This window comes from Electrophorus electricus, chromosome 8 (assembly GCF_041902795.1).
Source record: "Electrophorus electricus isolate QZ-2024a chromosome 8, ASM4190279v1, whole genome shotgun sequence".
In the NCBI taxonomy this organism is placed as follows: domain Eukaryota; kingdom Metazoa; phylum Chordata; class Actinopteri; order Gymnotiformes; family Gymnotidae; genus Electrophorus; species Electrophorus electricus.
Genome location: NC_137504.1, coordinates 10,463,920 through 10,532,500, shown reverse-complemented (window position 1 = coordinate 10,532,500; position 68,581 = coordinate 10,463,920). Strand labels below are relative to the sequence as shown.

The window sequence follows — 68,581 nt, the reverse complement described above, 5'->3', positions numbered from 1 at the left end:
CCACAAAGGAGCTGTTGATGTTGATCAGAGCCCGAGCACCCCATACTTTCAAGTCAACAACTTGCTTTTTTTGTTTTGTTTTGTTTTGTTTTGTACACATTCAGAGGTTGTTGACTTTGCACCAGTCTGTTACCCACTGCACCTCCTCTATGTACACTGCCTCTTTATTTAACGTAAAAACTCGATGTGGTTCGAGCTGTGAATTGTTGCGCAGGCAGGGGTCAGCAGAGAGAACAGTGGACTGAGCATGCAGCCCTGGGGGGCTCCAGTGGTCAGCTTGGTGGTGCTGGAGATGCTGGGAGGTGTTCAAGCCCAGAAGTCTCTTTTTTTCAGTCAGATCCTGGGGAATGATTGCGCTGAATGCTGAACTGAAGTTGATGGAAGAGAATCCTTATATTTGTGTCCTTTTTTGTTCAGATGGGAAAGGACCAGATGAAGAGTGATAGCGATGGCAACATCGGTTGAATTGTTGGGATGATATGCGAACTGCAGGAGGTCCAGTGAGTGGTGGGCGGGGCAGGGGGGGTTCTGTCTTGGTGTGCCTCATGACAAGCTTCTCAAAACACTTCATGATAAGTGTGTGAGTGCGACAGGATGATGATACTCGTTGAGGCAGGACGGGACAATGGTGGTAACAATGGTGGCAGAAGTAAGTTTGGAATGACAGTGCTCCTCAGAAAGATATTGATGATGTCTCTGAAAATATCCGACAGCTGGTACGTACATCCTCTGGCCACACAGTCAGGAATGTTGCCTGGTCTAGCTGCCTTTCGTGGGTTAACTCTGTGCAGAACTTCCTCAGACACAGTACCTGATCATTGAGAGGAACGGTGGTCTTTCATAATAAATCAAACCACTCTGACAGCTGTCCTACAGTGACAAAGCCATTAAAGAAAGCAACCTCTTATATGGAATGGTTTTTTTTTGCCAGTATTATCATTAAAGTTCAAATTATTAATCAGGATTCTAAAGCCAGTTGAAATGAACATTCTGTGAACTGAGAACAAAATGTCTATTAAAAAAATCTAATAGTTTTTCAGCTTACAGCTTAATTTACATGAGAGTCACACTCTCAGGTTAAAAAAAATGTAATTTTAAATTTGGCATTTAAATTTCTATGTGCTGCGTTACAATACAACCAAAATTAAAAAGTCCAAAAAGAAAATGCAACTGCACCACATTGATAAGAACACACAAGGTCTGTCAAAACTGAAAAAAAAGAGTAGGTTCTAATTTCCCCCAGGTCAAAAAGCACATGGAAATAGTACATACTGATAGTAAAGCTGTAATTAATGACTTCTGCTCCTGTGTGATCAGCACAGGAAATAAGGAGCAATTTTGCCTGTCCTGTGACATTAGTAGCATGACTGTCTCAGTTAAGCACTAGCCAAAACCATGTGTCAGTAGGTCCAGGTGTAACTGTGGTCCAGGTGTAACTGTGTAAAAGTGAAAGAATGGTTAATAACACAATATATACTACTACTAAGGATGTTTCCATGCTTTATCTTTTTCCACGTCACTTTAGAGTCACCTCTGTCCACAGAAAGGACCAAGATATTGAGAAGTGTTCATGGAGAGGTTGGTATCAAGATGGAAATAATGAACTACTTAATATCATCATCACTGTTTCTGTCACCTGTCAGTATGGCTTGTTTCTTCTTGAATAATCAGAATGGACTCTGAAGGGTTACATTATGTTATCCTTCATGGTATGTTTATGGAAACTTTAATATTATTTTGTCTGGCATTACAATGAATAGTTGTCAGGAGGTTTGACAATCATCTATTAAGTTGAGAAAATACACTGACTGATCATTTTATTAGGTACCTACTCTATAGTTGCCCTAAATAGAGTGTGGGACACTTCATGGTCAGTTGTAATTTGTAATCCAAACCCACAGTACTCACAGTTCTATTCTGAAGTCAACTGACTTACTATACTGAGGTCCTGTACCCTGTGTATACTGTGACAGTCTTTATTGACTGTTTTCTTTAGTGTCTTTAAAAGGGCAGCAGGTGTCAGCTGGATGCTTTTAATATATATTTATACTCTAAATGTCTTTGTAAATACTGTTTATGCAAACAAAAATTAACATAATAAATTAATATATGCATTTAAAGTTCAATTTAAACACACCAAAATATTCACACATTAGCAGATTTGTTTTAAAGTAGGACATTCATGGAGGAGGCCACCAGAAAACATGACAAAGACTGTGCAGATCAGTCAGTGAAGTAACTTCAGAATACACAAAACTGACTGAGAAAGGACTGATACCCTGTAGTTATAAAAACAGAAGAGGTGTACGTAATAAAACATGCAGAGCATGTGGTTCTCAGAACCACTGGCTAAAATATTGGTTGGGTATGGGTTACATGTCAAACCATGGTACAGATATTTAATCCATATCATATTTGAGCAGCTCGCAGCCTAACTTAAATACACATAAATATACATTATACATTTAATTCTTTTTCAGTACATTTAGCCTTCAACAGTACCATAATGTGCACACTTCCCTTTTATCTACAATAAAGTTAATTTAAATTTATAGTGTGAGATTATACCTCTTGTGTCTTGTACATATTGTACAGTTTCTTTAATGTGAACAAAGCACCTTATTAATTACACTAAAGGATACTGAGATATTAAAATGTGCCAAAATGCTGTGGTGGGAGTAACAGTTTGTATGGCATTTGCAAGTTGTCACTAGACTTGCCAGATGCTTTGGCTTGGAGGAGTTCTCCTCATACAGGAACAGTAAACGTGGCAATGGTCTTTTGGTTGGTGTGCAGTTTACACTTTTCCTGCCTGACTGTAGTCACAGACAGCACCAGCTGTCACCAGCTCATTTAGTTCATTTCCATGTACCGCCTTACTGATTCTGCCTGAGGTCTCACAAGATTACCAGGTCCTCTGCGGAACTCTCTCCTCTCCCTTTCTCAGTTTACCCTTCTGAAATGGTAAGAAGGAAGCTAATGACCTCGGTGTAATGATGCTTGCTACTCTGGGAATATTCCCTGATTTAGGTCATTTAGAAATGACCTAGAAATAATAGTTTAGTAAAAGCAGAAGTACTCATCAAATTTTTACAGCTCTAAAAGTCAAATATCAAACAGCATTTGTTTAAAAGTAAAAACATATATTGAGTCATTAAACTGTGACAGAATTGGGGCAATTTAAAAAAACTTGCCCTAAACTTTTTTGCTCTTACTTTGTGTCTGCAGTTCATTAAATTCACTGGTGTATCAACCATTTTGTACATTTTAAACTACAAAGGCCTCTGTTGGCTTTTCCCATTCAGCTACACAGAGCAGGCTGTGACCACAGGATGGAACAAAAAGTGTCCAAGTGTCCAACACATTTTTTAACACTTCTAATTCATCATCTGGATGTTAACAGTGTTCTATATCTTGTTGAATTTACCAGCATGAACACACCACTTGCACTAAAAATGGCTTGTTTACTACGGCATTACACAATCCAAGAAACAGCCTAGTACTCATACAGTGAACATTAACAGTGCCATCTTGTGTGTGGAGTCAACCACCCACTGGTAATTAACATACATTTACATAAAACTTTGAAAACATAAAGACATATATAGACTTTTTCAATTTGCTTTTACAATATCACAGAGAAGGCACTGACCACACAGAAAACAAAATCTCAAACGGGAAGTCTGTACATTTGCAGCATGTCATCTGCTTTTCTGCATATTTATCACTGCCAGTATGTGTGCTCCCAGGGAATTTAACTTGGCTGCTGCTGTTTCACCCAATTCACAGTAGATTGTGAGCGTTTTGTAATGCTGTTACAAGGAAAATGAAATGTCAACGTGCCGATCGCTTTTTATTCTTTAGCTTGATGTGTGCTCGTTGCGACGCTAAAACTGCTAATGGAAATTTTGGATTTTATTTTTTATTTTGCCATATATTCTGCTCCCGGTCCAACAAATTTAAATTATGAGTTGGGACTAGGATTTTTCCTATATCTGAAATTTAATGTCAACATTGATATGAAAACGATTACATATCTACTGGGCCGATATCACAAGCATGTCTCCTCACTCGTCCTCTCTTGTCCTATGGAACCTTTACTACTGATCATCTGCCTACCCTGTCAGAGCTGTGGCTGCAATAAAGCCCCTGCAATAAGCCCACTGCAGTACCCAGGAGGAATCATTCTGGCCTAATGCACAGTACAGCAGCGTGGGCAGTGGGCCGCAGGCCTCTTGCCATGGTTGAAAAGGCCATGGGGACAGATTCCTCAGACTTAGAAACTCTATTTGTGGAGGTGAGTCACAAGTGAAGGCAAAGCGCACAGTGCATCACATATGAGTGGACAGGGAAATGGGAAACAGGCACAGAGGGACACCTAGCAATGCATATCACCGTTACTGTGCAGACGCTGATGCACTGTATAAGCTAAGACGAATGGAAGGGTGTAGCCAGGCAATTTGGTGAAAGGTAAAAACATTTACCACAATCGTCTGAAACAAAAGAAAACACATCGTTGCCATGAGGGTGATCCATTACCGTGCATTATGGTATGATGAGAATTTATGACACTTTATGGTGGGTGTACATTACGTAAGGGCTGTAATTCCACTGCAGCACATACCGTACTATGACCACATTCTCAGTGCATGATGTATGCTGTGTCAAAATCAGTAGCTATCAAAATCACTCTTCATCCTCATTTCCTCACTCCCCGACAAATACACTAGCAGCTGTTTGGCAAAGAAAACATTGCAGTCAGCACGGGCTCCCATTCTCACACTTAAGGCCATCCTTTCCCCACATAGCTACTTTTAGGTTTCTTAATGTCATCCCTGACCACTCTTTCGGAGAGATAGTAAAGATGACACAAGCCTGTCTGATTAAGACAAATGAATAACAGTGATCTTTAAACTCCATGCCAGGAAAAGAATGAGGCTATATTTATCACTCGCTTATTTCTTCAAATATGAGTGGGTATGCATGGGAAGCCCCGTCTGTACCCAGAGTAAAAACAATATTTCATGTGAACTGCTCTTGGTCTGACACATCTAGGAAACATATGCAACAAGGCATATAGTGGACAGAGATAAATTGAAGCTTTCATGGATGCAATCTGAACTTCAGGCATTCAGACCAACTCAGGATGCTCAGACAAATTCTACAATGGCAAATTGGACAAGAGTATCCAATCACTGTTAACTGTATAGTCTTAATCTCATCTCTGAAGCTCAGCAGTACTATGAAAAGTTGAGAATAGGCAAATATTCATGTGTGGCTTCTACTTCTATGTGCCCATCAAGCCACACCAGAATACTTTGACCATCTTAATACACTGCCTTGCTAAAAAAAAAGGTCACACACACTAATATTTTACTGGACTGCCCTTAGCTTTGATTACAGCATGCATTTGCTGTGGCATCATTTCCACAAGCTTCTGCAATATCACAACATTTATTTCTGTCCAGAGTTGTTTTAATTTTCCCCAAGATCTTGTATTGATGATGGGAGATTTGGACCACTGCGCAAAGTCTTCTTCAGCACATCCCAAAGATTCTCAATGGGGTTCAGGTCTGGACTCTGTGGTGGCCAATCTATGCGTGAAAATTATGTCTCATGCTCCCTGAACCACTCTTTCACAATTTGAGCCCGATGAATCCTAGCATTGTCATCTTGGAATATGCCAGTGCCATCAGGGAAGGAAAAATCCATTGATGGAATAACCTGATCATTCAGTATATTCAGGTAGTCAGCTGACCTCATTCTTTGGGCACATAATGCTGAACCTAAACCTGTCCAACTGCAGCAACCCCAGATCATAGCACTGCCCCCACAGGCTTGTACAGTAGGCACTAGGCATGATGGGTGCATCACTTCAGCTGCCTCTCTTCTTACCCTGATGCACCCATCCTTCTGGAACAGGGTAAATCTGGACTCATCACACCATATGACCTACTTCCATTGCTCCAGAGTCAAATCTTTATGCTCCCTAGCAAATTGAAGCTCTTTTTGTCTGTTAGCCTCACTGACAAGTGGTTTTCTTAAGGCTACACAGCTGTTTAGTCCCAATCCCTTGCGTTCCCTTCACATTGTGCATGTGGAAATGCTCTTACTTTCACTATTAAACATATCCCATAGTTCTACTGTTGTTTTTCTACGATTTGATTTCATCATGTTTAAGTGATCACCGATCACGAGCATTCAAGATTTTTTTCCGACCACATTCCTTGCTCGAAGATGATGCTTCACCACTGTCCTTCCACTTTTTAATAAAGTGAATAAATTCTTAACCCGATTTTAGTAGTTTCAGCGATCTCCTTAGATGTTTTCTCTGCTTTGACCCTTCTGAAACAGATTAACATCTCTTCCACGACTACAGGATGTCTTTCAACATGGTTTTTTAACAAATGAGAAGCTACTCACTGCAGTTAGGGTTAAATAACTTGTTGCCAGCTGAAACAATCACCCATGCAGTAATTATCCAATGGGAGGCTCTTATCTTATTTGCTTAGTTAAATCCAGGTGGTGACCTTTTTTTTTGCCAGGTAGTGTATGATGCTGACAAAGAGAAAATTCCAAAAAGAAGCTTTTCACTTAAGTCAAAATCTCTGCAAGAGGGTGAAGCTCAACTATACCTTAACTTTTATGACAAGGCAAGTAGGCAAACCAACTGAAAAGTGCACATGGAGAATTTATGATCACTGCAATATTTTTGTGAATGTCTTGTGTCATCCTCAGTGGTGCTGAATACCAGATATCCTGACCATGGTACTTCCTGCTACTGCAGGAGGTGCAAAGTAGAATTTATTCTCGAGAGTTGTCAGGAGTGTTTTGCTGATGCCAGCAGTGGAGCACTGAGCAGGTGCGGCGTTCAATGTTCTTCCTCATGAGAACAACTCGCATCCTACATGACAGGAAGTAATAGAAAGTGAAACGAACAGGTCTCCTCTCTAGTGCAAGACAGACACGTTTACACCTTCTCATCAGGTTATTAGATAGGTAAATTGATAATTAACAAACTGAAAGGAAAACTGTAGGCTGCTGTCAAGTGTAATTAACTTTTAAGAATATAATGTAATTGTAACAGTGCTATGCATCACTATAAAATTAAATATAAATCACCTTTCATTTAAAAATTGAGGGAATATACATTTGTGTTTTCTTTCTAATGCTAGTTACACCAAGACTGAATCTTCACGTGTTAATTCTTAATGTATAAATCTGGAATTTGATAAGGCTACACTAGTATTAACTATGAGCAAACTTGAAGACTGTTCATGCTGTGTTAAATTATTTTGCAGTGAAGTACATGCAAATTTTCACTGTCCACAGAGCTAGCCATATGTGTCTAACCATATAGTTTTCATTCTGATTGAAAATGTTTTAAAAAAAAAACAAAAACATACCATTCCATCAGTCATAAACAAGGCTTGTCTGATGCCTTCACTTCAGAATTAGTTGCATCAGTATCCTCATTGGTAGGTTCATGCATGTATGGGTCTTATAGCTCCAATTCTCCTTCCTTATGCCATTATATTCAGCTCTGCCTGAGTAGCCTAGCAGACTGTGAGGCTGTGACAGCGGACTGTCAATCAAGCATGCTTATTGGAATATCACAACCATTGCCCAACCATTCTCCACTGGTTTTTTTTTTTGGCAACTGAGATTGGCTCCTGCTCTTCCTGTCTAGCACCAGTATTTAGCTACTTGTTTCTTACCTCAACTAAGTTTTTTGTTTGTTTTAGTTTCTTGTTTTAATTAACTATAAATTTTGCTGCTTGCCTCAGGCTACTTTGCTCCCTGACATTTTAAAATGAGCTTTCCTTATTATTCTGATAGTTGTTACAATAGAAAACCAAAAACCACACATGAAAGAGGATATATTGGGAAAATTGTTTGGTATTTTGGATTATTTTAAGACATTAGGGACTGCACCACTGACAAAATATGAAACCTGGAACCAATGCACGGTTTCTTCAATTTAGCTGCGACAAAGACTTTTTCTATTTCACAGGCTCTTCGGTGTGGTGGTCATGGCACATGTTTAACACCAGTTGAACCTGGGTATGAGACCCAGGTATGCCTGCAACCTTCTGCCTTTGTTACACATGGTGTCAGAAGTGGGATGGTGGCAAGGCCATTGGGAATGTGCCTCAAGGTTAATGAACCCACCCCTGCGGAAAGTGAAGCCCCAGTGCGAGGACCCCTGATGTGGGACATGGGTGTAGCCCTGATGGAAGGGGCAATTGTGTGTGGATTATCATGTGAAAAGTGTCTTGTGCAGCGGTGCTCCCTGGAAGTGAAGGCATTGTGATAGAGACTCTCCAAAAGGGGGGATAGTATAATGGAGACTGCAAAGTGAAATGAGTGCTCTGGCTGCTATGCAAGGGATCTGGTTCTTTGGTGTGGTGTTCAGGGCACATGTTGGAACCCAGAACCACCTGATGGACCTGGGTAATAATTTGCATACAACACCATGATAGGCACATAGCTGCCCTCAACAAACAAGCAATAGCAAATCAAGTCGAAGAAACTGTGTTGTAGTTACATGCTAGATAGGGCACATTTTCACCCTTGAAGTATGCATGCAGTATCCAAATGTACACCTGCTGAGATAAAGGACTCCTTTGCAGTACCGCATAAAAATGCCTGAAAATATAGCACCTTTAAAAATATAAGGTTTAGAGAGATGTAAGATTTTCAATACCTTTTTTTCCCTACCAAACAGAAAATGTACATTTAAGGTGTAATATCTTTTGTTTACAAAAGTAGCAAGTTCAAATATTCTTTGTTTGATTTGAGCAGTACTTGCTTCATCACACTCACTAAAGTGCAAGCTTTCTTATTCACATCCAGATGGCAAATCAAATGTTGCATTTCCATTGTGCTTCTCCTGATATCTCACATTGGGCATGAGCGTGTTCTGCCGAAATGCCTTCACTTGATGTTGTTGTCTGGAAGTATGTACAGCAAGGCATTTCAGGGGCTTTCAGAGCATCTCAGTTATTTCTATGCAATGCATTTATGCCATCAAAGCTGATCCTTTTAAAGCATGCATGAAAGCTACTAGTGGAACAGTTTTTTGGTAGCTGTTGCCGCTAGACAGGCTCCTCCAGGAGTGTGCACAGAAAGCTGGAAGTATGATTTTAGGTGGACTATTTTAAATTGTGTTGTTGTTGCTGTTTGTTTGTTTGTTGGAACAAGACAAAACACATAGATCACAGAGGAATATATGAGAAACATGTAATACAATGTGTTTGTTTTCACCCAATCCAAATAGTTTGGCTCATTCATTCTGTAGTCCTGCAATTCATCTCCCAGATGGCACTGTGCCATTAATATTATTGCACCACTAATTGTTCTCTCTGGAATTTTAATTACCAATATTTATTGTTTCTTCTCCTCTGCACTTTTAGCTTATGCAATTAACAAAGAAATTGCAGTGCAATAAAAAAAAAAGCCAGTAACAGTGTGTTGGTTGTATTAGTTAGGATGCACAACTTATTAAATTAAGGCAATTCATAAAATGCAGTGGCTAGTAAGTCTGACAAAGTCCTCCTAAGGCCAACAAAGCAATTTGTTTTCAATTACCCTAATCACTAGATCAATACCATGGCAAATAGAACCCATTCATCTTACCAGAATATATGGCACAGCTGGCAAACACCACGCATAAATGGCAGTTAGCTTCAATACATAACAGAATTAATTGTGCTTAATGGCAAATGACTGGAAATGGCCCAGTAGGGAGAGAGGAAAGAAATAGCTGGCTCTTTGTTCATCAAAACATGGAGAGCATTCAGTCTAGGAAACATTTTGCATTTGTTGCCAGTCTGTGGTGTTTACAGGTAGCTGATTGGCAGACAGTGATCCATCATGACCCTTGAGGTGGGAGTGAAGTCATGTTTCCTATTGTGAACAAAAGCAGCTACAGAACGTGCAAGACAGTACCAGCTACATGGTGAGGAGTTCTTTCCCACCTGGCTGTAATAACAACTGAAAATAGTAATAATACATTTTGGGTATCTCACAAACAATCCTAACATAAGAACTGTTCATTTTCAAGAGTAAAATAAATAATTGGGTTTAATGATGAAGAATATATACTTAAGAACTACAAAGGGGGACTGCTTTAAAATCCAGGTCTGAATATGATCAGTGTTTGTAGATATGTATATTTGAGTAAGCCAGTTGCTTATCTGTTATGTTCATCTGAAAGCAGGCCCAGAGAGGAAACATATGCGCTTTTAAAAATGTCAGCCTGAATCCATCTGCATGACCCAGACATATGCGCCATTAAGTAATTATTTAAAAGATACTTTACAAAACTGATACATGATACAAACAGTTTTTATGACTAATCCATAAATACAGACCTGAGCTGGCTCACAGAGATCAAATTATTGAATATAGTGCATCATGAATATGTATTTGAGGTGTTTTGACTTTCATATTGGCTACATAGCTCACTTTAAGGTAGGTTTAGGTTTAGGGTTGCTAGAAATTGTTTTTTATCTGTTAGTTTAGTTTTAGTTAGGAGACAAATTCAAGATGCAATTGTATTAAATGGGCACTTGAGTTGTAGTGTTGCCAAATAGTGTGGCCATAGACATGGCCTGAAAGGGAACAGGTGTGTTTCTAAAGGCTCTCATAGTGGCCAGTGCTGCTAGGTGAACCAATAAAGGACATAATAAAAAGTCCAAGCAAGCATTTTCCTTCTGACCAAAATATAAGTCAATACAATCTGGTTATTTCTTTCTTATTTTAGAACACATCAGTAGTCAAAATAGCGTATTTCTACCAGCAAGGCCTCCCGTGGTCTTATACTCTCAGTTTATTTGCAATATATGCAGAGAAACAGCAGTGAAGGGCGAGAAATTCCTTTTACATGCCACACTTTGATTCACACCATATATAAGAAGATTATAAGACTGCATATTTTACCATGTTCTTGGCTTGTGTATCTAATTTCTCTCTACCCATCAGCATGGGATTACCCATCAGTTTATCGTAGCAGGTGATAGCTATGGTTTTTCCATCAAGCTAATGTTTTCCCATCAGACTGTTTATCCCTCTCACAGGCACGAAGCATAAATGTTATCCATTAATTCCTCATTTGTTTTGTGATCGAAGCGTTAAAGACCTCCAGCATATGGCTGGATCAACTGTTACAGTAATGAGCCGTTGGAAGTGTTATTTTCAGAAGGAGTCAACATGACTTGCCCCAAGAAGCCATCTTGGCTGCCTCCTGGTTGTCAGAGTGATTTGTCTAGGATGGGTAAAACATATGGAGGATACGACAAGAGAAATCATTCCAATAAGACACATTTCCTGAGTTCTTGGTTGAAGTTCAATGCAGGAGGTGTCTGAAGATTGTTTTGTGTTTGTGGCTGCATAAGAAGTGGGTTCAGAATTTCAACGTGTGAAAAACAGCTCAGTAGAAGATGGTCAGGATAAGTGGTAATATATGTCTAACCTCCCAGGATAAGTGGTAATATATGTCTAACCTCCCAGGATAAGTGGTAATATATGTCTAACGTTGATATAAAACATAATAATAAATTAGAGTTATTTGCCAATGTTTATTTCTGTGGCTTCTACTGTTGCTAGTAAGTATTTCAAAAATGTATTTACTGCTAAATAAATGTGGTGAAGTTACACAAATTACTGACAACAAATGCTGCTGTTTACATGACCTAACTAAAGATTTGCAGAGATTACAAAGAACAGGCCACATGTGTTCTAGATTTTTATCGCTATTAGTCAAATGATATTCAAAACAGCCAAACTAGTCCAACACTTGCTGTATATTTAGGACTTGCTGATTGAAGATTGCATGAAGTTCACAAGGTGTGAAAAAAATCTGCCGAGTCCCTGTTTGCCTGATTAGGAATAATTCTTGATTTTTGAAATATTTTAACATGTCATTTAATATTCAGTAAACTTTTAAAGGAACCTCTACCTACTTTTACCTTTTAATGGATTTTGAAATATATGGATTAGTAAGAACAAATGTTATATCTGAGCTTGAAGGATAAGTGAAAGATTTTTTTGTTCTCTTACTAAATTGCACCATCGCTCAGTTATTTGAACACTATATGCTCAATTCTATCCTATTGCATAGAATCCATGGGTGAGGCTCTGATGCTCATGGTAATTGGGTTTATAAGTTATGGGACAGAGTGAATTTCTACAGGTCATAAGCTTTTTTGGGGCATTTTGCATTCCAATTTGTCTGGTAGCAATACACCAGGAAGCCAAGGTAATGGGAAGCCAGAAAAAAACAGAAGCAGGTACTGTAATGGCTATGAGAAATGTATTTGTCACTCTGTGGTGCAAACAAGTTAGATTTGTGTTCATTTTCAGTAATCTCACTGCCTGGAGCTTGGTGAGATTTAAAGCCAAATATTCTCAAAGCTTTATCAATATAGGAATATCTGATAGGTATGTAACTGGATTGTAATAGCAGATGTGACAGCAGTTATTATAGGAAGACATGAGAGAAATGCCTTAAGGAAGTTCAGAGTAATGTTGAAGATGATATTCATTTTTACTGTCAGTGCTGAACATTAGACCACGTGGCTATGGAGCATGTGTATGTTCTGACTGAAAAGCATAACCCAACAATAAATGGAAGTAATCATCTAAACAATGGAGATGAGAAAAGATTGTTAAGAACAATAAGCATGTAAGCCAAGCATACCTCTCCTACATAAATTCTTTCTTGTTATTGTGTGCAAAAAAAAGCTATTTATACTCCCACATCCCTTGCCTTTGTCTCATGCCCCCCACCCCCACCTCACCCCATCAATTTCCTTTGTGCTGCTTCATTGTTCAAATAATACAAGTAATACAATTCAGATGTTGATAAGACATCTTCTTTAGACACAAATTGATGAGTCTTTCTGACCTTTGCCACGTACACATGCTATGCCCTGGTTTTCCCTGTCTTCCCTCAGAGGATCAGAGAACTACACACAATTATTACACTCATCATTCACTGTCACAGCTGTATGGTCCTGGGAGGAAGGCTCTGCATGCTTCCTCATCAGTGTCTGGTCTGTGTCTCCCAGAGAGGTGCAAGTCTGAATGATAGTGCTCAAGTTAGAGCCGATAATATCAGTAAGGAGAGGTTCAGCATAAAACAGCTGTCTTCTTCAGTAGTATGCTTGTCAGGCTGGAGAGGTTCTGTTGAAGGACCTATAGCATGCAGTGCAAGCCATAAGTAATTGGGCACTGATAATCTTTTGTTTGAGTTTTCTATTCCAGTATACAGGATTTAAAATGAAACCAAGATGGTGTGGAAGATGTCAGCTCTAACTCTAGGTGTTATGGAGTAAGCCATATAGGAATCACATTGCCTTTATCTATATAATTCTAGGGCAAGATAAAGTCCTTAGAAGCACATCTGTCCACTTGGTGGCCATGTTTGCAATGCCCTCAGGCTGTGATTTACGGTCATATAAGATCAAACTCCTACTTAATTCAATCCAAAACGGACAACCATGCATTTTAAAATTTGGACAAGGATTTAAAATTTAAGGTTGAGTACCAAACGTTTTAAAAGCATGTTTGAAATGAAAACCAAAAAAGGCATTTTGCATGTTTCTTTTACTGTGCATCCTTATATCTCCACAACGAAAGTGTTTGAGGACACCAACCTTTTAATGACTGTTTCTTTGGTTGCAGTGACAACAATTGATGTGATTGCACCACTGATTGTAAATAACAGATCTCTAATTATGTCATCTTGAAGCTATAATTAATATTTGCACGAGACTGACAATGTGAACAGCTGATTTCATGGTCATCCCTCCTTTTATTCTGTTGGAGAAATTATTCACCGTTTCTTGGTGATTTAAACTAGAACATCAGCTAAATGCCAAAAATGTAAATGTAGAACATTTTATTATTCCAGTTAGCTAGCTAAATGTTTGTTATCAATCAAGCTATCCAATTCATTATTATTATCAAAGCAATTATGTTACGGGGTTTATATCCACATATTGCACATAAAATACAGAAAAATACAATTGTCAAAAATAGTCTATGTTTAATTGTTTGGTATTTGTCAACATTCAACAATTCTGACAAAAAAAAAGCATCGTAATTGCTTGGCTATCTCACTCAGCAGTTTTCTATAAATTACCAAAATTTCACCAGTCCATCCATAACACAAATTGAATACAGTCATAAAGTATCCTAAGCAAACTACAATCTGTCAATCACGATCATATCCATAGTTCTTCAATAGTTGTGCATTGAAACAATTTCCCTAGAAGAAGCATTGTAACGGCATATGAACAGGGACTAATTAGTGACCAGGCTACTGCCCAGGGGGGTCAACACACCACTGCAGATTTAAGAATTAGATCCATAGAATGTGTAAAAAATAATTGAATTAAAAAAAAATTAATATGTCTTCAGGCCACACACTGCCCTCTGAACTTTGGGGCCCCTGTGCCAGTCCACCCACTGGCACAGTAAGGAAGTAAGGTAAAAGTCCACAAGTTCTCCTTTTGCAAACATAAAATTAACAGCAATCCTTCTCCACAAATAACTAAACATGTGCAGACACCCCCTGCCACACACACACACACACACACACACACACACACACACACACACAAACACTTACCCCCTAAAACACACAAAAACATAAAATAAAGATATGCAGGAAACTATAGACTTGCTGTATATTGTTATATTCAGACTAAATTAGCTAATGCAATCAAAGTGTAGCCAAAACAACAAAAATGACTGGTGCTTGCTGCCATACAAAAGAGGTCTTTTGCAGAAATTTAAGCCAGCATTGATTTTCTTTTGATGGTCAGAATGACAGCGGATCATAAACAATGGAATAGAGATACAGATACATTCAATGGAAATACATTTGAATGAGAGTTATTGCATTTAGTACTGGATAGCCTACTGCTCATCATACGCTCCCTATCTAAACTGCATGAGGCTCTGTATGTACATCAGTCACATGCTGCACCACCCTTCACCTCCACAAGTAAATTCGTAGCCTGTGGGAAACACTGTTAGTTGAAGGGACCACTGTGCCCAGTCATTTTAACATGGTGGCCACAACCCCTTGGGCCACGCCTTGGGGACAGCCTTGGCTGTGAACTTTTATAAGCTTGGCATTTGTTCATGCTCTCTGTCTTTCCCTCTCGCGCTCTCTCTTCTGCTCTGTTCTCATTTTCACATGGTCACGTGTGCCTGTGTAAAGAAAAATATTACATTTTAAAGTTTCATGTGTTCTATTGCCTCACATCAAAGAGTAGTAAAGAGAACATGTATCAGTACATGGCTCAATGAGTCAGTAAACAGACAATACGACAAATTATACAATAAACAAAAAATATCTGATGATATAAATTAGAGCTATTTAAGAAATGCAAAGAAACTTAAGAGCTCATCTCTACTGGAAGTGAATACAAACATCTATACAATAACATACTACTTGTTTACTAGCCTAGAGTCTACAGGAGCAGATAAACATAAAATTACTCCATCTATTATTTTATTATTCAGTCCTGCTGCATACATATCTGAGTGCTCATGTATAATTTAGTCTAACTCTTAAATGAACCATCTACTAGAAGGATTACAAAGACTGACAGTCTGCGCACATCATTTCATCTGTACACGCAACATCGTTTGTACATATTTTCCATCTAAATGATTTATAAACCCATGAAGAGACCTTTGCAAGTTCATCTTAAGGAATAACCAATAAACATTTAAATTCTGTCCAATGAATCCTCATTCGTTGTGCTCCCTTCCTTCATAATGTCAGTTGAACTCACATCAGCATGAAAATTAAAATATGGGAATAGGGCCCACCGGTCAAAAAACAAGAGAATTGCTTGTAAAGGTGCCCTGTAATGTCAAGGACAGGACGTCAGTTGTTCTGCCTTAAAATGTGACCTGCACCTCATTTTTAGGAGCTTGCCGTTACAAAGAGATTAGAATGACCAGGGTTCAGGGTTCAGCCCAGCTAGATAAAATCAATTAGTTTCAACTGAAAATCTTATTAGAACGTCTTACTTCACTCTTTTCAAAACAAACTCATTTTTGGCCACACACCTGTTTGAGTTGCACTTCCCTAGCTGAGTGGGGTCTAGAGGCTTCCCTGTGCACAGCTGCCCAGCATCTACCAGCATGTGGCATTTAAGGGACATCTGTAAATTATAGCTACAGAAAAACAACCTTAATAACAGTATTTACAGTCTGCAGGGCTACATTTTGGCTTCTGTGTACACATTACACAGAAAACACTAAACATTTGTGTGACAATTTTTTTTTTTTTTTCCACATTGCATTTAGACAGTGGGTGGGGGCTGGGTTTGGTTCCATTGAGTTTTATTATATTACTATATGCAGACATTATAATAAGTGACACAATGCAGTCCTAAAGGACTGTCACAAAGCTGCACAATGGACTATATTTGAAATTATTCCCCATTACTGAAATAGTGCACTATAGAATTTTTTACTTGTTCTCAATATCTCAACAGTAAGTAACTATTTCACTATGAAATACCTACATGATACTTGTGGTGTACCGACAATGTACACTCACTGTAAAGAACTAATTTAGTAAAGATCAGTGTTTGTGTCAATGTTGGTGTCACGGCAATTTAATGAAATTACCCCATATACTAACCCATATAATAACTGCTCTGCAAGGTCCTCAGGATCAATATGTGGATATCTCAACAGTCAAATCAAAGCAACAGCCAAAATCCAAGATGGAGACAAAGTGTATTACACAAGATAAAAAGGGTAAATGACAAAATCCAAAAAAACAGAGTCAGAAGTCAAACAGAGGTGCAGACAGATGAACTATAACAATTTTGTGAATTACTCGCTGTAACATGGGGTGAATATGAGGTGGATGCAGCATAGGAGTGTGCAGACAAAACAGGATCAGGCATGGACAGACGCAGATGAGACAGCATCAGACCAGAAGCAGGCAAGGAGGCAAGAAGGCAAGAAGCAGGGACAGGAGCAGAAACAGAAGCAGACAGGCGAGAACCAAAAGGAACCAGAGCAAGAGGAATGGAAACAGGGGACACAAAAGACAGAGCAGATGGAAAACACGACGCAAAAGTCAGGGCAAGAGCAGGAACATGCACAGCAACAGGAACAGATGCAGAAGCAGCCATATAAACGAAACTAAGGGCAGGCTCTGAAGCCGGAGCGATGACGGGAGCAGACACTTGAACAGAAGACACACGCAAACAGGCTGAGGATGAAAAACAGACTGACAGGGAGGATGAGGAGGCACAGCAAAAGACAATGCTGAATGAGGGACAACTAAGGACAAAACAGGACAAGGCAACGGACACAACAAGGACCAAACAACAGACACCTGGAGAGGAACAAAAACAGGCACAGACACAGAAACAGACACACAGACAGAAACAAGTACAATGACAGGGGCAAGAACAAACCCAGGCACAGGGGATGGAAAAAACAACAGAGCTAATGGAGAGCAGACGGAGACTGGGGTGGGACAGACAGGAACCGTGGAGCTTAGGAAACAGGAGCCAGGGCCAGAGGCACGGCGGCATTCCGTGGCGGCGGCATGTCTGGAGGCTGGTGGCGTTCGGTAGTGGCAGCAGGTCCAGCAGGTCCAGAGGCACAATGGCGATCAGCGCCGGCAGGCTCAGAGACGTGGTGGCTATCAGCAGCAGCTGGTCCAGCAGGTCCAGAGGTGCGGCAGGTCTAGAGGCATGGCCAATGGAACAGACCTGGCGCAAGGCACTGGAACTGACCTGGCGTGAGACACAGGAACAGGAACTCAGGCACCATATTCCTCACCAGGAACAGAAACAGGTTGGGGGGCTTCCACAAGGCCAGGAATTGAAAACGGCTGTGTGACACTGCAGAAACAAACAAACAGAACCCTCTCGGCAGCTCCCGAAGGAAGCTTCAGTTCCCAACATGTTCCTTCCATCAATCCACATCTTGCGCTACAGGTTGCTTCTCCCTGATCAAGACAGGTAGACCCAATAGCATTTACCTGGGGTCTTATCACAAAAACACTGATCTCCAAGAGCGACAAAGTGTCCTTGTACCCATAGTGCCAGGAGATTTGCTGGTGTTGGGACGTGCCTAACTGGGACTGCTTAGAAACAGCTAGAGTTCCGTCCCAACAAAATAACCACATACCGGAGTCTTGCTCTCTTGCTGCGTCCTTAGATGGCAGCCCAGTCTGTAATGTGGAGTGAATGAGGTGGATGCAAATGCTGAGAAGAGCTAAATTTATTAGGGGCAAATCCATAATCATAATAACAGTCCATAGTCAGAGAGCCAATACAAGCAGAACTGGAGTATGTATTAAACAGAAAACTGAACACAACTAAATGTAAGGAAGCAAAAGAACAAAACGAAGATGGGTAAGTACAAGGCACTAGGGAAAGCAAAATAAACAACTACCAAAAGAGACCAGAAATCATAAAACAATGACCAGCACTGAAACTCTACAAACACAGGGTATAAATAATAAATAAATACAAGAGGCAAAAGAGCACTAACAAGACACATGTGAAACCAATGAAGGGTGGTGAACTAAATGAGGGGTGGAATAAAGAGAATGAAAAAAGAGCACAGGGAAAAAAACAGTAAGTAAAACAAAACAAATACATGAGACAGGGAGTCGCCAGGGAGGGGCCAGCCGCAACAATCACAGCAAAGTTGGGTTAAGGCTTTATAGAGTTGCATGTAAGACAGGCTTAAACTGACTAATAGCTGGGAAAACATGAGGAAAAGGCAGCAAAACTTGGGCACCATCACCCTCTGGCAGTCAGAAGAGGACATCACTGAGAACAGGTATGACATATACTGACTAATAGTTCAGATGAGGTCTCCTATGTCAGTCTTTGTCTCCTTTCCATTCATATTTTACACATTTGACAGACACTCATTTCCAGTGCAACTTACAGTTTCAATCATGTTACAGAGGTAGGCAAGCATAGTGTTCGGCATCTTGCCCAAGGATTCATTGATATAGCATAAAGCACTTGTCCAGATGGGAAATAAAGCCCAGTCCCCAACAGGGACACAGCATTGTTACCCACTACACTATACTATACCATCGAGCCTCTGAGGGTGTACACGCGCAGCTACCAAAAGCTCCCCTGACCAGCAGAAGTGAACGGTATCTGAGCACACACAGGTAAAGTGTGTGAAGGAGTGTGTCAGTGAGTCCTGTGGGTACTCTGCACATAGTAGGAAATGGTTCCAGGTTCCCAGGTTTTGTGAGCAGAACCACATCTGATGAACCACCTGATTTTCTCATTCAACCTATCCACCTAGTGATTGCACTGGAGATGGTAGTCAGAGAATAGGGTTACATTACTCTATAACCACAATCAGACAGAATATATATCAGAATTATATCTTAGTCTTTAGTTTCTTCCTTTCTTTATAAATACATTTTAGGATCTACTCCAGTTTACTCACATTACCCTGATCTCTATATTTTTACGCATCTCTCCTTGGCTACGGGCAGAGCAGTCACCAAAGGCATTTCACTGCCAGTTATGCTGTGTATGACTATATATGTGACAAATAAACTTTGATATGATTTTGATTTGATTTGAATATGTTCAAGGAGGCCATAGGTCCTAATTGTAATTGAACATATACACAGGATAAGATGTACAATACCCTAATGCCATTAGAACTCCATTAGAGCATCACTTAGGGGCCTGCTTACTCTCTTCAATACAAGAACCATAAGACCGCAAGCTCTTCTGAGAGGTCATCAGGTAGGAACCTCCCTTCATCCATGTTACGTTGAATTAAGCCCATACCACCTGCAGGAGGCTGAACAGTAAGGTCTGGCATCCCAGCCTCACCTCCCTCCAAGACCACTTTTAAAGCCACACCTCTAAGTCCTATACCACCAACAAACAACCTGAAAAGTCCATGGAGGCCTTCCCAGCGACTAAGGCAGTACACAGCCCTGCTGGCACTGGCAATGCATGCTTAGTGCCAGCAGTTTCACATGGATTTTACCTACTACCTAAACCACACATCTTTAAGGCACTCTGCCACAAGCTGGACTCGCTTTCTCTCTCTCTCACACACACACACACACACACACACACACACACACACACACACACACACACACACACAAGATATAAAGTTTGTTGTGTTTCCCCAACTATTGAGATCTCCTTATTCACAACCACCTACTAGCCCTTTCAGCTACTTCTGATAACTCCTTCTCAGCTACTCTTAATTTACAGCCTCTAATGCCGAACTGCACAAGCAATGATGTGGCAGACTTTGCTACAAATCCCCTCACACCTCTCTCTACTGGTCCTATATCCTGTGTTCTCGCACCTCAGCTACCAAGTCAGCATACCTCAGCTTTTTCCTTTCAAAAGCGTCATCCATTGCCTCCTCAAATGGAATTGTTAGCTCTATAAAATAAAGTATCCAGATATGGTGTTGCTTATTTCCAGAGTACAACATATGTCTGGCCGCAGCATAGTTAACACAGTACACTGTGAGACCTGTAACTAGTTTTTTTATTTATGTCCACGAACAATTTCCAATCTCACGCTTCACTCAATCTATATGTACAGCCTCATACTCGAACATGCCACCCTTCTCGCACAAACTTAATTGCATTATTAGTAATACTACTCGGCAATGCGTTAACCTCTAAGTGCTTACTATCAAAACAACAACACGCTAATGCTCTAAGCACTTGATTGTATCTAGATGTATATATCGACCCTGTGACAAACTAACCTTACATGCTGAGAAAATCTTTTCCAATTGTGCCCAACCCCTGTGCCTAATTTATACTTCAGGTCTCCCCCTACCCACTGTCCAAGGTTTTGCGGAGTTGGAAGGACATGATAAGTTGCTCCAAGCAAAAACTCGATGCAACTCGCATCCATTGCCCACAGCTCTTGCAAGTTGATTTTCCTTTTCTCTGCACTTTCCCAGTGAAGCCATTGTTTTCCTTCCGACACTGCTGCTGGACGTCACGCATCTTCTTCCTGCTTACGAATAAAGCTAGCCATCATTCACCTTCTCTCTCGTGAGACCTTATTAAATGCTTTTTAGGAATCACCTGGCCAAAAATCCCACATTGCACCTGTCCAATGACGTCCTGCACCTCTTACGAACTCTTTCCTAACTGTACAGCTATTCACGGATTTCCCTTCTTCCCTGCTTTCGTCACTCATGCCACTCTTTTTATCGCCACACCCTTTGATCCCAAAATCATCTCACAACTCACCTTAGCACATTTAAATTCCTCAAATAAGCTTGTCTCCTCTCCCATACCATGCTAAATTACTTAAACCACACAGCACCCCTAGCCACTTCCTTCTAAACTTCATAATCTTCTCTAGCTTATCTAATACTGTCATTGGGACTTCATACACCATCATTGGCCATCTAATACGAGGCAGCAGGCCAAACTGGAGATACCACAATTTCAGTTTGCCTGGAAAGTATGATTTCTCAATACTATTAATAGCCTTTATCAGACCTGTCTCACTCTACCTGCTCTTTATCATTTAATGCTGAACTATACCACCTCCCTAATCTAACTGGTTTCTCCAGTATAAACAGCATCACTTCTCCTTCCAGTATGAAATTTTCCTGCACAAGTTTTCATTTAACTCGACAGTCTCCATAGCTGTGCAAATCTTGGGAAGGGGGACTGGACATCAGACCTTGAAGAATCTGACGCAATCAAAATCTGATGCTTGTCTATAATCTAATTATGTCCTAAGTACACACCTGTCTATATAGGGTCTCAGAGTTGGTGGTATATGTCAAGTGAAAACCAGGTTATGCGGTCAAGATGACTGTGCATCAACCTGCAAGGTACAAATCAAGGTAAGAATACAAAAAGGTTTCTGCAGCATTGAAAGGGTCCAAAAGCACAATGGGCTCAATCATTCTCAAATGGAAGGACCACAAGTAATCTTCCTAGATCTGGCTGGCAAGCCAAACTGAGTAAATTTGAATGAAAGGCCTTGTTCAGAAGGGCCTTACCTCATACATACCATTCCATTTTGTGTAGCATTATAATAGAAAAACTGTCACCTGTCAAACACAGATTTGTTGATCACTACTAGATGGTGAAGCATGATTAATCACACTAGAGAACAGGTTTCCACTGCTCCAGAGTACAGTGGCAGCATGCCTACACCACTCCAGCTAGTGCTAGGCACTATATATAGTGAGCTTACCCTTGTGTGCAGCTGCTTGGCCATGGAAACCCATTAAATAAATCTCTTAACACAATTCTGGTGCTGACTACACACTTCAGATTTCAGCAACCCCCACTCTGTGAGTTTGCTTGGTCTACCATTTCATGGCTGAGCTGTTGCTACTCTTAGATGCTTCCATTTCACAACAATAGCACTTTCAGATACCCAGAGCAGATCCATTACTCTTTTATATGTTTACTAAGCACTTCAGTACGACCCATTCTATTGCTATTGTTTGTCTTAGAAGATGGTGACTACATGCTTGATTTTATATACCTGTTAGCAATAAATGTGTGTAATAATGTCAGGGGGTCAGACTCCATACATAATATCCTCTATAGAGTTGTACAAGGAACAAAGAAGGGTACACTTACCTGAGTCCTGTATGATTGGTGGCGCAGGCCATTTTGCTATCTTGTGGGGACTGCCCAGTTAAAATTAGGGATTTAAAAATATGGATTTAGAGACCAGATGGTTCAATTACTGGTTGGCTGTGTTTGAAATAACCCCCTATGTATTACTCTTGTATTGACTGGGATAAGTCAGTATGTCATATGCACTGTGACCAAAATTAATTTTTCCAGGAGGCCAAATGTACCCAGACGACGTACTACTCTCACAAAATATTTCAGTATACCTTACCCATCTTTGTAGTGTGCTGCATCCCATCATGTAACCCTAGTGTGTGAAACCTGTCCTAACTCCCAAATGTAAAATGTTATTCATATGAAAATAATTTGAAAGTGTTGTAACATCAAGAATATCCTGAGAGAAAACCAATGCCTATCTTTTACCAAAACATAAACTACAAGTAACAGAAAGAAGTAACTAAGAAACACAACAGCTGAACTAAGTAATGGCATCCAGCAATGCATCCTGCATGCTAAGACATTCTTTCAAGAGAAAAACATTTTTCTCAGCTATAAGGATTGTCTGCTATATGTCATATATATATATATATATATATATATATATATATATATATATATATATATATATATATATATATATATATATATATAATGAGCCAGTGTGGCTAATTGGTCACCCAATTGCAATGGAAATATCACCAAAAGTAAAATGTCTATTACCTTGTGCAAGAGCTCTAGCGTATTCCCACAAATTCTATTAATTACAAAGTGACCACAAAAACCACTATGATGCTACGTATATGCATAATATTTAGGTGACATCGGAAAACATTTTGTAGCTATAACACATGGTACAAAATATTAGCTAGCGTTAACTAATCCCTCGTCTTGCTATTGTGCAAATACTGACCCTAACATAGACCCTTTCCAGTTCGGAAAAATTAGGACTTCACTCTGACTTTGGCTTGAGCAGATGAGTGAGAAGATCAGCCTTAGGCAACATTGTGCCATAACCACATCCACATTCAGACGATATTCGTGATGTTAAAGCTGCGCTATGTAAGACTTGTTTGTTAAAGAAATCACATTACTGAACCAAGAGCAAAGACATCTGCTAAAATATATAATATTCATCTGCTGGCCACCCTATAAAGCATGAAATATTAATTCAAAAGTCACAGTGCTAAAAGTTAGTGAACGAAGCGAGAGCGATATCATTGCATATGGAGATAGGATGGCAAACCCAGTGATTTTCTGTGTCTTCGTGGTCAAAATAAATAAACAGAGTATTGAAGAGGGCCAGCAAGCTTTTTTTTAAAAGAATAAACACTGGCTTGGTTTTTAGTTGGCGGCAGTTCTGAACTCAGTGATGCTGAGCTGACTTTTTTTGCCTAACAGGTAAATTATGTTGGCGGTTTGCTCGTTAAATAGCTACTGGAAATATCCAGCCAGATTATTATTGTTTTAGAATTTAATGTTAACCCTGTAATGTAATGCAATATTGTGGAGTTGTCTTAGCTATATAGATAAAGGTAGTTGGCTAATTTGGTAATAACCATCTCTTTTTTGCTTCAAAACTTGTTCTTTTTTGTTTGGCTAACAAACCAGGCTAGCCGTTATTCTCAGATCAATTCGAGTATTACAATCTTTCTGTAATTCTGTAAACAATGGGATAATTAATTCTTGCCACTATAAAGTAGCTACATTTTCTTTTCATTGTCAAGTTTATGTCTTGAGCTTGAATTAAAATATCTGGAGAATACTTGGTTAATGATGGCTAGCTTGCTAAAATAACCTAATAAGGCAACGATACGCTGACGAGGACTAACGCTTTTGAAGGCTTAAAGGTGAACAGGAGATCAACATACTGAAAAAACACAGCAAACTATAGAACTAGTTGAGATAATGAATGTATAACCCCTACAAAAAACCCACATCGCTTGTATAGTTAGCTACAGAAGAAAACATGTAGGCTACAGTGAAACACGTAAATAACAGGAATTAACCGGCTACAGGTGCGAGAGACGCTGCACATGGAGAAGTGAGATGCTGTACAACGAGCTGGTGGAGGACTGCTGACCAACAGGTAATGAGAGCCAGGTGTTAGTAGTCAGGCAAGGCAGCGCGTTGGGTTCACACTGCAGAAGGTGTGAGGCTGGTAGGAACTGAGCAGCTGGCTGACTAACGACCATTACACCTAAATGATGTTTCTTTGGGTCACATTGGGCTAGTGGCTCATGTAAGGTTTTGACAGAAGTGCAGATAGCTAATAGCAGACAATGTCAAAGCAATGGGTATTCAGCCAAAAAGGCTAGGTTTAGAGCAAATGCATATTGTTTTGGCATAGCTTTCTATAGAACAGTCCCTTCTAGCTAAACTGATAATGATACTAACTGTGGCAACCTAGATAAATTGATACACTGTCACAAGGCATTCTTATACTTAAAATTTAAACTAGCGCTTGATAAATGTAAAAGTTTTCATATTTATCTGGATGTGAAAGGTCTCAAATACAGTATTATACTGATAAATATATTATTACAACAATAGAAAATTCAAAATATGTCCTCAGAGGACATTTTCATCACCAAGTTCTGATCGAGTTCTTTTTGAATACTCCCAACATGAACACACTCACAATCATCAGATAAATGGAACACAGCACAACCCATTTTACAAAATGTTCTTTTGCACATTTCATGGAATTTACACATATCCATCAGAGAGGTTGCCAATTCCCCAAACTTACATAGTGCAGCTTTAATTAAAAAGTGTGTTAACTCAGGAGATGCTAGGCTGTATCATTTGAAGTTGGCAGCATATTTTATTACAATTAAATTAGTTTAGTCATATTTAATTTGGTGTTTCTATGTGCTGCACAAATCAGCTAATGATTATGCTGTTCTATTTTGAATAATAAATGTATTAAACTCAGTACTTGGGTCTTTTAATTATATACTTTCTTTACTTTCAATTTAAATCACTACTTTACTTGTACTTTAATAATTATTATTTTACTGTAACTATTTTTACTTTTACCTCATTATTTTTACTACAGTATTTGGCTACTCTACCTACCTCTGTTTGTGTGATTGAGAGACATTGTTGGGTCATATATATATAATAGCTTGATGGTCCTGCAGAGTATCTTGACTGTTCCCTGGACTGCACTCTTCTGGACAGAAGTCTTAGATGTTGTTCCCGGGATCTGCTGTTTGTGACAGATGTATCATCCGGAAGCCTATTGAAGTCTCTATGTAGCAAATTCTGTTTCTGTTTTACCAGTCGCGCTGCGATGACAGTTAGTCAGACCACAGGTTTGTCTTAAGTTTGTCATCAGTTTTGCTCAAAGTCAGATGTGCTCACGGCCTTCAATCAGTGGCGGTTCTGGAGTATATTGGGACCCCCCTCCAGCCTAGGTTAACTTTAAGTTAAACATAAAAGTAAACAAAAGAAATCATGTAAATTTTGGTGGAAGTTGTGTTATTCAAGTTTCTCCCCTACAGTTAAGGCTAAACTAGCATTCACATAGTTATTTGGCATTATGTTTAATCATCATTATCTGCTCCATTCACCACCATCATGCTTTTTTTTTTACTCTACTCTTCCTCTTTTTTCTTCTTTCTCTTCATTGCCAGAAGGGTAACTCCTCTTCATTTTTGTTGACTGGCATCTGTTGTTGACAACTTGTTGTCATTAAACAATCATGCATGCTACTAGCAGTGGGAGTGAGTGGAGTCAGGCGGGACCCACTTAGAGGATTCAGGTCTCATACCATAGACGGTCTATGTTTTATACTCATTGGAAACTTTTTACAGTGCTACTGTTGTAGTTTAAAGTTTGTCAGCCCTCAGGGGTCCCCCCACTGGTCTGGGGCCCCAAGCAGTTGCCTGCCTTGCCTGGTGGCAAGTAGTGCCTCTGCCTTCACTACAATGTGGCTAAAACACCTGAACTCAGTAAGTAGGAGAATATCTATATACTTTTGCCATGTAGTGTGCTTGTCTTTATATATGGGTGGAGGATTATTTTTAAAAAGGGCAGTGCTGTATTCCCAGAATTTAACAGGTTAACGTTAGTCATTATTGCAAATTCCGTTTGCTGGAGTATCAAAACAATAACGTTTTTGTTACTGTATAACAAAATGTCCAATGAAAGTCTAGTTTTAGACCTGTTTAACAGTTCCATTACCTAACAATGCTTTGATGTCTTCAGTGTTTATGCATAACTTGGAAAAGCATCATGATATAAAAGAGTTATTGCTCCTAAAATGCAATTTTCAGATGCAAATTGATGCATCAGTACTGTACTGCTGAATCTTGATTTATGCAAGAAGACCACATTAACATTCTCGGTGCATGAAAAAGACTGAGTGCTTCACCGGAAACGTCTTGACACGATCTCTAGAGGCCCCGGCTGTGGCAGATAAGCACTTCACTTCACTGTTTGTGTCAGCACTAAATCATCTCTGAGCCTGGATAAGAGCTCTAATCTGGAACAACTGTAAAATTTGTACTCACCTACATTGTCACCTCCCTTAACCTCTGAAGAACCATCACATTCTCCCGGGCCAGTGACCACTTACAACCACCAACTGCCAAGTGTTTATTATTTCTAAAAGCTAATAGGTTACATGGTTCCCCCAGACAAAGAGAGGCCCTCGACCTTTTACTGCAGAGGCCGCAATTATTGTTTGCACAATACAGTTTGACTTCCTGAAAAGGGAAAGGGTAAAAGCAGACACAGGACTGCAGAGAGCAAGCCAAGAGGCAACCCAGATAGTATTTGCACTCTACGTCTCCCTCTCTGTCTGCCTCTGTGTCTCTCTCTCTCTTGTCTCCTTTTTAGCCTCTGGTTGTTAGTGTGCTGAGGAGATGCTGTGTCAAGAGGACAGGGAGCTTAGGCAGTGGTGAGATTGGATGCGGAGAAAAGGCTGATCAGTCAAATAAAACACCTGGAGTGATGTCTAATAAGCAGTGGCATGGCAGAGACACTGATTTGCAAAGGAGTTATTTCCCTCCTTCGTCACATTTCGTCTCAGTTTTGATTGCCATTTTGTTTGCCTGTGCTTGCAGTGCCACACAATTACTGGTGCACATGTGTGCACATGTGCACACACATGCATCCTGACAAGCAAACTTGAATAGACATAAAGGCCAAGTGAATTCTGAGAGCGTGAGTGAATCTGGGGTTTTTTTTAGTACAGACACCAAGGACCTCATGTCTGAGGCAATAAAATGCACTATTCGCAAGAGTATATTCTCAGATCAGTACATTTGTATGTCACCCATGGTTTGATTAACTAAAGGACTCCCTTATCACCCAAACACTGGATTTAAGATGCAATGGCTGAATAAATATGACAAAGTCTATAAATACATACTGAATAATCCTTTGCTACATCTCATGCAAATGAAGAACTGGAAGGCAAGATGAAGCATTTGCATTACATTCCAATCTCAAGTTTGACAGGGCTTCTTTTTTTTTTTTAACGGCTGCTCTTGCAGAGCAGACTGTGACTTGTGAAGCAAGAGAAGGCTATTTTCAATGAGAGTCGCACCACTGTTCGGTTTGATAATATTAAACTGTACCATCACAGTGGGCATGGGTGTATCTGAGGGCTAATGCACAAAAATCACCACAGGAACAGAGATAGAGAGAGAATGGGTCTTTCACGAGCGCATGCACAGGGGGAGGCAGAGTGTGATTTGTCAAGCAGTGTGCAGCATCATGATGAAGCATTACGCTGGAGCCCTTATGTAAACCGCCTCCACAGCCACACTGCCTTTATGTAAGGGAGGGAGAGACAGAAAGCGAGAGACAGGGAAGGACAAATCGAGAGTGAGAGAAAGAGCGAGACAGGGAGAGGGCGAGAGCAGGAGAGAAAGAAAGCAACATGGAGAGAGAGGGAGAGAGAGAGAGAGAGAGAGAGAGAGAGAGCGAGCATATTCACTACTCCACCCCACTGAAGCTCTGATTCCAGTTAAGCCTGTAGCATTCAGCCTGCAGTCAACCTCCAAGACCTCACAGCTGGGCCTTTTCACAGCCACATGTACATACGTATGCATTCACACACACACACACACACACACACACCCAGCTGAAGACCCAGTGATGCAGTCATAGAGAAAGCGGCCTCCGCGGCTTGAAAATGTGACAGTTTCTTTCCGATCTCTTCACCGCTTTTGTCCTAGCACATTCACAGCCGCTTGCCTCCGACTCTGTCAGACCCGGCCGCCGTCGCACCATTCCCTTTATCAGGGCTTGTATTAGTGCACGGTTGCCATGACAACTGGGGCCCCTTACGAAAGCGCCTCGTCGGTCTCCAAGAATGGATTTTGAATTGGCCCTTTACTCAGTTACAAGAGCACGGCACAATTGAACTGTGGCGCAGATGGACACACGTCGCCTTTGTTCCAAATCAGGAAGAGTGGCGGCATCAATCAGTGTCAACTTGCACCTGCTGGTTTGAGCTGGTCCCCCATTAACATAACTGCAGAAGGCCCCCAACAATATCTGGCAGTGAAGTTCTATGGTCCCCACCTTCACGCTAATGCCAAGTGGACAGCATCTAGTCATGTGCCAAAGTTGGAGTTCCACCCTCAAGACAGAACCAGTCCTGTTCCTGGACACCAGCAGCCAGGTGCTGCTTGAAGCTGAGACACATCTGGATCAACACCCTCAAACACCAGGAGAAAGGCACGACATCGCATGTGGTTATGCACATACAGCTGAACAGTAGTCCACAAACCACGTGTGCAGTCGATGACAAGAACCACAGAAATTAAGTAATTAAGATCCATTTACTACGGGTATCAGAATGTAGTTTTACATATAATCACACAGACTCTTTCTCACACAGAATGCAGTTAATAGAGTTGTTGTTTTTTTGTTTTTTTTTTAAAGAAACATGTGTAGGAAGCCACCCCTACTGCCATTTCTTCAGGCCATGACTGTGGGCAGTAATGAAATGACCAGAATCAGAGCGCTGACTGCAAGGGGTTTCATAGGAACTTCATACCAGGAACTCCTAGGTGGTGGCGCCACTGAGCGCCTTCTTTAAGTAAATTATGATGGTTTAATACACGGCCCTTCGGGACCATCGACGATGTCCTCCATTCCTCCCACACCAAGGAATGAGTCGCTCTACGTGGACAGTTAACGTGTGCAAAATTGCCCTGAACGCCTGCATACTTTAGACAATGAAGCCAGGAGAGTTTGACAAATAAAGCATTTTTAAAACAATTATATCTTTTGTTAGCTTAGAGAAAACATTAAGTGAGTTTGTAAGTAAACAGAAGAGCCATAAACCTAAAGTTATAAATGTAAGGATTTGTGCAGAAACAATTTATGGATAGTACAGAATAAAATTGACTTGAGTGTTAATTGACACACCAATTTTTTAAACGTTCCTCGTGTATATATAAATCAAAGTAATCACTAGTAATGAAGCTTTCCGTGCAGATATGCACACCTAAAATATAATATCCCTTAAATATGATGGCGTGTGCTTAATAAGGCAAATAAATACCTAATTACACGTCACATGTTTCCTAAGTTGGCTGAGAATTGAGGTGTGACAGGCCTCTTTTCTCGGGAGACAGAGTAAATCAGAGTCTTGTTTGGGGCATTAAACGCTTGGCCGGCTTTGAAGGGATCCCCGGACGACCCTCTTGACGACAGTGATTAATACCGTGTGGATGAAGTGATAAGCGCGATGTCCAGGGACGGAGGCGGGGGAGTGCGTGTGGAGTGGACTTTGACAAGGGGGAACGGCGCTTTGCTCTGCCGCACACAGCTGCGACGCGTCAAGTGGCTTCTGCTTCAAGGAGCGAGAAAAGAGAGGGACGTGATCGGAGGAGGGGAATTTCTCTGCAGAATGTCAAATGTGACCAGGGGTTTCTTTTTTCCCTTCCCCACCGAGGTCTGAAGGCATTTGTCGTTACTCATAGACCGCGATGTATTTACTGCTTTTCTTTTACTGTCGAGGTAAAATGATGGAAGCTGTTAAGAAATTCAACAGTCAAGTTGATTCGTTTGGTGTCATTTCAGTCCAGTGTTGTGGCGCAAGGTTTAAGATAGATTTGGGTTGATGCTCTAATTTGGGCCTGATAGAGACTGGTAAAATGGTCAATGAGAGCAGTCTGAGTGTGGCTGACTAGTGCATAGTGAGTAATATGAATCACTGTACTATAACAATAACTACAAGTACTCAGTGTAAAGTGTGTTCGAACCTAGTGCAACATGAAAGCTCCAGAGCGCCCTCTAACGGTCAAACATGTTCAGCGTTATCTGATGGACAGACATTTTACACGTTCCCTTGTTTTTGATTACTGTTGTATTCTTGGCTTATAATTGAAATAAGTCTAGCTAACTGAGTGTAAAGAAGTATTTATGCTGGCATGTAGAAGTTTTCCAAGCATCACCATCCTTTTTACAAAACGACATGAGCCACTATCTCTATTATACGTTTACCGTGCATACATTTACCATACACTCTTATCTAGAGCAGCCTTTTACACTGAACTAAATTAGAATTTGAGTCATCAAACTCACTAACTGTATGTAAATTTCTGTTTCAGCCCAGTGCGTCTATAATTCCCCAGTGATATGACTGATATGAGAGCAAAGGCTTCACACCCCTTCCAGTGCACCCAGAACCTGCAGGGGCAAAGTACCTCATCAACACAGGCTCCCCAGTTAGATACTCCCTGAACATAGGGCAGAGGTTACGCCTACCGCTGTTACATCTGCCTTCAGAGGAACCCTCCAGAACACATGGTCAAAGAACACAGCATAAAGCAGCAGTAGTGTGTTTGTGTGTAGTTATGAGCAAAGCTTCCTGTATTCCTTGTGCACTGAGTCCATCTGGTGGTTGCATATTGGGAAGGGGAATTTTTTTTTTTTGTGTGTGCAAACTGAAATTGCGCATTATAGAACTGCTAAACAGTGGCCAACATTACACAGGCACATAACAGGCGTCACGCTACGTTTTCTTGGATTATCTGACTTACAAAACTGACATTAGTCTAAAATGTTGAATGAAAGGGGGGGGGGGGGGATGTAACACATTCATTCGAAAATAAAGTATTTAGAATATTTTATATAAACCTCAGCATGCCCTGGTGTGCTTTAAAATATAAATCTGCTACCAGCAGTCCAGGCTAAAAAAAAGGCTAATTTTGTCTCATCTCAACTAGCAGCTTTCAACTCAAGACAGTCGGTGTGATGAGCCATTGCCAAGCACAGGTGAGATCAGACCGCACCCTGAGGCCTGACCTCTGCAGGGTCAGCTGGGTGGAACTGATGCTTGCAGCCACCTCCTCCTTGCATGGGAGGGTGTGCGACGCAGCTGTTCTCAACCAGCATGTGTTAGTCTGTGCGTCTCTGTGCATGGTGAATGCAGCTGGCACAAACCACACCCTTATCCTTCATGTCTCAGAGCCATTGTCCAGACCTGAAAGTGCAACTGTGTACTGGTCATCACACATGCTTTCTCACCAACAAAAATACATTCAGTTGGCATTTATGATTCTATTGTTGGAATCTATCATTAGAAGTGTTTGGATCCCAGAGAAATCAAATTTTTATTTAGAATAATTTGATATTAATAAAAATTTGTTGTTTAGTGATGTTTACACTACTATTTTAAATATAATTAGCTCTGTGATAGTCCTTACACAAGACATTTGCCATTTAACCTTTACTGAAGTTTTTAAATCCCAGCCTTGGATGTTTTGTGTCCTTTGTTTCGTTATCAGGTTCCAAATGTAACCCAATATAGCCTTTCTGTCCTACATAGTTATCAAACTTACATTTTAAAACTTCAAAACCATTTTTCAGTTCCATGAATATTTGATGCAATCAGGGAAGGGTGGCGATACGGACAAGCTCAGGGCTGGACTGATGGAAAACCCCCTCCCCGGCCGTCACACTCACACGCGTCTCAGTAACCGACTGTGGCTCGGCTGTCTTCTCTGGCACACCCGGAATCCGGTAAGACACTGGGTTATGCTATTATGTGCATGCATTTGGGATTTTTCAAATATTGCACTGATTTTAGATCAGTAATAATGGGTAAAGCAGAAGTGGGGAGAGATAATACAATGGAAGCCTGAAGACATAGCTGGGAAAAAGATGTAGAAAAGAAGAACAAAAAAAGTAACGAATGAAGGAAAAGAGTGGCCGAGCCAGCTGTACATAGCCCTACCCGTGACCTACTCAACACATACATCTTGTGTCGTACCAGCTAGTTCCACTTACCATTTCTTCATTTGTTCATTTGTTTAATGGGGCTACATTGTCCAGTCACTGCATAATTAGAAATATGGACTAAGCAATAATCACAGCATATCCTATTTAAGACTTTTTTGGACACAAAAAAAAAACAATGTTCTTTTAATTAGACAAATTAAGTAGAATAACTTAGAGTGTGACTGTGTTATTGTATGGATAATAGATGTAATAAATATGAAAATGTTGAGAGTCAACAGTTATGGCTGACAAACCCAGCATGATGGAAATCACAAGCTTTGACAAGACGAAACTGAAGAAGACAGAAACCCGGGAGAAGAATCCTTTGCCCACTAAGGAAAGTGAGTGTCAAAATTCATTACAGTCTAATCACATTTCCAGGCTTCTCTCTTCCTTTGGGCTATTTGTGTAAGGTAGCCACATGACACAGCTTGTTTAACTTTGACTTGTTTAACTTTGACATTGAACTAAAAGATCAATGTTAGAATAAAGTGATTTGTTAAAGAGTCATAAGAGTTACTAAAACCATTAACAAAAACTCATTTTAGAGTCATTTAGAAATACCTGGAAGGTAACACCAAAAAGATATAAATATACAAAGCAATTAAACAAGACTGCTGTCTCTTCTGCTCCCCAACGGTGTTACTTAAATCTAATCAGCTCTACAATAACACTCTACAGACTGGAAGGGTAGAGCGGACACATCTGTGGCCCACTTCAGATGCAATCACTATGAAATCGGCTTACTCCAGCCAGCTGCCTACCTCCTTATGCTGTCTCCTGATACTAATGTAACTCAATACGGACACCCATTTGGTGATACCACCCCCCCCCCCCAGCAAAAAAAAAAGACCCCATGTCGCCTTGCCTGCACAGAATCAAATTAATCTGGTTCTGTTCCTTCTAGTGCCAGTGTGTGAGAATGCGACATGGCCTTGTTAAACAGTGCATGTGTGATTTTGCAGCCATCGAGCAGGAGAGGAGACAAACCTCAGCATGAGCATCAGATGAACGGATATTAATGTCTCAAAGAAGACAGAAGAGACAAAGGACAGAGACGGGATGTCCATGAAGACAGAGCCTGAAAAAGCTTTATATTAGTTATGACTGACTTGATTACACCAAATTCACTGGGGGGGCGGGGGATGTTTGGATTTTGTTTTATATGTTTTTTGTTGAATTTGTGATTTGGAATGGAATGTATTAAAAGTGTCAGAAATGTGAAGCAGCCTGGATTAATCATTCAGATTTTGACAATGATAAGGGATCTAGCATAAGTGATATAACCTATAATATAAAAAATAAATCCTACTCTATTTGTTTAAATACATATCAAATTGCAGAGCTAAAACACATGCCTACACTTGTAATGTTGCATTCACAACCCCATCATAACAGAGATGGAACTAGCCCCACTAACTTAACAGGGCTAAATGGAGATGGCAGCTAACCCTTTTGGTCAACTAATTTTGAAGATTTCTTGAAAGCTGAGCTTCATGTGTTGTCTGGCAAGTAAACAACACTGTACACTGTGTAAGTGTTATACCTGCACTTCATAAATTAGAACACATTGGTCAAATATGGGCATGAAGAAAACAATATATAGTAATAAGAGTGAGTAGCTACATGATAATTGAGTTCTGGAAAAAAAAAGTACTAGGCCTCTCCATTGGTAATTCACACTATACTGCAATGTTTTCCTAGACACCCTGAATAACTAGGTAAATTCCACCCTTTTATAAATTGCATAACTGTAATAAATGTTTGTTGGAAAATATAGTGAAGTAAAAAGTGAAATACTTGCAGTGGAGTAAAAGTAAACACTTAATTATGTAATTGTGCATTTGTACCCTTACGTTCTTAAAATCATGATCTATTCATATACAAAATACAAATACTTTCAAAATCTAAAAATAGATAAGCCAAAAAAAAAAAGAGTGATTATAACATAATTCAATTCTTTGTGGTTAAAGGAGAGATCTCACTCATTTATACAAGCTAATCACATAACCAGTCATTTAAAAACCAGTGTGAATATATAGGTCAGACTTGTTCTGACAAGGGTCATAGTTTGTACCTTTTTGTGTGTGTGGGAGTGAAATGTGACTGAGATTTGTGTGGGGCTGCTAAATTCCTGCAGGTGACACACTCGCATGCTACTAAAGGGGAACCGTCAAAATTTGCATGTTCCCACACACCAGCCAGAGCTTTGAACACACCCATACTGTATAAGCGAGGCACTGGTAAGTCCACCGCATACTAGAAGTGAATTAAATTCCTGACCAGAATTCCTGAATTTGTTGATATAAAATTAACTTGGCTCTAATGCTGTAATCCTGTGGACGTTTACAAAACCTATCCCCTTGGTAATGAACTTATATAGTGGGCGGCTGAATACAATTGACCCTACTAAAAAAAAAGCACATCTTACAGGATCTTATCTTACTGGGTGTTATAGTTTTTTAGTTTTTGTTTTCCCTCTTTGCAGTTCACATTGATGTCACTAAAGCTGACAACAAAACATCACATGAGCGTGATTCATGGCACAGAAACCTGCTGTGGGATGCAGGACTGAAGTCATGAAACATGCGATAAGATTAACCAAAGCAACAGGTGCTTCTGATCCCAGCTCATATTCCCAAGACACTTATCATAGAAGAAAGACTCTGCAGCTGGCATTGTACTACTTTACAGCACCCTGCAGGAAGAAACATGCTTATACAAGCCTATATTCAGGCAGTTCATTCAAATAACAAAACAAGGCATTTTGAATATCACTGCTGTGAAACATGACAGGGTCAAAGGTGAACTCTTTAAATGGGACACGTGGTAAACAGCACAGATAAGGGAATGTTTAGAACAGAGACTGGAGTAAAGATGAAATACATGTGGAAAGTCATAAAACGCAGACAATTTAACATAGCCAGAAATGAAGAAAGCATAAATAATGTACTAGAAAAAAATGGGGCAAGCTAAAGACCATCTTAAAGGAAAACTCTCCAGCCCAAAAGCTTGCTCAGACCACTGAAGGATACTCACTGCCCTTGTGGTGTTCCTATGTTTCTAAGTAGCTGCAGGCTGTTCCCAGAACAGGACAGGGAGTGTTTTGGTGGACACAGTGCCCTTTCTCCCTCTCTCAGCTGCCTGCTTAGGCTAGGAAAGACCAGTCCAGAACCATGAGTTCTGAGGAAGAAATGTACTGGAGAAGGGAACAAGAACTGATGCATATCTGTTGCTGCACATATTGAGAACACACATTTGTTCATCTCAGTTATTTATCTTCCATTTGAGATAAGGCCATGTTGTTTTAAGCCATGTCGGTTCTACCCTGGCATCCAGGTAGAACTAGGTAAAAAGGGAAAAAAACTGGGTGAAGTCAGAAAACAGCTTCCAAAATAAAACACAAACACACACTCACCCCAGGATCCAACTCCAGGCACTCAAGAAACATCATGTTCCGATATCCTCAGCCAAACACTGTAATTGTACACACTGTACACTCTACCTGCAAATGATACACACTCTTCAACATGGCCTCTGCTTCACAGATCAAGCAATGCAGAGTTCTAATGAGAACGCGGCCATATAATGCTGGTGTGAGTCAGTCATTGTATAGTTGCTGCTGCTTCTCACACTTTTCCTTCAGGCGGCAAAAAAAAAAAAAAAAAAAAAAAAAAAAAAAAAAAAAAAAAGGGCTGCTTTGGGAATACATATTGCAGGTCATGGCGAAAACAGTATATTTATTACAAAAAAAAAAAAAAAAAAAGAAAAAAAACACGCATACCTTGTGAAAACAACCAAGCACTGTTCCAGACATGTTACATTACATCCTTAGGGGATCGCGGGAACCACATAAGCAGTCTAGTCTTCGTTGGAGGGAAAGAACACTTTATGCTTTACAAACAGGTTTGTCATTAATGACAGCATTCAAAAGCCACACCCCTCACTCATTTTAAACAATGAAATAAGAGTAAAATGACAAATTCAGACAGTTAAGTTTTGGTTTTATTTGGTTGTCATCCTGTTCCATGTAATTGAACAAAAAATGTTTAAATTAAAGTTCAGTACAAGGAACTGTCTTAACTGACCTTAATAGGTTACTTCTCACCTTCAAACACTGAAGAACATGTACAAAGAAATGTTACATTGGCACAATTGCAGGTCATTATAAAATGTTGATTTCATATAAATTTGGCAACCTTTCAGATGAGTAAAGTGGAGGGTTCAGCAAGATACCTCCCAATAACTGAGGCTACTCAGTTACTTAAAAACAAATGTTCACCAAACTCAAAATACTACTCCTTGACCCCCTTATGCATTTCATTGTTCAGAAATGCTTTTTTTAATGAAACATGGAGTCTTTAGAAAAGGAGGAATCCTTCGTTTCTTGGATCGGGAGCGCTGGCAGAAAAATCCGCAACAGACGATTTCTCCATAGGAGTTGCATCACAGGTTCAGATGTCCATCACGAACTGGCTGTCATCAGCTATGGCAGAAAGAATGGGGGTGAATGAGTTCAAACACAAAGAGACTGACACACACAAAACAAAGCACCATTAGTCACACTCCACACGTGGTGTAAGGTACACAGCAACAAACCTCCCTCTGGTATGGGGGATTGGCATGCCAAGAGCAGATCAGACACATTTTTGTTTGCTTTCCTTGTTAAACAGTTGCACAGTCTCCTTCAAACATGACCTCGTAAAAAAAGGGAACAACAAACAGCAGCTGGTCGCTGTTGCCTCCAGTAGATTATGATTTTCTAATACCTCTACTTCAAAACTTACTTCAGCTGCAAGTATGGAATTTTTATTTCCATAGGAAGAGCAATTGAAAAGTCGACGCCAACATAGATTTAACTTTTGCAGAAGCCCCCTACAGGATTTCACAGGCAAATGCTGTGGTTGTGGTTTTCAAAAGTGAAAAAAGCCCGACACTCCAGAACGCATTCCTCAGGTTTTCCTAGAACCCCCTGCGTTTGGAAATGGACCGTGGGCTGTAGTTGCCAATCCATGTGTGAGGAGAATCAGGCGTGTGAAGATGTCAGAGAGGGAGAATGATAGGAGAGGAGCCTCACCAGAGAGCTCCTGGCAGTTCTCCTCCTGCCGCTCCTGCAAGCTGCCCAAAGGGTGCGCAGAGGGCATGGTGACCCCTGGAATGTGGGGGAGACAGCACGGTGGGGTCCGTGCAATTGGGGAGTTCCGGCACTCCAGAAGAAACTTCCTATCGTAGATGATTCTGGTTCCTGGAAGAAAGGTGCTTACATGGTTAGAAAGGCCAACCCACAGCAGGCTCTCCAAAACCGAGCCAAAGACTACTGGCAAGAGATCGCAAGATACTTGGCTTTGATTTACACCCCATCTTACACTGTGCTTCCAGTGCCCGGGCAGTGTGCAGTTTAAGAATACAGAAAAACATGTTACACAACATATGTGGCAAGATTGGGGAGTTAATTTAAAGGGGTGGGGGGGAGAGAGGGGGAACCTGATTGGTGTGTTACACAGGAGAGAGCTTGAGTGCATTAAGTACAGGAAAGCACACGGTGATCCTGTGAATGTGCTCTGTGTTTTGCTCATGAAACACAACATGAGAGTTTACTGGTACCACTAGGGACCAGAGTGAGGACTACTGATCTAAAATCAGTCTCCACAATCAAAATAACTAATCTTTAGGAGGTAAGAAATCTTTAAGACACACATTTGAACCAATTAATCTTTTTTTATGCTACCCCACCTATGCAATCCTAGCTTAACTCCATCTTATCCACCTTTGTAGTGTTTGGAAACCCACAGTAGGCCTGCATTCATACTCTATACACAACGGTAAGGCTTCAAAACAGTAAACATGCGGCCTTGTTATTTGAAGCTGCACCTCTTTATATACACATAGGAAGGAAGTTCCTGTGCACAGTGCCTTGGAAGGGTCTCAGAATATAAGGACAGTTTACATGAGCAAGGTTACCCTCATCTTGATTTAGAAACAGCAGTTACAGCTTATTATCCTTATTACCATGCCAATGTGTTCAGACCCTGGCCTGACACTTGTACTCTGTGTAACAAGAATACTTTTGAGTGGTAGTGGTTTGTTTATTTATTCAACTGCCTCTGGCATCATTACTGCATACCAGCACTGTCTTGTGATTAGATATTAGATTTCTAGAGAATGTTGTGGGTCTGAGCACTTAGTGCACTAGCGTTTGAGGAGGCTCTCGACACTGTTTTTATTAAGAGATCCTATAGCCTATAGATGGTAGGTTGCAATAAAATGAAACGATTAACCTTGATTCTAAATATGAAGATTCAAAAGAGCAAAACGCCGACTTACCTCCAGGGGTGGTTGAGAAGACTGTGCCTCCAGGAGTTTGACTGTAACATTCGGGCAGGGGAGACCAGTTTTTTGCGTCTGAGGCACGGCTAGGAATGGGGTAGCTTGATGACGCTTCGCAGGTAGTCGACATGACTAAACGTCAAGTTCGCGTAAGTAGTTACTTGAAGTTACAAAAAAAACAACACAACAGCTTCGAGCTTTTGATTCTTGAGCTATGTAGCCTACAAACTACTTTATACAATAGGACTTAAAGCTTTATCGTATTGTTGTGCCTTGACGGAAGACAAAGATCTACGAGCTCGTCGTCTTGCCAAAGCTCAGCAAAGCGCTCCACATGCGCACGTGTTATTGAAGCACGTTTAGGGGGAGGAGCCAAACATCGCGTCAAAACAGCGGGGGCTGACGCAATACCTCTAGGTGTCACGTGAAAGCTGCGCCTACATAACGGCCATATCTGCCCATTATACCTGCAGCTGGTTGAAAGTTTAATTTCTTTCAGTTCGTTAACATGAGTAACTATAACGAAACTGGCATTTTAAGTAAGTAAGACACTGGTCAACAATGTTTTTGATTCCAAAAGAGTATTATGCATTTGTTTTCCACGCTGAATCCAAATGTGTTTTCATCAATTCTCAAATGTTGTTCCAGTATACTCGTATGTCATTGGCTATAGTATGGAAAAGTAAGGAACGTGGATTCCCTGTGTTGGCAGATGGGTGATCTTGAGGCCAAATAGGCTTATAGGCAAAAATCATACATTGCACATTTTAGAAGTGCGTTTGCGCATAGTCCAAGTGTAATAACAGCTATATTTATGAACAAGCAATATATAATTAATGTGAAATTAAATTGCCGTCACCATACGAAACAAGCATTCTTAAAACGGATTTGAATTCAGCGAAGTACTGCAATGTCCACCTGTTCAAGTTTGCAAAGCAAAAAAAGGACGAACGTCTTTAAGAATAAATAACACCAACAGACAGAGTCGGTTCTTTCTGGGTCGTTTTACTTAGGAGGGGAGTACTTTGAACAAAACAGCTTACCTCGGTTAAACAAAGGTTCATCTTATCGAGGATGTTAGCAGTAGGATAGAAAAATAAGCAAATAATCGCAGTACCTGTTCATGTTTTTAAACCGCTTGAATTGTGAAACCAACTGATCACCATGTTAAAAGCTATGACTTCACAAATACATCGTTTAAAAACATTGTTTTCCTCGGAGCTGTAGTCAAAACTACATTTATAATAAAATGTCGTAATTTCCCCAAGGAATCCTTCCATGTTACTAATTTACATTGGCCTGTTCAGATCATTACTTGCAGATGTCCAGCCTAGCAACCCAGACTACAAACACAATGGATAAATTCCATAAATCAGTCTGAAGGGACTTAAATATTGTTACAGCAGTTTTCCTTTTCTGAAAATGCAAGTCTAGCTGAATATTAAGTGGCATGTTTGGGTAGAAAAAAACTACCTCCTAAGAGTAACAGCAGTATTCTATCGTTTTCCATCACAAGCACCTGGATTGCTCAAGTTCAAGTACACATCCATGTCAGACACTTTTATATTCAGGCCAAGAATTTAGTTTTATAATTCAACTTCCCAATGGTTGAAATGTAGTTTTTCCTTCATCTGACCCAAGTATATAACTCAAATATATCTGAAAAGCAAACTGAAAGCAAACAATTGAACATTTCTGAGCACATACATTTACTCAAGGGGATTTTGGTGACCAAAAGAACGGCTTAAACTGTCAACAAATGTCACCAATGCAGTGTTGGTGATTTAAGTCTCCACCCCAGCTTCCCCCTTTCCAGAGACAAACACTACACAAGTGAAATAGTTGCTTTAAACTTCTATTCACCATTCAGTGTTTTCCATTCATTAATATCTCAATCTTTTATCTGTAATGAAAAAAGCCATGCACAAATTACAAAGATATTTGTTCTCAATTTCCCTTTCTACTTTTTCATACCATTCTGTTACTAAGGTATTTTTTGATAATAATGGATGTTTTGTTGCTGCATTTTAACAAAGGTGTTCATTTTTTCAATGAAAGGAAAAATCAGACATTACAGAAATAGCCTCTCAAAACAGTGCAAATATCCAAATTGTCCAAATATGGAGTTTCACCCATTTCCCCCAGTCATTCAATTACCATGTGCTGGCGTTTACATTACACACATGTGACATGGCACCATCATCTGCACTTGAAGTTAGTAATGAATCCTGATTTATATGGAAGTGGCCTGTCTGGAACTTTTAAAAATGGTCCATTTTGACAAACATCAAGGTTTCAGTCAATAAAATGACCAAACCCACAACAATAAACAAATCGTAGTTCCACTTATAAAAGGCATGACACTACCCAGATACATTTCCAACTTTTTATTGAATATTAAGGTAAATATTTCACATTAATACAGGCTACATAAAGTAGAGCCACTATACGACATGAAATTTACTCTCATTTTAACCCTTTTTTCAGTATGTAAACAATTATACATGTATTTACCACTCTAAAAGGTCTGATTTCTCTCTTTGTGTAATCATCTAGTTCTTGGCCGAGTATAAATAGCGCACTGTCCTATCAAGCCCTGCAGACCAAGAACGCTTTATGTGGGCCTTAAATGTCAAAATGGCTATACTACTCAGAATGTATCCTGTTGAACAGGCAATCGGTTTGTTCATAGACAGTGGTAAACACGTTAAAGCCCACACTGGATTCTTTCTTTTTAGTTAGGCACATCAAAGGTGTCCATTTTTCAATTTCATAACTTTTTTTTTATTTTTATTTTTTCTTTTTTACTTAAGGGGACACTCCTAGGTTAACATTTTGGTAATTATGTAATTATCTTGTTCTTTAACGTGTATTTCTTGTTACTGCTCCTATGCCCCTCAATCTCTAGGTCTGTGTTTAGTTGACATGATTCAAATGCACATTTCCCACGTGCGGGGCCCAAGTTCCAGGCCAGACCTGAAATGAAAATGGTGTCCAGTGTCAGAAAAAGCAAGGTCTACAGAATGAACATAGTATTTCCACAAGGACCCTTGGTAAAAGAAGTCAAGTTTAGTTCTCATTATGTCTATATTGACCTTGACCACTCAATGGTGAAAAATAAAAACAATGCAACAAGAGCTCTTGCTTTAATCGAACCCAAGAGAGGACATGGCTGTTTAGAAGTTTACCTGCTGTGGGTCTGTATTCTCAGCCGAGTTGGGTACGACTTTCAGGATAGGGTTCCAGGCAGGGTCAGTGGTGTGGAGCCCATTGTACATGGGGCCTCCAGGACCTTCAGCCATCTGTGGGTGGGGTGGGATCATCGTGCCACCATACATCGACATCGGCAACCCCTAAACCCGAGAAATACCACAAATGTTTCTGATGAGATCAATAAATAGATATATAAAAATAACATGGAGAAGTGCAGTTCTAAGTAAATAATTAAAAAAAAAAAATCACCCCAACATATATATACATATATATACATACATACATACATACATACATACATACATATACACACATTATATATATATATATATATATATATATATATATATTTAAAAAAAAAAACAGCTAGATATGCAATTTTGAAAGCATTTCTAAATGCTTGTCATAGCACCCAAACCTTAGGGAAATCCATGAAGTTAGTGGGCATAGGCTGGTGAAAGGTGTTGGAGGGAGCCACAATGCCCGTGTCATCTCGCTCCATAGCCTGGTGCTGGGAGAAGGCCGACTGCTCTGGCAGCTGCTGGTGCATGACGGGGCCTCCCATCAGGGGCTGAGACCAGCCTGACATTGCCTCTGTAGAGAGCAGTAAGGTGAGGGAGGGACACACATGCTCTTTTACCTAATATATAAACCACTAGTCATGTTTATATGAATATATAATAAACTAGATCAAAGTCATTCCTAAATACACCATTTTAACAAGGCTGGAGATGGACACATCCCCCGTTAGCCCTACCAGAGGCACTGCCCACTCCAAAAGACCAGATGCCACCCTGTCCGACCGGCGGTGTGTAGCTGGTGGGCAGCATGGTATGGTTGACGGAGCCTGTCTGCCGGATGCGAGCCAGGCGCTCGGTGCCGATGGGTGGGGGCACTTTGCGGTCCTGGTGGCTGGAGCTGCTGGGCTTGGCCTGGATCAGCGTGGGGGTCACAGTGGACGTGCAGAGGGGGGAGGATGCACCAGATGATACAGAGGGCACTGGAGACTCACCTAGAGAGAATACAAATGAACATGAAGTAAAACTGGATGCATTTGTCACAAAATATATCAAAGAAAATGAAAAATAAAACCTCCAGTTGTGACGTGTGGATCTTGGAAACACAGGATGATGGTTATTTACTTATTTTCGTACAGGATGTGGAGGCGCTCCAGGGGTGAGGGGAGAAGTGCTGGCGGCTGAAGGAGGGTGTGCCCACAGGGGCTGGGCCGGGCAGGAACACAGGGCTGGCCGACATGCTTGTGGCAAAGCTGGTAAGCGCGGTAGAAGAGGAGATGGAATTGCCTGTGGGGTCTATTGGATGCATTCCTAAAGGGACAGACACACCCAAGTAACATGCACAGCTGCTTTGTATTGACAGAAAAGATTAGTTTACACGATAAAAACAGTGTTAGCAGGATTGTCTGGGGAACTGTGCAATACAAGTGCAAGCAAAAAAAAAAAACAAAAAAAACAAAAAACAAAGGGGCACAAGCAAGTTATAGAACTAGATTTAGAACCCACAGTTAGTTCACAAGATATTGATACCAGAATGCATGTGACGTCTGGGGCACTCACCAATGGGGCTCGAGACTATTCTCTGGGAGGCGCAGCGATACCCCGGAGCCTTGGAGCCGTCCGGAGGTGCCATGGTGCTCTCCATCTGTCCCATCCCTCCCATGTAGGCAGGCGGGGCACTGTAGGGCTGTTCCGGCGGAGTGCGTGTGGGAAGGTGGCAGGCCCCCCACACCTGGTTGTTGCCCACCTGGTTGCTGTCGAAGATGCTGCTGAAGTGATTAAAAAGGGCTGCGGGGCCAAAGTTGGCCGGCAGTTGGGCCTTCCCACCATGGAGGTGCATCTGGGATCCATTCATCATGCCCATAGTGGAGGACATCTGCAGGGAGGGGGGCGGCATGCTGGCTGCGGCCAGGCTGGGCTGGGCAGCCTGCTGCTGTTGCTGTTGCTTGAGAGACTCCTGCGTTACACCTGGAGGCACAAACACAGGCTGCTGCTCCTGCAGAGGAGCCCCAGGTGCCATGGGGTAGTAGGGAGCTGGGTGCTGCATTCGAGGCGAGACCCCAGTCGCAGCCGGCGTCGCGTAGTGAGGTAAGGTGCTGCTGGTGTTGGTGAGCGTGCTGCTGCTGCAGGTGGGTGGAGGGGGGCGAGAGGCGGACAGGGCGGCAGTGCCAGGCGCAGCAGTGGTGGAGGCAGAGCTGGGCTCCGCGGTTGACGTGAAAGGCATGGGCAGCTGCTGCCTGCCCTCGGGTTGCACAGGCAGTGCTGCCTGCGCTGAGGGAGACGTGGGGAAGTGCAGGGGGGCCGAGGAACTCGGTCCCTCGCATGGGGCACTAGAGACGGGAACAGAAAGCTCGGCTGCGGGCTTCTCCTTAGCGGGTGTTCCGGCAGCAGCGGGTATAGCGACAGGCTCTGGCTTGGGGGCTGGGGGGTGCTGTGAGGGTGGAGCGATGGGGGCTGGCGGAGGAGGTGGGGTCGTAGGAGTGATGGGAGCACAGCTGACGGGAGGGGGAGGGGCCTGAGTAGCAGGGGAGCTGCTGGCAGTTGTGACAACAGTGGGTGCAGCACCAGACTTGGGCTCGGTGGAGAAGAGCTGCTTCCTGACGGAGGTGGGTGTGGGGGTGCTGGAAGGGGCAGTGCTAGGGGGAGAAGCAGTGGAGCCGGGGGCGATGGTGGCAGACGAGGTGGGGGGCAAATGCTCGGCACTGGTGGGGGCAGAGCTGGGTGGGCGCGGGGCAGCACTGCCACTGTGCTTGGGGGAGCTGTTGGCGCTGCCTGGGCTCACAGGACGCACAGGGAAGGGGCCCCACGTATTGGGTGAGGGCGTGAAGGTGCCCCCGAACTGCGCCATGGGCAGGCGGGGGTGGCGTATCTGATGCATGGTCTGGGCTGCCAGCAGGGCCAGCTGGGGGTGCGTGTAGGCAAGTGGCGGAAGAGAGACAAACGGAGGCCTGACACCGGGCGCCATGTTTTTGCCCATTTTGCCTGCCTGCTGAGCTGTGGCGCTGGAGGAGGGCGGGAAGGACACGCTGGACGAGGGCACCACCGATGGTAAGCCTTTCGAACTGGCTGCTGTGGTGCTGGTGGCCCCTGTGGAGGTGGTGTAGGTGGAGCCAATTTTGGTATTGGTGCCGGGCTGACGAATGTGATTGCGAGGGATCAGGTCTTCCAGCTCTTTGGCAGGGTCCTGGATCAGCGCATTGATCAGCTGGACGGCGTGCCGTGTTGACTCTGTGCCACCTCTGAAAAACAATAGACAGTGTGTGAGAGAGTGTGTATAATCCCCATCCAAACAGACCCACTGAAAGCCAAATGTCTATGATTAAACGAGTGAAGTATAGCTGAAGTGAGTGATGTGCACCTGATGGTGATCATTCTCTCGCCGTTCTTGTCCTTCTGTTTGTCAACATCTATGTGTGCTCCCGTCACATCTTGAATAGCTGTGATATTACAGCCCCCTCTGCCCATGATCCGAGACACTACAGAGGCTGGGACTGAGAGCTTCTTTGACCTGAAGAAAACAACTCATCAAATCTTAATCCCCCTGATGTAGAAAGGAGGGGACAACTTGCTTGTACTAGAGCAGTTACCCCAACTCACCTTCGGACCACTTCTTTCCATCCTTCCTCTCTCTTCTGGCCCCTTTTGGGACTGGTGAGGTTCATCTTACTGTTGGGTGAAGTGACTGGCAGTGAAATGGTCTTGAACGAAGAGGGCAGGGGACTGGGGGTCAAGTCACTAATGGTCTCATGAACTCTGTGTAGGGAAGGAATATGGATTACAAACTTAAAAACTAAAATCAGTACATGTGCCTTGTGTAACCACTGCACGTTAGGCAAGGCAGCCAATTATTTATTTTAGTAATGGACATATTTTATACATTAGGGATAAAACCATTACTGACACGGTAATTTAAGAGATCATGTTTAACAATTTTTGCTTTTTGCTGCAGAATAAGTCCTAGTCTGTTGTAGGACCCCAGTGAAATGCTACTGCAGTGATATATGACTCCTACTGTGCCTTTAGCAAAACATTTTGTCCCAAACTGCACAAGCAGCAGAGAATTCTGCCCACACCAGTAAAACTGATCTTACTTCTGCTGCGGCTTGGAGATGGACACGATGACCTTCTCCTCACGAGAGGTGGGCAGTGATAGGCCCTGCCTCTTCTCAGTCATGGGTAGAGGCTGACTGGACCCTGTAGGGGCTGAGGAAGATGAGGAGGAGGAGGATGAGGAGGGAAGGTCTGCCAGCTCCTGGCTCTTGCTTCCGTTGCTGCTCTCACTGTTGCAGTCAGTGCTGTCCAGGTTGTCTGAATCGCTGGTGCCGCCCGGTGCCCCACCGCCTCGCGGTTCGCCATGGATCTTGTTTTTGTCGGCCTTCTGCTGCGCCAGCGCCACCTGTGGGTCCTGCAGGATGATGGGCTCGCTAGGAGACTCCTTGGTCTTGTTCTTTTTGTTCTTGCGGTTGGTGCTCGGCGTGGTAGCCACGTTGGCGCGTTTCTTGCCAAAAGCGTTGGTGAAGGTGGTGGAGGTGGCAGAGATGCCGATGGTGGTGGTGGTGGTGGCGCTCGGGGGCTCGATAGGGACCTCCACCTCTGCAGAGGTTAACGGAGGAATAATGAGAACTGGCAGATAAGACACTATGAAAAAATCCACTATGGGGGGAAAAAAACAAAAAACAAAAAAGCAGTCGCTAAAAAGTTATTTATTTATTTATTTACATACACATTTAGAATAAAGCAAATACCAGACCTTCGGCAGAGTCCTCCTTCTGGTCCTGTGCCTCAGAAAACACGTCCTTCACTTTTGCCTCCTCCTCTTCCAGCTTCTTCTTCTGCTCCTCCTTCTTCTTCTTGCGCTTCTCTTTACGCTTCTCTCTCTTCGCTGCCAGGGCTTGTTTTTTACTTTCTTCACGGGACTGTGGTCAAAATACAGAGGTGCAAAGCGTGAAGTCAGTTGCCATTAAACTAAATGCTCCAATTAGTAAGAGATAAAACAGTGCTACTGCCTGACCAGAACTCATTCTGAGCTAATTGAGAGCATGGTAAACATTTGCATTGAGCCCTATTGTAGATGTGCTATTCAAAAACATCTGCTGCACATCCTAACAAAACCCCTTCTGCAAGGAATCCTTAAAGAATTATAGAGTCAATACAGAGTGTGAAGCAGTAACACACCTTCTCAAGATCCAGCTCCTTGAGCAGAATGCTAGCATTCTTATTAGCTTCTGCAGCCTGCTGATCTTTGGCTTTGACGATGGTCTCCATGCACTGATGACACTTCTTCAGCAACTCCTGCAATCAAAAGGCAGAATGATCGGCCAGTTGTTCCAACTCGTGTTACATGCCAAAAACTGAATCCCTGGTGTTCAAAATGATTTTTTTTCCATACCTTATCTGCAATGGTGGCAATGTATCTCATGCATTCAATGTCAGAGGGGAACTGATTCACCTCCTTCACCAAGTACTGGACCACTTTCACATGTCCCTAAAAACAGGTAATGGGGATGAAAATAAGTGTTAGGCCAGTATCCTCTAAGCATATTAAACATTTAAGTGTCCTAATATACACTACCACCCAACAATTACCCTACTTTATATCCAAAATACCTTATGACTTATTTCAAAGTCTTAAAACACCCCAGAAGTGGCTCTGCTCCACCCACCTTACGGAATGCAGCCATGAGAGGGGTGATCTTGCGGTTGTCTGCTGCATCTACATCAGCTCCTGCCTGCACCAGCAGCTGCACTACATCAAAATGGCCCCCATTTGCAGCCAACCACAAAGGAGTGTTCCCCTTCTTATTGCGCACGTCAATGTGAGCCCCCCTACAGGGAAAGAGCAATGTAATCTCTGCAGTGCCAGCTACTCTGTTCTGCCTACTCAAATGTGGAGTGATGAACACAGCCCAAGTTGCTGAGAGGAAGCTGGTACTGTGCATTCTGCTGAGGCTACTACTCACCTGTTAATGAGAAGCTCACAGAACTTGTAATGGCCCTTGTCGGCAGCGATGGTGAGGGCGGTGTCGCGTGATGAGGGGACAGGAGGAGCATTGACGTCTGCACCTTTATCCAGCAGCACACGGCCCACTTCAGCATAGCCACCAGACGCAGCCTCCATTAGAGGGGTGAGCCCCGTCTGAGACAGACATGGTTACGATTACTCCACACAGCAAATAACATGTTTTTCTACAGTATTTTACATAAAGATTAAGTGAACCAGCAGGTTCAGGATCAAAACATCTTAGCACTCCAAATACAAGCTTTTCCAAAATAAACAAGCTTTCTTCCAGTAAGCGAAAAACTTCTAAGCTTATATGATTTCTCTCATATTGGGGAGGAAAAAGTGTTGCGGGACACTCTCAAAAAAAAAAAAAGCCCAGGCTGGTTTGACCTTGGCACGGTGCTCCACGTTAGCTTTGCGGTCGAGCAGCAGGCTGACCACCTCGGCCCGGCCCTGGAAGCAGGCCAGTGTCAGCGCCGTGTTGCGGTTGGTCTCGATCTGCGCGTTTATGTCGGAGCCCATATCCAGCAGCAGCTTCACTGCAGGCACATGGCCGTTCATGGCTGCCAGCATCAGGGGTGAGATGCCCAGCTTGCTGCCTGTCCTGGAACGGTGAACGAGACGGACAGAGGTATTAAGACAAAAGTGCTGCACTTCCACGCTGCCATGAAGGAGACAAGATTTTGGGGCGAGTGGGGATCGGTATGTTCATTGTCTGACCTGGAGTTGATCTCAGCTCCAGCATTGAGGAGGATTTTGATGATGTTTACATAACCCCCTGAGGCGGCCAGACTAAGTGGGGTGTAGTCAGACACGTTACGGTGCTCTTTGTTGGCACCACGAAGAAGCAAAAGTTCCACCACCTGTAGTGAAGAAGCCAGAAGTCATCTTGAGTAATGAACAAATCTGAGCAATGAATGCAGCAGCCAAGCCCAGAGGTAGAGCATTGTAAAAGGAAACTGCTCCAGCATAGTTTGGCTCAACGTCTCGCCTCTGTAGTTAATGAGTAATCGGGGGAGAAGTGTGACCTGGCTTTGTAAACCAACCTCTTGTCTGCCACCTGAACAAGCCAGGGAGAGAGGGGTGTCTTTGGTCCTCTCAGACTGGGCCTCAATGTCTCCTCCCTTGTCCAGGAGGATCTCTACAACACCAACGTGGCCTGCTGTGGCAGCCAGGATCAGAGGAGTGAACCCTGTGAACAGAGAGACAGGAAGAATCAACGAGATTCTGTATTTTTCCATGTACGGTACAGCTGGAGTGTTCTGAGTGTTACCTTTCTTATCCCGGTGCTCGATGTTGGCCCCGCGTGCAATAAGCACAGACACCAGCTCCTCGTGGCCGCCCGCACAGGCCAAAGTCAGAGCCGTGTCATGATTGCTCTCCGTCTGAGGGGAGAGAGGTAATGCTAAAGTGCTGCAAACACACTGCATTTCCATGCCTGCGTTCATTTTGGCTCTGTGCTTGTCTGTAGTCTACAGACTAACTCTAAATGACTCTAAATAGCATGGAGTCTCGCACCAATTCCCCATTTCAGCTTGGTGAGGACTGTACAACTACTACACTACTCTAATCTTGCATCAGTAAAAAGATTCACACTCCAGCCGAGGTAATGTTTGTTATGAGCTGAGAGCTTACGTGTGCATCGATGTCTACAGATGGGTAGAGCGGGAGCATGGAGGGTGGGGAGACAGTGTTGATGGGCGTCTGTGCTGTGGGCTGAGGTATGGGTGAGGTCGTAGTGTTTAACATAGGCACTCTGCTGCTCACTGCTGCAAATGGAGGAGGAACCCAATCATGAAATGTTACGCTCATTAAAAAAAATGCCACTGGTGATGGTACAAATTTCAAGTTCATGAAAATTGTCCAGTGCCAGCTCACCTGCCATGATGTCATCGAGCGTGTCCGTGAGCGTCTGAGCGGGTGTGGCCACCATGAGGCCGTCGGGCGCCTGCGTGAGGAGCCCGGGACCCAGGCCAGACAGCTGCTGACCCAGCATCACCCTCTGCAGGTCTGGACTGCTGCTGCCTGGGTACTCGGCGCTGCCGAAGTCCGTGGACTGCTGGGCGGTCAGGGGCTGGATAGGGACGAAGCTGGTATGCAGAGGGGGAGGTGGGGCGCCCTGCAGGGGGTGGGGCTGAGGGGGAGGTGGGGGTGGCGGCTGCGATTCGTCTCGGTACAGGATGGTGTCCACTTGCGGCAGCTCGGCGAAGTCCGTGTCTTCCTCATCCTCTTCCTCCTCGTCTTCATCATCCTCCTCCTCCTCATCGTCATCGTCGTCCGCTGGAGCGATCTGGTGGTCGTCCTCGTGGCCGCCCTCGCCATCCGCGCTGGGGCCCAGCTGCGTGGCCTGGAGTGGCAGGGGTGTGCCGGGCGCCTCCACCCCTGCCGCCTGGCCCGGCTCCTCCCTCATGCCCTTGGCCTCCATGTACTCTTTGGTGAACTGCTGCTGCGTCTTAAGCTGCAGCTGCCGCTCCACCTTTTGCAGCTCTTTGAGGATCTTCTTCTTCTTCTGCACCTGCTCCTCACGGCTCTTCTTCAGCTCCTCGATTTTATCTTTGGTGAGCGGCTCGCCCTGGATCAGCTCCAGCGACTGCAGCTGGGCCTTCTCGATAGCACTGATGCGCTGGCCCAGCTCGTTCAGCTTGCCCTCCGTCTCCTCCACGATGCACTCCAGGGGCTGGTACGGGTGAAAGGGCGGCAGCAGGTCGGCGTCCATGCCCGCCGCGCCCACCGCATTACCCTGAAGAGAGCTCATCCTCTGCTTGGACATGCCTGAGGAGCACACCGTACAGCAAGGTCTAAATCTTATTAACCGCTTCTACCCAATATGACCTGAAAGCAACGTGTGATGAGTCAGGTCACACACTCGTGACCCTGTTACTCTGATTCATTTTGGATGGTGTGCAATGAGAAGTGACCTTTGTTTGTGACTGGTGGGGGCGTGGCGATGGTAGAGGGCACTCTGTCTGGCTCCTGAGGGGGTACCACCATGGCCAGGGCTTGGAATGGGACTCGAGGAGCCTGTTGATATGAAACAAAAAGGTGGCATGTGTCAGTACATATGCTCCTCTCCCCCAAACATCATGGTTTCAGTATAGCGGCTTCACACAATTTCTTCACACCACATTTTCACCAATTTGAATGCTTGTGTAACCGAAGCCCTTCGATACACAAGTGGCGATTTGTCAACTCGGCATATCGTATGTCCTACGCCACCTGCTCACCTGAGGTGTGTCGTGGGAGGGCGGCGTGAGCTGGGACAGGTCTGGTGCAGGGACTGACAGAATGTTGTTTGGGTAGTCTAGCAAGTAGGACACCACGTTAGTGTGACCACCCTTAGCAGCTTCAATCAGCATCGTGGAGCCATCCTGAGAGGTACAGAGATCAGAAACCAATTAGGCCCCTTCACCTCTGGGTGACAGCCTGACAAATGAACTTGCCAAAATGGGGAATAAAGGGCATAGTCACAGAACATTAACCAACTATAGCCTGAATATGCAATTATTGCTTTGAAATGATCTTTACTGTCCAGTTTCTCAGACTCCATAAAAATTGGAGGGAGTGGGGGGGATTGAGCTCACCTTCAGTCTGTGTGTGGGATCTGCACCATGGGCCAGTAACAGCTCCACCACAGCCAGGTGGCCCCCAGCACATGCCAAAGACACCACTGTGTGGTCATTATTGGCCGTGGCTCTGTTCACATTAGCACCTACAAACATGGCAGAATTAGTTAGAATCCAATAAGTGTATATATGGTTGTAGTACATATACTCTACAGCAGTTTAATAAATCAATGACTTTGTTCTTTTTTTTGGTTCCTTATGCATAGGAATAAGGATATTCGCTTACCATTACACGGTTTTATTTTTTTGCATTAAAACCACCTTTCAATGCCAACAGTGTACACTGCCAAAGGGGTTTATGATACCTCATTAATTAGATGAATCTCCAACCTCATTATAAAGATAAAACAATTACTACATGTTGCTTTAGATACCCTTGACACTTCAAGGTATTACATTATTTAACCTTGTAGTTTCACAAATATTACAAAACGTCATGCTTAGAGTGCATGTATATACATATTACCAGCACAAATTCCCCCAGGCTTATTCTGTATTTTAGCTTTTAAATAAAAAATACGTAATGTACATCAATTTAAACCTAATCAGTTTGTCTTTTTTAGCTATAAAAACAGAAAAAAATAAAGAAAACTCGATGAGAATTGAACTGCGAGTGATGTGGTAGATTGACAGTGGTTTAGAGCAGACACTAACCTTTACTGATTAAGAACTGTACAGTGCAGAGGTGTCCTGCTCTGGCTGCTTTCATCAGTGGAGTCCTTCCACCTTCCGACTCATGTTCCTAAAAAGCAGGAATGTTAGACAAATCAACATTGCTAAGTCAAGACAATGCAAGAACCGCAATCAAGCAAACATGGTGAAGGGCAAGCACACCAGGTCGGCTCCGGTTTGAAGTAGCACGTCGGCCACGTCCGTGTGTCCGTTCTCGCAGGCGTACGTCAGCGCAGTATCTCCCGTGGCCGTGGTGGCATGGACATTGGCTCCTGAGCGAAGAGGTAAAGTGAAATGCGTCACCCCCAAACTCAATTACAAGAACGGCTTTTCAGAGTGTGTTTACGTCCTTGAAATAGAGAGGCAGCCAAGTGGCCTCACCGGCAGCCAGCAGGTACTTGACCAGCTCTAGGTGGCCCTCCTGTGCAGCCTCCATGAGAGGAGTGGAACAGCCGAGCTCGATGTCAGCGCCTGCTTTGATGAGGAAGTCGGCCACCTCCAGGAAGCCCCCGCAACAGGCCAGAGTCAGGGCCGTCTCCTGCGTCTCCTCTGTCTGCGCATTGATGTTAGCACCTATGCACAGCGCAGAAAACGTGGAACCCTTATTTTAACATTACATGCTTGAAACGGAAAAACTTGAACATGACGAATATTTTTATAAAAAACAAAATAAGAACAAATAGACACCAGGATCTCTCCACAACTTTTGATCTAGTTCCATGCTTCCCAAACTCTCTCCTCAAGAACCACCCCACATTTTTCAAATTTTTGTTCCATCTAAGCCTCTAGTTCAGGCAAACAAAGACTTGGTGTTCTAGAATGTTTGATTTACATGACCTGAGAGCTAGAAAAGAGCAAAACTGTGGACCATCTTAGGGTCCTTAGGGAACAGGTTAGAAAAGAGCTGATCTATACAAAAGATATTTCTGTAAAAATCTTACAGCTGTAATGGTAGTAATGTGCAGCAAATGGTGAGAACCTCATGTACCTTGTGCCAGAAGCAAGGCCACCATCTCCTCATGGCCCTCGCGTGCAGCTTCCATGAGGGGCGTGTAGCCCTCATCGTTCACCTCCTCCAGGTTGGCCCCCCTCTCGATCAGCAGAGCCGCCAGCTCCACATGCCCCCCGCACGCTGCCAACGTCAGCGGAGACTCGAACGAATCGGCCGGCATGTTCACCTGCGCTCCACTGTCCAACAGTAGCCGTGCCACCTCTACGTGCCCATCCTGCGCACAGCAGGGAGGAAGGGCCCACGAGTCTCACACTGGACATGGACTGAACATGAAATGGGCATCCCCATAACACCTTTTGGGAATTCTCACTGACGCACATGGCACCTGGGTGTTGGCTTTTAGGGTGTGCATAGCTACACCACGTGTTCCCCATATTTGTGTACAAAGTTCTCCTTTTCACAGGTCCTCATTTAGCCTTTGTGATAATCGTGCCAAAAATCATATTGGTTATTAAAGTGATGAACTGAACAGCGCTTTTGCGATGCTGCCATGAAGAGAATAAGTGAATGACACCACTCCATACTTAGACCTGAATGCATGCAGCGCAGAGACGATCGTGTGCATATTTTATTCCACTACAGTGTGTCCAACTAATACAGCAGGCAAAAACTAAAGCAAGGAAGCAAGCAGGGCATAACACACGCTTTCCAAGTGTGAACAAATACAGCACTCACCATGCAGGCCTCCATGAGTGCTGTGTGCATCTCGTCCGTCTTGTGTTCCTGGTCAGCCCCTGCCTCCAAGAGAAACCGCACCATATCCAAGTGCCCTGCATCAAAGCCAGAACACTGACTGTGACTCACTGCACTTTTCCATGGCTGTGCTGTACACATAGCTGCACAGAGCATGGTGTGCGAGCTGCAGCAGTTACTCTGGTAGTCACCTTTGTAGCAAGCCAGCGTGAGCGCGCTTTCCTTGAACTCGTTGGAGTGCGTGTTGATTCCAGCGCCGTATTCCAGCAGCACACGCGCCACCTCCACATGACCCGCGCTGGCCGCTTCCATCAGCGGCGTGTGGCCATTCTCGTTGTGATCCTCAATGTTGGCCCCTTCCTTCAGCAGAACTTTCACCACATCCAGAAAGCCGCCGGCACAGGCATACGTGAGCGCCGTGTTACCTGCACAGTGCAGCGGGGCAGGGATATGTAGGCAGGCCCTGATAAAGCCACAGGTGACTGTCATGGGAGAAAGTGGTTAAGCGAACCTGTTGATGACTGTGCGTTGACGTCCGCACCATGCACCAGGAGCAGTTTGACAATGTCTACATAACCACCGCTAGCAGCTGCCATGAGGGGCGTGATGTCTCCTTTGATGCCGCGGTCCTCTACGTTAGCATGCATGGCAAGCAAAACCTGCAGGGAAACACACAAAGCACAATTTTCCATCAAATAATAATGAAGGCATTTGGGAAAAATATCATTAACAGTAAAACAGATTAGAATATATACAAATGATTAAGATAATGCAAATGAAAAGAGGGTATGGCCAAGTACTCTTCCAAAAGTAACTTTGCCATCCCGTTCCCCCCCAAAAAAACCTGAGGCTTAGCAATGCTGAGGGGTATGAGTAAAGGCAGGGCAGTAGCAGCACAAAACAGCTGTGTGTAGTGTGCATGTGTGAGTCGGAGGGGTGTGCATGTGCATGCTACCTGTGCGAGCTCATAGTATCCAGCTGAGCAGGCCAGACACAGCAGGCTCTCTCCCTCCTCTGTGTGCTCATTGACACTGCGGCCCTCGTCCAGCAGCTTCCGCACGGCGTTCACGTCCCCGTCAGAGCAGGCCTCAGCCAGGCTACGGCTAAAAATAACCAAACTGCTACAATTACTGCAACTGTGCCGGCGAAGCTAAGCTAGCTACACTCCCTAGACTCTGCAAGAATCATACAAACCACTACAGATTACAAAATAGGCAGGATCTAAATCAAGATTTGATTCAGCACTTCTTAATATAAGGCCAATAGCTGACTATGTATATCTTGATAGAGTACAAGAAAGGGAGACAAAAAAAATGCTAAAGAGCAATTTCAGATAAGTGTGTAAGTACAGGTTTTTGTGAGAGAGAGAGAGAGAGAGAGAGAGAGAGAGAGAGAGAGAGAGAGAGAGAGAGAGAGAGAGAGAGAGAGAGAGAGAGAGAGAGAGAGAGAGAGAGAGAGAGAGAGAGAGAGAGAGAGAGAGAGAGAGAGAGAGAAGATGCCTACTTGTCTGCCTGGCTGGCGTTGAGTGTGTTTTCAGCCCTCATGCGGGTGAGGGCAGCGGCAGCCTCGTCCAGCGCACAGCTCACTGACGACGTCAGGCGGCGCAGCACCTCAGGATCTGCGAAGGCTTTGCCATCGGCAGTGGAGAGTTTACCAATGCCTGCAGTGTCGGGCCACACACCAGCAGCACACAGCATCCAAGGCCAAAAGGCATCCGCAGTTAGTGCAGGCACAAATCACACACAATCGAGAAGAAGACACAAACCATGGTTAGCTGTGTTTCAAACCATGCAGCAAGATGTATTGCATAATTTCATCCAATCTTAAAGAGTTATACTTGAATGCATAATTTTCTTAATTTGGATTATATTACCCCAGATCTCCCCAGGCCAGCCCAAGGTTATTTTATATAGATGAGAACTGCAGTTTACACATCAAGAACATTAAGAACTGCATCTTGCATAAAAGGAACCTGATCCACCTGTACGGGACAGCTGTTCTTAAAACCTAAGATGACATGTGTCACTTTTTGATTGCTGATTAAGTAAGCAACATTACATACTGGCAAGAACACAGAGCAGAAGTGTGACATGAAATACTGAAATGGAGAAGTGAGTCTGAACTGTGCGGAGTCAGCAGGAGCATCAAAGCTATGTGGCAAGGTGCTGTTCCACTTTCACATCAGCACATTGAAAATCGTTCACCTGACTTCATTCCAAACAAATATGCACTGATTATACTTTCCCTGACAGTTTTCAACAAACTGGACAGGAAAGAATGACTGATCAACCAGTCTCGTGATTTGCTTCCAAGCTGGACCCGTTAGCCACTCCTTGGATGCTGTCCTTTAAAGCCTCAAATTGGAACAATCAATTTAAATAAATATGATTTTCCAATTTTGATGTTAGTATAAGTGCAGGTCAAGGGCAGGGGAAATGCATCTGTACATTATTACATTCTTGCCATTTTTTGAGAGAGTGATTACAGGCAACAAATACAGCATCTGTGCATGGCACATGTGAATTTTTTTTTTTTTTTAAATGTCCATTTAACTTGCATAAACAGTAACCTATTAACACTCATTACACAATGAGTTGATTTCCCACTAACAGTAAAAGACACAGAATGAAAACAGGAAAAGCAACATTCATACAGACATGAAATAAGAACATCTAACCAAACACACAACACCACAAAAAACACACACACACACACACACACACACACACACACACACACAATGTGCACAAATACTGCACAAACAGGGACATAGCTACACAGACGTCCATATGCACATCTTCACAGGCATATAGAGCAGTTTTACTAAATGCCACTGCTGAGTCATGATGAGAGCTGGTGCAGCAGTATGGAAATCCAGTGTTCTGGGTAATCTCCCCTATGGATCCCCTGCTAGCTAGCTTTCTGCTCCCGGGGCCAGACCAGCCTGTACCACCAGCACAGCAAAGCAGGCCTTGCATACCCAGCCTCACCAATCCCAATACCATTTACATTTCACGAATTTAGAAGACGCTCTTATCCAGAGCAACGTACAATTTCAAATCATGTTACAGAGGTAGGCGAGTGTAGTGTTAGGAGTCTTGCCCAAGGACTCTTATTGGTATAGCACAGAGCACTTGCCCAGATGGGGAATGAACCCCAGTAGCCCAAAGGGGAGGCAACGTTGTTACCCACTACACTATACTAACCACAGTGTCACCTAAAGGTCCTCAGCAGGTAAATGTTGGTTGAGCCTATAGGCAGGCAAGTGCAGTAAATATACTTGGCTGACTAAGGAGTCTAAGTGACTGCTCTACCCACAGTTTTTCTGTGGGAGGCTGAAGATCATGAAGAGTGGAGCCTCTTTGCCACTCTCACACAGCAACTGTAAAAAGACAACAGAGTGAAACGCATGTACAAATAAGTACCGCACTTCAGGGAACTTGTACGGTTATGCTAAACTATACGAAGCAGCCATCTCTACCTACCCTTTCATGCACTCTGTACAGCGACACGTCGACTTCCAACACCCTCAGAGTAGGACTAACTGGAAATGGAAGCTGAGGCTTTACCGTATATGTACAGTTTAAACAAAGCAGATGATTTAATCGCATGAACTCAATACAGTCCTCTGTTTCTAACATTAGGTGAAAGAGCTATCATTCCAGGTAATTTGAGATTTTTCCAAAGATAAAACAACTGATGGACATTTTTAAGCACAAGCTCAGCCCACGAACAGACATGTGACAGCAGCACTTTTCCACAAACAAGGTGTTTCTGTGCTGAAAATGTGACCAAGCAAGTGCAGAGGTATTAAGAGTCAGCATGGCACTCCAGAACAGGCGGCTGCAGGTAGGCAGGGTGCAAGATCCAAACAGGATGTACCTGCCGCTTCCAGCAAGGCCTCCAGCCTCGCCTGTGTCTCCGGATCTACCGTCCGGAGATCAGCACCGTCCGCCGCACTCGACAGGAGCAGCTCAGATGCCGTCTTCAGTACAGGGTTGTCCAAGTCCTCCTGGTCCAGGATGAAGGACTCCACCTGTGGGAGAAGTAAAAGGTCAAGGATTCTCATACATTTCCACACACTTGACTAGCAGGAACAAAAAAAGGTAATAAATTGCAATTGCAAGGAATTTCAAGGATTTTATATATATATATATATAAATAAAGCTCTTTGCTTGCACAGCTGATGAAGGACCACTGTCCGAAAAATCACTAATGTACTACACTACAGGTTTTTTGTTGTTTTTTTTTAAAACTCACACACACTTTCCTTCCTCACACTTGAGCCATCTACCAGAGGTATGGGAGTTTGAGGGTGGGGTGTAGTGTTTTTCCCTGTTCTGAGAATTGAACACTTGTTTGTTCTGCGTGCAGGAGCATGAGCAGAAGAAAATCTTTTCATTTCAAACTAAAAACATATTTACTTTATTCTCAGTCATACAAAATTAGGAAACCAAGCAAAACATTCTATTGCATTAATGCTCATCAAAACACTAAATTGCCTTGAATAATTTTCAAGTTTACACCCACTTCACTAAGCAGATTTTACTGAAGCTACCACAAATGATCACAATGATTGAACTATAGTAATTTAACGGAATGTGTACTTCTCTTCTTACCTTATTTGTGTACCACATTCAGTTTTCTCAGTTTTTCTAAAGTGTTCACAATTCTTTGGGCATCATACCCAATCACCTAATCGAGCGCACACAGATTTATTGCTAGATTACAATACAATGGCGGTGGGGGATAAGAGACATTGAGCATCACACTGTCTCTGAACAAAGTTCTCTTTTCTAAACTATATTATAGTTTTAAGGATTATAATAATGAAAACAGCACTCTCAGCATCTCCCCTTACCAGGATTCCTTCTCGCAGTTGGTGTCTCTTCTCCAGCAGGGACAGGTAATTAACACAAGGGCACTACTGACAAAGTGCACACTGCCCACATGGTAGGTGCCTTTCAGGCATGTTGCCTGGAGATGGAACGTGCAGTATTTAGGCCCCGAGCCTCGGTGGAATTACAGTAAGCACCAAGATGAGCTGTTGCGCAGGTGCCCGTCCCCGAACCTCCCCTGCCCTTGACCTGCACTACACCTGACGCTCCACCCGCAGCCCAGAACGTCTTGCCCCTACTCGCTCAGTCAATGATCGGGCATGTGCGCTGAGAGCAGTGGTGGCAGCACCACCTGCATGTTGACAGTCAGCAGTGTGAGAGTGTACATGCCTGCCACCGTGCCAAGGAGGCCCGCTAAGATCAGGGGAGTCATAGCAGAGCTAATCCAAGTAATTACTGAAGGACTCCATTGACCATCAGGCACTGGGGCTGTGCATGGGAGTTAATGGGAGCCTTTAATGAAATTAAGCGTAACGTGACCCAATTTAAAACTCAAGCATTCCCTTTCTGACAGATGCTTTCATTTGTGACAGTGCTCTGTTGATAGGAGGCAACATGTATTTTCAATATTTTGTAATGGACATCAATGCAACAAAAAGGCAACAATGAGCAATTTGCATGCATCTTTCACGTACTGTCGTGTCACTAATCCTATTAGTTAGAAGAGTACAAAAAAGGTGGTAGTCATTACTATGCAAAAGCCTACCAATATTAAGGGTATTTGGTGTCAGGATGTACTCTTATGCAAATACATAACTTTTTGACCATGTGGCAAACTACAGAATACCACCAAGAATGCTGGCATGATAAACACACTGTGCAAACATATATGGTTTCTTTTTTTTCCATTGCCGCATCAGCAGTGTTATCAGAAAATAATCCAAATGATTCTTGGAGTGAAACATCAAGCAAAGAAAACCACACAAAGCACTACATGCCTTGACAAAAGTCTGTCATGTAGTTGCTTTATTATTTGAAAAGTTAAGCCACACACAATGGGTACAAAGATATTTATAAAACTATTCTGCATGTGAGCGACTGCTGCTACAGTAATCTCATATGTAAAAAGATGAGATGAACTGGTACTTAACCACCACTGTTGGCTAAATGATATTAACTTTTATTCAGCTGTATTCCCTACAATGACACCAACAATGAGTGATGTGCATGCAAGACATCAGTTGCATGAGTTACATTTGATGAGTTGTACTTCACTGGAAGCCTGAGGCACACCATCTAACCTCTTTCCACATAGCTCTAACCTGTTAGCATACAACCACACAGTACACAGATATTTGCTCCGAGTTCTCAGTCAGCTTATGGGTATAATTTAGGAGATCTAACATTTAATATTGCCCAATTCCACAGTCATGACAACACCTAAGCAAAATATACCATACTGCCACTCTTATTTATACCGAACCAGCGGTTAAGGTTTGTTTCCCACAAAAACAGAGAAGCACTGCTATAGAACAGTTTCAATGGTATGGCTACACACCAAAAAAACAAACTAAGAAACATTACCAAGAGAAGCTGACCCAAAAAGGGGGAGGAGGGACTAAGGCACTGAAAGGGACAGAGGGTGTGGTCAGCAGAGATCTCATCTGCAGTGAGAATAATTAACATCATATAGGAGCATTTAAATGTGCAGAGAATTTGAATGGTTTGTAACTGTGGTCTTCTGGATTCTTGGAAGTCTCCAGTTTCTCATCTAGGATGGGGGATTATGAGAGAAATAGAGTAAGAGAGCATGAGAGAGCGAGCACAATAGAAAGCAGCAAACAGAGTGTATGTGATGGAATATAGGAGAGGGGCCCATGTCCAAACGAGTGACTCTCATTACCTCATCCATGCACTGAAAGGAGCAAGAGGAAAGGGGGACCAGGAGAGGATTTTCCCGCCTGAACACAGCTACAGATGCAAGAACAGGGCAGGATTATTTCAATTATTCAGATACTTGCCTCGTTGACAACGACAATGAACATGTCAGCAAACAGACATGTTGGCAGCAGCTGGGCCAGAGGTAATTTTATGCCTTCAGAGAAACAATAGGGTTACTTGGAGAACTCAAGGACACACCTTAGGTTCCTTATCCCCCCATACACCTTCCAACCACCAGAACAGCTGGGAGAACCTGTGAAAGGGGAAAGAGAGGGGAAAAACAAAAAAAAAAAACAAAACAAAAAAAAACACTTTCCCAGAGCTTTGTCCTGCCAAGAATTGTAGAATGAACAATAAACCTCATTTGCTGATTTAAAAAAATTCACAGGACACATTTTGTATAGTACAGTGCACCAAGGATCAAACATCACTGTCTAGTCAGAGGCCACAAATATATAACCCACCAAAGTGAGTAATGATAGGAGTAACCAAGAGTCAATATTACTACTGCTCCTGTGGCCCACATGTGATTAAACAGCCTATATAATCGCACCATATATAGGCCAAAGACACAGACAGCACACATACACACCTCTTTGGCATCTTGAATGTCATTGCAATAACTGTAAGCAATAAGTACAGCAAAACCAAGATTAGTGACATTCAGAGAATAAAAAGTCATGTGTGAGGAAGCACATGGGATATTCTGGAGGGGAAAAGGTTTTAACACATGACCAGGAATGTATTTACTGCGACATTATTAGATACGTAACATAAACCAATGCATCATTTCACATCAGTCTGATTATGTGTAATCTGCCCATGAAAACCCTGAGTAGCAAAAATGGCAAATTTTGAAATAATGGCAAGGAAACCAAGATCTGTTTGTACATAACGTGTTATGTTAAAAACACACCAAGTCTCGCTTATTCATTTATCGAATACAACCAAATATGCGAATATTCTCAAGCACTTTTTAATCATCATTTAGTCATTTTTTCCTCTCCACAGGATAATTAGATATAGACAAATAAATAAAGATGAAGATGCAGATATAGACTGCAGGTAAGTAATGTCTGCACTAGTGTTTCAACCATACTGCTGTTCAGCTCATTTCTAGCAGAAAACCTTACCTCAGTGAACTGTTTTACTGAAATTTATGCCATCATGCTTATAGTGGGTCGCACTGACCAGCTCAGTTAGTATGTTTATAAACCACAAGCTCTCACTCAGCATGTCAAATCAAAGTCTACCATGTCATGCATCATAATTAGGGCAAATCACTGTTAAATGCAAATAAATTAAAATCACAATATCAGCTAAAATCAAACTTATTTTGGTTGTAATAGTGCAACCTTATGCCTGTGCATTAAATTCATAACGTGCAAGCTTTATTAGCACTTGAGGAAAATAATGTTACATTTCCAGAATATTAAAAATCATTCTTAACCACGCCCCTTTAATATCATGTATAGAAGTCCTATAATTTAAAATGTGCACATTTCATTTTATTATTAGAAATATATCGCAAGCATTAGGGTGAGTCACTAAACTCACAATATTTATCAGAGTAGTTCCTGTCATTTCTTGAGCAGGTTTTCAAGGTTCATGGTTTAGAGGTAAATGTGTTTTATATTTATCAGACTCAACGACTGCCATCTTGAAGGGATCAAACTATGCAACAAGTCTCAGAAATATTTACAAATGCTAACATGGTATTTTTCATATGTAATTCTTGGTTCACGTAGGAATTATATTTAGGCAAATAAATTGGAAACACAAACGTGCATAAATCAATGTTTAATATACAACTTAAATCCTGTTACTGACTTTCACTTTAAAATGTCCATTTCAGTCCTAATGGTGTGAAGATCCATAGACAGGGAGAACTAGTATGACTCCATATAAGGTGCAAGGATGCACATGTCCATCTTCTATGCTAGTTTCATTGCTAACCCTGAACCACACCAAAGTAAGGGATGCTTCATCACCAAAGACTCTTGACAAACACAAGTGCATACACACAAACACCCCATTTGCATGTCCTCCTACCTCATCATAACTACTACCACCCATCATGACATGATTTTCTCAGTAGATATTTCTTCTAAGCTAACTTTAAAAACGTCTGGAGAGGGGAGGAGCTGAACAATAAATTAACCTTTAGAAATAGCCTTGTTTCCCCTCATCCTATTCAGCAAATTCCTTCAATAATCTTTAACTCCAACATGCACCAACTATGACCACTAATGGAAAATTAGGCAAGAGCATTTCTTAAGACATTACAAACCACATTTAAGGCAGAGAGTACAATGGGCCATGTTTTATATTAGCAGAAAACGTGACTTCTGTTTTCTAAGGGCAGTTTTCACACTCTTATAATGGCTGGCTGAACTATGCTACTTCTTACTATAAAACCAGAATTTGCTCACAGTGTCTAGAGTACAACATGACAGTACTAAACACATTTTTTAAAAATAGCAGCTCATCACAAATGCCTACTCACCAGGACTAGGTTTGCATACTCACAGCTGCTGACATTAACAATTACTACCCATTTATATTACCAAAATCAATAGGTAGGATTTAAAACTAGACCAAGAGTTTAACAACAACAATCACTTCAATGAATTAGTTTGGATGCATGTGCTGTGTAAAGAGGCACAAAAAAGTTTTCCTTCTAAAGAGATATGGCATTTAAAAAAGTATTAACCTTTCAAAAGGTCAAATACTCAACAAGTGCATTTATTGATCTGTACAAGGATACTAGGAAAATCTCCTAACAAGAATAAGCAGAAAAAAAAACAAACAAAAAAAAACATCTTGTCTACTTCAGTGATCTCACATCAACCATCAACTCCTTGCAAACTCAATTAAAGGAGTCATTGGTAAACAGCAGGCAAGGACCACCTGCAAAACTCCAGCCATGTGAAACAATGAATTCTACTGTATCAGTTTACTTTTTATCCTCCAAGCCAGGTCATGAGTTCTGTGGAAATGGTTCTGAACAAATGCCAGTAAAACTGTTTCACATATTGCTCTTTCCTACATTGGGTGGTAGTGTCACACACTTATCACATACCTATATCAATGCCACAAGTATTTGTGCTGGAGCTAGCTTGTACTGTATATTTTTGAAAAGGATTACATGAAAAGAACAACATTTACAGACGTCTGTCACCCCACTTAATCATCCACCTAGGGGTCACCCTTAGTTATGACTGATATATAGGTTTTTGACATTGCATTTGATTTGTATTGCATTATTGTTAAGAGCGCCTTAAAAAGTAACCACTATTTAATCATTGACATTTTACCATGAGTGCCTCAAAGGACATTCAACTGATGTCCAACTTACTAAATCCTACACTTCTAATGTGCAGACAGAGTTGCTTAAAAGGTTAGTTTAAGATTAACTTCCATAATACAACAGATTAGATTGACAGAGTCTACATAACAGCTCAAATTATGAATGTGAATAAGATATTTAACTAGGTAAGACATTTGTTAAAATGAACAACGCAAAGATATCTCACAAGTAGTGTCTCAAAATTTCAAAGTCACCTGTGACAAGTAATGTCTACAGAAAGTAAACAAAAACTTTGCTTCAAGGGATACATTTTCAGTCAGGAGAAGCTAGAAATTATTTAGGTTGGACAACAACTTGGTACCATCTCAGTTCTTCTTATAAGTCTGGATGTCAATGCCATCACTGTGCATGCATTCACACAGACAAATATACAATTTCACACGCTTAAGTGCCAGTTTTAGAGCTTTGATGTACAAGGTAATCACAAAGACCTCAAATCAAGTTCCGCATGCCTCCTTGTTAGAGGTTGTCACTATGATAACATAACCATACACCTTCAGGCCTGCAGAAAACAATATACCATGAATCAATATGTTTGTCATGTAAGATACAGATAACAGTTTTGGGGTTTTTTTAGATTTGCAGCACTTTAGCATTAACAAATTTAGATTTTATGTTTTCACAGTTCAAAGTTTTACACTGTTGCTAATTAAATATGCAAATGTTTTACTTCCTCCATTTGTTTTTTTCCCCGTCATCATCATCAGTGTATGTGTTCACCAGGAAATTTAGTAATAAGCATATTATGGTCAAATTAGGCCCTTTTTTAATAAAGATACATATTCAACCATGCCTACATATTTATTTTTCAACGCAGTTTGTGTTTCTTTGAAAAGAAGGCAAATGTTGATTAAAATTCATGGCATATAACCTATAACGAGATGGAATGTGTCAAAAATAAATCTGCCCACAATAGCAAAGCACCACTAAAATGATCAGTTATCTCCTTATGCAACTCTCATATGAACCTGACATCAAGGTCAGATGAGGTAAAGTTTCAGCTGATGAACATATAGAAATACTTTGTCTACTTAAAACTTTCAATATTAACAAAGGTTAAAGGGCTACTATAAAAATAGCTCCACTTGGGAACCTAGGCCCTACCTGAGACCGATGTCAGCAATATGCCTTTCCTTCCTTTTCAATACCCCTACCCAGAGTTCCAAACAAAACACTAGCTACACAAGAGATGGGACACTGGCATCCACTACAAGTTATAAAAAGCAACAGACACCCCCTGTCCTCTAGACAGAATGAGGGAAGAATCATGTGTGACTCTGGGAAACAAAAGATGTATGAATGTAAGCATGGGGTGTGCATATGCATCAATCAAGAATCCTGTCCCTCTCAAAGTAATATTTTCTTCAGGGTTCGGTGTTTTGGTTGAGACTATTTTTTGATTGATTGAAACTACTATATAAATGTGCAGGGGATCTATATACTGCAGTACTTACCAATAAAGTCTAAAGATGTTTTCACTTGAAAGTAAAGTGATAGGGAAAGGAGGGTGCCTAAATGATTTGAAAAGGAATTACTAAAATTCAGAAATCATATAAAGGAAACAGACTCTAAATTAGCTACATATCCTAAGAAGAAGTATTTCACAAATGCTCAATTGACCATCGGGCGTACCATAAAAGGACAAGTATGTATATTCTAGACCATTAATATATGAGTAAAAACCAACATAATGAATCGTGCGGAAACACAGTCACACTTCACAGTTACTTTCTAGACCATCGCCCTGACCTGGAGAAAAACGTTGCCTCAGATAGGACTGATGTGTGTTCGACTCATGTCAAAGTCGAGCCTGCCAAGACGTCCAAACCCTCTTGCTAGCTAGAGTCATACAGTTGACAAACGTTATAGATACCAAGGTGAATGTTACAACATGGAGTGCTTTTCATCCACAACAGTCTGTGTCATATACAGTTAAACCCTGTGTATTCGCCAGAGTTTAATACAATACAGACACGTTAAGTCTGGTATCATGACACGGCCTTGAGTGGAACCGTCGCAGAACTCTTATATCAGGAAAAGAGACGAATGCAACTTCGCTAGCTAGATGGCTAGCCATGAAGCGATAAGCTGATCTAGTCAACCTTCTTCGCTAGCTGTTAAGCTAATATTTAGAGTTACGTAGCTAGCTAGCGGGAACCAGTTAGCTGTAAGCTAACAACGTTATACCAACAAGATGCATCCCCGTGTAACAGGATAGCATTTCAGAAAGTTCTTCGGTGTTAGGAAAAGCGTGATACATTCCAAATGGCAAAATCAAAACTTACAACTGGCTGACAAACTTCCTGATGTGCACTACACTGTACAAAAAATTGAAAGCTAGCTATCAGACGATGGCGTTGTCTGCTGCTGCGTTAGGCCCAAATCGCAGCCTTCGTCACAGAACCATGCTAGGCTAGCTAGCTAGCTATCTTGCCACAATTCGAGCTATTTGGAAACGTAACTGACAACGTGGGTTACGAGAATCACGTTGATTTATTTGATAATGTCCTAATTAAACAAGGCGTTGGTGTGAAAATGTCACTGATATTACGAGATGACAACGTTAAGTTTGATAAGGTTTAATTAAATCGGACGACAGAGGGTTTGATGGGTTAAGAATCTAGTCTGCCCTCACCCTAGTTAGTAGCTAGCTAGCCAGAATTAGAGCGCTAGCAGCATACCTTGCTAGCTAGCTAACTAGCTTACCTCAGATACCTCATCCTCGTCGCTGCCGGATCCGGGGCCCGAGGAAAGCACTGCGGCTGCAGTGAGTTTGAAATCAAGTCTATCTGCTGCAGGCCCACCAGCCTCGCCAAATAACCGGACTTTTTTGCCACCGACACCTATACCGAGGCCTCCGAGTCCGGCTCCTGGTGTAGCTCCAACCCCCATCCCTAGAGCAGGGGAGCGCGGAGTCACCGAGTCAATCTCGTCCTCGAAGCCGTCCGTCAGCATTGCCGTCCCGGCTACTTCATCCTGCATACTTTCCTAAGTAATATGTATATTTGTAAAGGTAACGTTGTCCTTTCACTTTCTTTGGGGTTATATTGTTATAAAATTATCACGTTTTACTTCAGAAAAATCCTCAAACTCTCCTGAAGCGAGAAGAGATTCTCTTTCCCCCAAGCCATTAACTTTCTAACAACCTACCCTGCTTCGTGCTATTTCTGTATTGGCCCGCCTCTGTTCAAAATACTTGAAGGCAATTGGCCTATAATACATCATTCTCGTGTCTAATTGGCAGATGTACACGTTACTCGAACGAAAGCACGCGACGTTAAGGTTGGTTTACGGGAGTGCTTTAAGATTTAACGCCAGGAAACATATTCTAAAGACCATTGGACACTGGAACGCCTGTCACAAATTCCCGCCCTGTCGATACGCCTATTTTCGTCTTTATGCGAAAAGTAGTGAATAATTTCCCTCAGAGTAACAAGTTTTAGGATTGTAGAAAGTTATGTTAGATGTGGCATATATAGTTTTGTTAGTCAATACATAGGTGTCTCTCTGTCAGTAAATTAGATGAGTGGGCCTGGTATGCTGGATTTCATTTTACTGCAGCAATTTGCCAAGTGTAGGAATTGCAACAGAAAGACTGCATCAAAAACACAACAGAGACCAGGGCGCAACCGAGTCGTGGAAGTGCACGGGAAGTAGGCGAATTTCAATATAAGATGCCCTGGGAACTGTAGTCTGTCATTCCGTGTATTCTTTGTTACGTTGGAAACGGTCTTTAAAATTAATTTATTTAATCCACCATGTTTGTGGCTATAATGATTAATCATCCCTATGCCACTGATAACGCTGTGATCAATCGGCAATAACGGAGATTTGAGAAAGTGATCTTTGAATAGTCCAAACCAACAAAGTAGCTGCTGAGCAGAAAAGTTTTCATGCGTCAGTTTGAAAGCTATTAAGCAGTATATAAACTGCTTATAGTAATTCTTATGACATTTACAAAATACCTATAAAGAATATAGTAGGGTA

At 42.3% G+C, this 68,581-nt stretch overlaps 3 protein-coding genes across 15 annotated transcripts; 1 reads left to right on the top strand and 2 right to left on the bottom strand.

Moving 5' to 3' along the window:
• The first annotated feature begins 32,473 nt into the window (after positions 1–32,473).
• tmsb (thymosin, beta) lies at positions 32,474–34,112 on the top strand. Of its 3 annotated transcripts, none has more exons than XM_027000146.3 (3): positions 32,474–32,629; positions 33,118–33,228; positions 33,853–34,112. In XM_027000146.3, exons 2-3 carry the CDS (start codon positions 33,129–33,131, stop codon positions 33,885–33,887), a joined length of 135 nt encoding a protein of 44 aa, XP_026855947.1. In that variant the 5' UTR covers positions 32,474–32,629; positions 33,118–33,128; the 3' UTR covers positions 33,888–34,112. The 3 variants fall into 3 exon arrangements, with proteins under 3 accessions (XP_026855947.1, XP_035383314.1, XP_081575532.1); XM_035527421.2 differs by having other exon boundaries at positions 32,548–32,629; positions 33,093–33,228; XM_081719406.1 differs by having other exon boundaries at positions 32,575–32,629; positions 33,127–33,228.
• A 2,762-nt stretch (positions 34,113–36,874) lies between these two features.
• On the bottom strand, positions 36,875–39,550 carry eif4ebp3 (eukaryotic translation initiation factor 4E binding protein 3). The gene is made up of 3 exons (XM_027000131.3): positions 39,212–39,550; positions 37,965–38,132; positions 36,875–37,373 (listed from the first exon to the last, which is right to left on the bottom strand). Exons 1-3 carry the CDS (start codon positions 39,342–39,344, stop codon positions 37,342–37,344), a joined length of 333 nt encoding a protein of 110 aa, XP_026855932.1. The 5' UTR covers positions 39,345–39,550; the 3' UTR covers positions 36,875–37,341.
• Positions 39,551–41,586: 2,036 nt separating this feature from the next.
• Positions 41,587–67,743, bottom strand: ankhd1 (ankyrin repeat and KH domain containing 1). Of its 11 annotated transcripts, none has more exons than XM_035526807.2 (34): positions 67,301–67,743; positions 58,328–58,481; positions 55,949–56,105; positions 55,401–55,563; positions 54,957–55,104; positions 54,637–54,870; positions 54,428–54,522; positions 53,729–53,966; positions 53,122–53,313; positions 52,903–53,012; positions 52,723–52,810; positions 52,027–52,154; positions 51,670–51,813; positions 51,364–51,466; positions 50,324–51,217; positions 50,081–50,214; positions 49,719–49,830; positions 49,492–49,637; positions 49,166–49,308; positions 48,836–49,049; positions 48,405–48,580; positions 48,108–48,270; positions 47,834–47,929; positions 47,620–47,736; positions 47,195–47,360; positions 46,536–47,037; positions 46,042–46,197; positions 45,803–45,952; positions 44,005–45,683; positions 43,570–43,755; positions 43,185–43,439; positions 42,846–43,021; positions 42,403–42,567; positions 41,587–42,190 (listed from the first exon to the last, which is right to left on the bottom strand). In XM_035526807.2, exons 1-34 carry the CDS (start codon positions 67,574–67,576, stop codon positions 42,131–42,133), a joined length of 7,920 nt encoding a protein of 2,639 aa, XP_035382700.1. In that variant the 5' UTR covers positions 67,577–67,743; the 3' UTR covers positions 41,587–42,130. The 11 variants fall into 11 exon arrangements, with proteins under 11 accessions (XP_035382700.1, XP_081574972.1, XP_035382702.1 ...); XM_081718846.1 differs by having other exon boundaries at positions 41,587–42,124; XM_035526809.2 differs by having other exon boundaries at positions 43,582–43,755.
• Positions 67,744–68,581: the final 838 nt, after the last annotated feature.

Coding starts and splice junctions, on each gene's coding strand:
- tmsb (XM_027000146.3), top strand. CDS start 33,129: ATGGCTGACAAACCCAGCATGATGGAAATCACAAGCTTTGACAAGACG. Junction 33,229..33,852: donor TCCTTTGCCCACTAAGGAAA/GTGAGTGTCAAA, acceptor GTGATTTTGCAG/CCATCGAGCAGGAGAGGAGA.
- eif4ebp3 (XM_027000131.3), bottom strand. CDS start 39,344: ATGTCGACTACCTGCGAAGCGTCATCAAGCTACCCCATTCCTAGCCGT. Junction 38,133..39,211: donor CTTCTCAACCACCCCTGGAG/GTAAGTCGGCGT, acceptor CCTTTCTTCCAG/GAACCAGAATCATCTACGAT. Junction 37,374..37,964: donor GAACTGCCAGGAGCTCTCTG/GTGAGGCTCCTC, acceptor TTTCTGCCATAG/CTGATGACAGCCAGTTCGTG.
- ankhd1 (XM_035526807.2), bottom strand. CDS start 67,576: ATGCAGGATGAAGTAGCCGGGACGGCAATGCTGACGGACGGCTTCGAG. Junction 49,638..49,718: donor CGAGCACCGGGATAAGAAAG/GTAACACTCAGA, acceptor CTCTGTTCACAG/GGTTCACTCCTCTGATCCTG. Junction 47,038..47,194: donor GAAGGAGGACTCTGCCGAAG/GTCTGGTATTTG, acceptor TAACCTCTGCAG/AGGTGGAGGTCCCTATCGAG.